This window comes from Squalius cephalus, assembly GCF_949319135.1.
Source record: "Squalius cephalus genome assembly, chromosome: 1".
In the NCBI taxonomy this organism is placed as follows: Eukaryota; Metazoa; Chordata; class Actinopteri; order Cypriniformes; family Leuciscidae; genus Squalius; species Squalius cephalus.
In genome coordinates, this window is record NC_137122.1 from 18,205,946 (window position 1) to 18,278,034 (window position 72,089).

At 37.8% G+C, this 72,089-nt stretch overlaps 2 protein-coding genes across 2 annotated transcripts; one reads left to right on the plus strand and one right to left on the minus strand.

The window, feature by feature from the left end:
- Positions 1–22,515: 22,515 nt before the first annotated feature.
- LOC307167635 (uncharacterized protein) lies at positions 22,516–38,871 on the minus strand. The gene is made up of 4 exons (XM_079886894.1): positions 38,803–38,871; positions 33,622–33,845; positions 24,936–26,415; positions 22,516–22,895 (listed from the first exon to the last, which is right to left on the minus strand). The coding sequence occupies exons 2-4, from the start codon at positions 33,779–33,781 to the stop codon at positions 22,832–22,834; spliced, it is 1,704 nt and encodes a 567-aa protein (XP_079743020.1). The 5' UTR covers positions 33,782–33,845; positions 38,803–38,871; the 3' UTR covers positions 22,516–22,831.
- A 237-nt stretch (positions 38,872–39,108) lies between these two features.
- Positions 39,109–56,458, plus strand: LOC307166060 (uncharacterized protein; the record flags this gene model as incomplete). The annotated part of the gene is made up of 4 exons (XM_079884174.1): positions 39,109–39,124; positions 40,382–40,668; positions 55,182–56,334; positions 56,413–56,458. The coding sequence occupies exons 2-4, from the start codon at positions 40,551–40,553 to the stop codon at positions 56,456–56,458; spliced, it is 1,317 nt and encodes a 438-aa protein (XP_079740300.1). The 5' UTR covers positions 39,109–39,124; positions 40,382–40,550.
- Positions 56,459–72,089: the final 15,631 nt, after the last annotated feature.

The following is a 72,089-nucleotide window of genomic DNA, read 5'->3' on the forward strand; positions in this document are numbered from 1 at the left end:
TGTATTAAGAACACAAACTACAACTGTATTCAGACAGCCTTAGATACACTGAAGATAAAAGACATTGGGTCTCATTCATGAAACACGAGCAGAACGAATTTTTGTGTAAATCGTGTGTAAAGTGGTTCTGGAGTAAATTTTCGGATTCATTAAAATGTTCGTATTTCCCAAATGTTAGTTGGTACGAAAGAAATCTACACCTGGTCCCAGCCACGCGTAAATAGTGCGTTTAACATCCCAACGTTTTGCTCATTAATAAGGCTGCCTTTTAATTCACCGTAATCGGGTAGGCTACATAGGCCTATTTACACAGTATTTTGAAAAAAGATTATATATAGTAATTACATACGGTTTTTCTTTTTACTTTTATTACGAGAGCCAGTAATAGCATCTGGAAACGGAACACAAGTCCGCAAGTCTTTTTTTTTTTTTTTTTTTTTATATATAGGCTATTCAAGCCTGCATCTGTAATATGCTGCCAAGCATTTTTACCTAAGCATTTAGGTATTACCTAAAAAATCTTTTTTTTTTTTTAGGACCTGATACGCCACTGTGTACGCTTGAAAATAAAATGTGGCGTTTTGAATGAACTTCTGATAATAAAACTTCAATTTCTGCATCTGAGAAATTTCTCTTCTTCATTCGCTTTTGAGAAGACATGTTGAAATCCTTCGTTTGGTGTCATAATATGATGCCCATATATAGTTGTCAGTCGGATTTAATGGGCGGGATTTATGGTAATTAAGAATGAGCGTGCACGCGCGTCCCATTTACGACTGATTGGAATTCATTAACCCACACACACATTTCACTATCAAATCTGACGTTTACGAAGTATTTGTGAATTAGGAGAAGAATTTTCGGGAATGTCTCTTTACGCGCAAATCACTCACATATTTACTCGTATATTTACGAATGTTTCATGAATGAGACCCACTGACTTTAGTAAGATCTGATAAAACAACTCCACTAACAGCATTATCAGCTTCACTTATTACTAACCAGACTGACTTTATTTCTGTCACACGTCTACAAAAGATCGTATTGAGAATCAACAGAGGTTTAGATGTTGATGTCTTATTGAACATGTTTTGCTTGAGGTCACCATCATGGAGATCAGTGTTTGCTTTAGTGTTTGGGAACAACAGTTATGAAACAATAATGTTGATACAAATGATATGTTACACATTTGTTGAGTTTTATATTTATCACTAGTGTTTTAATTCCTTAAGTCATCAATTACAGAAAAAAAAACAGTTGTTTGTCTGTTATTAAAACAGCCATGTTGATCTGCTTTTTTGAATCCACACAAGGGAAATCATTGCTGTGTCCATGAAGATAAAATATCCATAAAATAGCTTACACATTTACCCAAATTATTATACGCCTGTTTAACCGAATCTAATTTGGGTGTGTTTATCCCATCCCCATACAATGTCACTTCTCTGTGTTTTACGGCCCTGACGAGAACGTCGGTCTCCTCGGCTGTGAACTAGAGATGCGCGGTTGGCGGTTACAGCCGCGGACTCCGCGGAAAAACCGCGGATTGGGCGGATGACGTGACGAAAAATAATATTTTAATTAAATTCGGGCGGGTGGCGGGCGGTTGAACCAATCAATTGAAAAATATATGTATACACCAATCAGCGCATGGTGGTCAGTGCGGTTTTGAAAATTGATCAAAAACGTTGGTGCGGATGGATGGCGGACGGATGATGAGTTTTGTGATGCGGTTGCGGATGAAATAATAGCCCATCCGCGCATCTCTACTGTGAACCGCTCCTGGCGTGCGCCTGGCAAACCTGCCGTTATAATAGCAATCCGCCATGGAACAAGCGCGCCTGCTCTTAAAGGGAATGTGAGATGTCGCTCTGATTGGTTTATTTCACGTTACGTCCAAACCACACCTATGATTAATGAAGCTACTTCAGACCAACCCATTTTAGATTTGCATCGGGCGCAAGAGTCATTTATCCCGCCGGTATAATAGCAACATCATCCGAGATCCGCCCACAAAGTTACTTGCGTTTCGCGTTTGATACTTGCATTTCAGATCATTAAAATAGGATCTATACCTTTTAAAACAATTTTCTCTTACGTCAAGAAAACTGGACATTTTTTACGTTCCCAGAACCATCACTGAATATTTGGAACGTTTTCTGAAGTATTTCTGAACGTTCTTATAACAAAATTCTGTTAGCTGGGGATAAACTTCTCATCTGGCAAATCACCGGTGTATCATATTTTTCATAACTCCCAGTTTTACTTAGTCAGGCCATCACCAGACCAAGCTCAATCTTTTAACATTGGTCTGGGGAGTCTGCTCTGTATTTCTACTGCACAAGAGGCGTGATCAATGGGCATAGTTCAAATGACTCTGTACGAAATTGGATAGTCCTTCAACCAATCAACAACGTGACAACTCCAGGCAGGAAACTTGTCAACAAACGTGTTGGTTTGTAGCATTGATCAGCGGTTTACAACAGCGATTTTTGTAGGTTGTGCAAAAAAAAAAACATGAAAGTGAGTGGTATTTACATCCACTCGAGCGATTTGTTTGCTAAACTAAATAAGCCATTGAGCATCGTTCGAGAGGTTAAACCGAATTGGACTGACGGTCGTGCAAGAGACGAGTAAATCAGATAGAGTGTGCGCTTCTCTATCGTCATTGGGTTAAACCTGCCAATAGCGCACCATGTGGATAAGCCAGTTTGTGATTGGTTCCCGCAAATTTGTAACCGAAGCAGGAGAAATAAATGTACAGCTTTCCAGCCTGATCTGCAGGGTGAAATAAAATCGCCGGCAGATCAGGCTGGGTTTACCCAGTATAAGTTTTACTCTGAGATTTTCCTGATTACACTGTGTCTGTGGTGTTCTTTCGGCGCCTAAGAAATCTATTGGACGTCTCTGATGGACCCAATTTTCCCCTAAAATCGGACAGCAGGAGCTCATGGACTGACTTACGGGGTAACTCTGGTTCACTGCCCCATCAGTCCGCACCCCAAAAAAACCCATTTGTTGAGAAGCTCTAGGAATAGAGTTGATCCGGTCCGCACCCCACAGAACCTCGAGTTAAATTGACACATCAAACTCACTACTCCACCACAGACCCAGGTCATCACCATGGTTTCATCTCTCAAATTCCCCAATGAAGTATAAAAAGTTCTGTCATGTATGAACATGTATCTATATGTATACGGTGATAGGCGTCGTATTCCTATAGGTAGATGTGGATCAGCTGAGAGTCAACTGATGCGAGCTTGACTAACGTGACCTGCCAATGCTACGCTTGATAATTAAAAGGGTAATAAGATTATATATACATAAACTTCTCATCTGCTAAAACACTGGTGTATCATATTTTGCTCAACTGCTTGTTTTACTGTGAGATTTTCCCATATGGATTGAACATATGTAAGAGAATATGAGAATATGGTCATTCAATAGTATCTTATCAACAGCTTCTTAAATAATTATTTTAACAAAATTTAAAGAATAGCCTATAGACTTCTTTTAAGTAACATCAATTTTGTATTTTAAATGCAAAATATAATATATTAAACATGTATGAACATTTATGGGGGGGGGGGGGGGGGGGGGGGGGGGGGGCATTCATTAAATTATCTGCAATTTATGGGAGTTAATTTACTCTTGCAATATTAATAAGTTTATTAATGCGATAATGTACAAATACATGTTTGTATTATGGGACTGAATAATAAGTACATTTTAAAATGTTTGTCTTATTCAGCATCCAATAAAAGGTACCAGACAAATACTTGTATTTATAAATAATAATAATAATTAATTATTATAATTAATAATATCTATTACATAAGTTATTTTTGTTTGACCAGGTTCAGTTCAAACTGGGTTCAGCGATGATCAGTTCTGTGTGGGTTAAGATGTCAGTTCCTCTTCTTTATTCCTTCTTTAACCCCACGTGTTTCTCTAATAACATGTGTGGTTAAAATAACTGAGTTCTCACACTCAGCAGAAACATGTTTCCAAACCTCAACAGTGAGTGTCAGCGAAATGACAGTGTAATTGAGAAGGAAGCTCTAGCTCTGTCACTAGCCCTTCAAAATGTTGAAGTTTATCTGGGTGGAAGTGATAGCCCCATTTTGGTTTATACAGACCATAATCCATTGGTGTTATTAACTCGCATATCTAACACTAATCAACGTTTAATGCGGTGGTCTTTAATTGTGCAGGAATATCATCTTGACATCTGGCACAAGAAAGGAATTGACAACTATGCCTATTTTTTCACAACTTCATGGACACAACAATGATTTCCCTATTGACAACATTATTGCCGATGCCCTGTCCAGAACTCATTCCTTAGACTGTTTTGATGATTAGTAACTTAGGGCCCTATTTTAACGATATGAAACGCAAGTATCAAATGCGAAACGCGCAATTAACCAATCAGAGCGTCATCTCACATTCCCTTTAAGAGCAGGCACGCTTGTTCCAATGGCGGATTGCTATTATAACGGTGGATTTGCCAGGTGCACGCAACTTACATGATGGTAAAGGTGATTTCGCAGTCTTCAGAATTTTGTTACCTGGTTCTTGATGGACAACCCACTTTGTCAGATGTCCTTATACTGATGTGTCTTGCCACTATGCCTATTTTTTCCCAACTGCATGTACACCACAATGATTTCCCTCGTGTGGTAATATTTTTCCTTGTAATTATGTATGATTTTGCAAAAATATGAACTGCTGCGTCTGTGTAGATGAGAGAAGCAAAGTGTATGCGCGTTGTTCACACGCTACATTATGGCCAAGCATGCGCCCCTAAAATAGCATCTGAATAACGCACCACTGACTTCAGACTAGGTTTATCCTGGTCTGTGGTGGAATTGTTTTCTGAAACTGCAAAATAGCACCAGGGAACGTTTGCGCCGGAACACGCCTCCTCTTTTCACTGAACCTCCCCCCTGAGCGCAAGTTCATTCCCTAATTTACCGATGTGCGTCTGTGGAGGAAAAAGTCCTCTGTGTGTCGGGTGAAAAATAGGAATGATACATGTGTCGGTGTACAAAGTTGTTTGAGCTGGGTGCAAGATAGGGCCCTAAGTATGTTGACTTATAACCAGTGGGTGGTTATAGTCTTTGGTGGCGGGGGTGTTACTTCCAGAGCATAAGGTTTTTTTTTTTTTTTTTTCCTCCCTCTCTCTCTCTCTCTCTCTCTCTCTCTCTCTCTCTCTCTCTCTCTCTCGATCAGCTTCTATACCACTGCACAATAAAAAGCATCATAACTTATTGTTGTGTGGTATTCCGGCTTGACAAAACTATCCCAATCTGCTGAGATCTTTAGAGATGCAATGTCTTGTTTTATCTTCAGTGGATTTCATCTAAAACTGTCTAGTCAGTTGTAGTTCTTGTGTTTCTGTTCGTCTCTTTTTCTGTTCTCTTCTTTCTTTCAGTGATTCTGCTTGTTAACAGACTTATTAAGGCTGAGATGACTCCATATTTTATATATACAGACTCTGTGCCTCAGATAAGGTCCAGTTCTAGGTTACTTCCAAGCTGCATGTGGGCCAGATCAGTATTCCACAAGTGCCAGATGTGGGCCGAAACAATGTTGCTATGTGGGTTGTGTTCTGGCTTTGAGCTCTAGTGCTTCCACAACTATTTTAATAACCTTTGGTCTAGTTTTAATTTAGCAATTTGTAACTAGTCGGACAAAATATTTTCAGCAGTATTTCCAGATTGGTGTTACGATTTCCTGATTGGTCTAGGGGAAGAAAGCAACAGCAAAAATGGATGGTGGTGAAATGAATGTGCAACAGTATGAAGTCACCCCGTCTCCACACACAGAATTGTTTCACAATAACCACATAATTATTTTATTAAAGAAAGTAGTTTTTATTTACATGTGACCTCAAAGCTTTTGCACACAGTCAAGCCACCACCAACACAGCTCTGATGATGGTTGCAGTTTAATACTCTCCTTCCCCTCCCAGCATCCAATCACAGCAGGGCATTGATTATTGGCATCAGGTGGAAACTATTTCTCAGAGAGAGAGAGAGAGAGAGAGAGAGAGAGAGAGAGAGAGAGAGAGAGAGAGAGAGAGAGAGAGAGAGAGAGAGAGAGAGAGAGAGAGAGAGAGAGAGAGAGATGCAATATTATCTAAAAGCCAAACAAACAATGTAATGCACTGATAAGGTTTTGTTTGAGATTAATACATTTTTACCCCCAAATTAAAAGGAAGTCCAGTGTTGCATATATACCAACACAACACTTTTCCTAATAAACGTAATTTCAACACAATGCTCCATTTGTACTTTAGTTATGCCAAGTATTTTTTATATGCTGAATTGTATTATTGTCTTATAGTATTTGTTTGACGGTATAAGAACAAATCTAAAAGATAGTAGCTAGTTCAAACTGGATGGGCGTAATTTATTATTGTCATAATAATGTTAATGCTCATTTAAAATAAACAACAAAACACTTCTGGCATGGGTTGTTATTCCAATAAATACTGTAATTACGACAAGGCGTGAATTTTGAACTTTGAGTCAAGTTTGAGTTCTCGCGGTGTTGCGCAAACCAATCGACTTATGACATCAAAGTATCACGAGAGTCAGTCTGCAATCGCGGTACTTTGAACAAAGACGTTCCACGAACAACACAGTATCGCTGGAGAAGGTATGTAATGTTCAATTTGATCAATACCCAATGTGGCTAGCAGAGGGACTTGATGGGTCTGTGGCAAATGGCTAACTAAAATTACATGCTCAGTATAAGAATTATTTAAATAATTAGAACAGTGGTTAAGCTACTTTTTTTCAGTATGAGTACGAAAATCACACCTTAATAATTTAGGTGACGCTAGCAGTAGCACTCGGCAACCAACTCTGCAGCAAACCTTTGCAAGACAAGAAAAAATGCCAAGAGATATCCCAAGAGCAATAAAAATAACAGAGGTGCTTACCCAATTCATTATTCTTGATGATCAATCACTCTCAGTTGTTGATAATGTGGGTTCTTGTCGCCTTGTTAATGACTTGGAGCCGAAGTACGAAATTCCCAGTCGCCGCTATGTCACAGAGGTCATATTACCACAGATACACAACGCCGTGAAAAAGCACATCACCAGTTTGTTGCATGACATAAAAGCGATTAGCTTTACCACTGACATTTGGAGTTGTTTTGTAAATCCATTGTCTCTCATCAGCTTAACGGCACAATGGATAGTTGGCGATTTCAATCTACATAATCATGCTCCATGCAAAGCAATTCCGAGGCTCGCACACGGGTCAAGCGTTCGCGGGCATATCTGAGGAAATGCTTGCAACTTGGGAAATTTCCAAAAGTTCTGTACATGTTGTGGTCCGTGACAATGCCAGAAACATGATAAAGGGCATGGAGGAGGCTGAAGTTTATAGTCTTCCGTGTGGGGCACATATACTCTCACGGAGGGTCTGCTATCACAGCGCAGCATTGCTGATGCCGTGGGAGTCGGGTGCAAAATAGTCGGCCACTTTAAACATTCCAACCGCATACTCTCGTTTACAGGATATCCAGATACAGCTCGGTCAGCCCATTAAAAGACTACAAGACGTGCAGACTCGTTGGAATAGCACATTCTACATTATTTTCTGATGAGGAAGAGTTGCTGATTCCTCCATATGGGTCCTCATCTGTATGTTTCAATAACAGTCTCTGTAGCACAGTAACATCTGAGGCTAAAGCATCTGAACAACTCCCTTGACGAGTCATTTCTGGAAAAAGGAGCCATTTAGCATCTTCTCCATAAAATTCCACTGGTTTGCTGTTAGAGTAGCAGGGAGCTCGTTTTCAGACACATACACACCAATGGCCTGTTTGTGCTCAATCAGAGACTGCACCATGTAGACTGTGCTAGTCCAACGAGTCTGCACGTCCAAACAAAATCTAAAGTTAATGATTTAAGACTCTAGAGCACAACTTAAACAAACACTGATCACCATGAGGTTAAAATCCGGTTTTCTCCTTCAGTGATTCTGCTTGACATCAGGTGTCTTCAATAATGCTCAATCATCCCTCAATTATTCACTTAATTATCTCATTAACTTTAACACTGTTTCACATGTTAACAAATAAGTAGATTTGAATGTTCTATTTGTGAAGTGGCATACTTGCAAAAGAAGCTTGAATCTCTAGAAGCATGATGTTAGCTTGCTTTGCAACTGAGGTGTTTGTGGTTTCCTTTAATCTCTCTGAATAGACTCAGCTCGCAGGTGTTAAAACGACATGCTTGCTTATTTGACCTTTACTATTGTTTAACAAGACGTGTGACCCCTAACCGCCAGAGAGAGCGGCTAGGAGGAGTCAGGATGTGGTTTTAAGAACTGCAGGTCAAGGAACGGTTAAATGTACATTAAGCTTTCTAGTGTACGTGACAAAAGATGAGATGTATATGTGTTTATTGCATAATAGCTTTAACTGTGGAAAGTTTCAGGCCAGTTGTTTTACCTTGTAAGGGACTGCTGCATTATAAGGACAGCCCCAAACTCTTAAGACGGCCCCAATCAAACCATATAAAAGGTTTTGTTTCCCGTTGCTCAGGGGCGCATTTCGAGGTGAAGACACGCATTTCTGCTATTATTGTCTTTGTATTTTTCTGAAACTTTTTAAGTAAAACAAAACCATTCTTTGGTGAGTATTTTAAATACAGTTTTTTTTTCTGTTTTCTTAAATTACATAAAAATGTATGTAAAATTAAACAGTAACAAAACAGTTAAATTATAAAACGGTCAAATGACTAGCAGCCCGAAAAAAAAAAAGAAAAAAAAACCTGTAACATTAAAGTGAAACATCCTAAATTAAATAAACTGAAAAACACTGTTGTTTTCAGGTATTTCCTGAAATACTACGGTCATATATCTTCAATTAAACAAAAAAATTGTAAAAAAAAATGGTCAAATGACTGGCAGCTACAGCTTCCAAACATAAAATTAAAGTCAAATATGCTAATTCAAATAAAGTGCAAAAAACTTTAACAGAAATGTATGTCACCGTGATGGAGATCAGTGTCTGCTTTAGTTGGGCTCATGATCCTTGAGTTTTTAACATGAGTTGTTCTCTGGTTGCTTTAACTGTGTTTTTGCTACACATGTGTTATGGCAATAAATGCAGGAGAATAATCTCATTAAATGATGTGTGTCACTTTTTGGTGATGTTATAATCATCATATCAGTCAAATCTCTGAATATACTAGCAGTTTTTGGATGGCAGCCGTTGTTGACAGTCTTTTGACTGTTTTTAAGTTTTTTTTTTGTTTTTTTTTTACAGTGAAGGTGTTTGATCATAATAATTCAGGAAATAGCTGTAAAATAACTGTTTTTCTGTAAAACAGGAAAATTTCTGTAAAAGTTTTATGCACTTTATTTAAATTAGTATATTTTACTTTATTTTTACGGTTTTAGTTTGGCAGCCGTAGCTGACAGTCAATGACCGTTTTTTATTTTATAAATGTTTTACACTGTATAGATAGTAATGAAACGGAAAGATGAATACCTGTGTACACTGTAAAAATCCACCTATTTCAACTTAAAAACTTAAGTTCAGTTTGTGCCTAATTTTTATCAACTTGGCAGTGCAAGGCATTTCAACTTAAATTATATTAAGATGACTTAAAATTCGAGTTGATTCTTGCATAACTTATAAAAAAGTTTAAATTTCTTTAAAAAAAATTATGAGTTAAAGTAATGTATTGTAAATACATAAGTTTTTCAACCTTACCTAAGAATATTGTTGTCTCTTTTTGCGTTTTCTTTTTGTTATTTCTCAGGAGCTCAAGAGCAATTCAGCCATACAACTCTTCTAACTATAGGTTGGCTTTTTATATATCAGTGATATATAAAAAGCCAACCTATAGTTAGAAGAGTTGTATATATAATATCACTGAACATCACATGGATTTTGTATGTGTGAAACCCGGTTGTGTTTCTTGTTGTCTGCGCTTCACAATAGTTCTACTGGATCATCTGAGGGATTCGACTGAATCAAGATGCTGTTGATCATTGAAGCTCTTCTTCTCATTTCAGCTGTTCTAGGACAGGTGAGCTTGTGTTTGAGTATGAATATTACAGACATGAATACTGATGATTGATCATTAAGATTCCTCTTACTACAGGATAACAGACATGCTGTTGAAGGACAGATAAATCCATTGAATATGGCAGAGGATTCAGTTGATGACAAATTTTACAGTTGGTTTAACTGGTGTTCAAAGAAGATGGAGCATCGAGTGCAGACAGAATTTCTGGAGAAGGAAATGTCATCTAACTCTGTATTTGCAAGAGTTTGGACAGATGCTGAAAAGAATGTTGAAAAGAATCTGAATCTCAAACCACCAGGAGATAATTTGTCAAAGAATCATTCAGTTGCCATTTATGCGTACACAAACACAGGTTTTAATCTATATCAGAAATTCAATGATGCTGTTCGTAATGGTAAAAAAATATATAAAGCCGGGACATATTCATGGTATTCACTTCACTTTTGGTTAACAGAAGCGATACAGATTCTGAAGAAAACACAAAGTAAATGCTACAATACTTACCGTGGCACTAAAGTTGAATTTGATAAGAATGTTAAGGGCAAAGAAGTTCGTTTTGGCCAGTTTGCTTCATCCTCTACTGATCGTAGTATAGCAGCATCAGACAAGTTTGGAAAGATATCTTGTTTTGAAATCTACACTTGTTCAGGTGCTGATCTGACAAAATATTCAGTGTTTCCTGATCAGAAAGAGGTGCTGATTCCTCCATATGAGACATTTACAGTCAGTGATGTGAAGCAAAGAGCAGATCATGCAGATCTCTGGTGTGACACTGTGTACATTTTGAAAAGCTATACAACAAGAAGCTTCCTGAACTGTGCAGCAAGCGGTGGAAACCAAGTTGCTTTTTTAAATGTTTTATTAATTTTAATAGTTTTTTGCTCTGTGGTTAGCTACTAATCAGATAAACACTGCATGTTTCTTGTTGTTATTAAACATCAAATTGAGTGTCATGCTTTATTGAATCAAATATTATTGTACTGGTCAGCAGTGGGAGAAGTCAAAGCAGCTGATTTAATATAGAAGAATCAATCAAAATCCTAATCAAAGTGTGGTGCGTCGCGATACCAGCCTTCTATGAGAAAGTGGCATAATTGTCTATTTTAAATGTTTTGTATTGTATGTAATTCTATGAAGGTTGTTGTATGTTTTCTCTCTAATGGACCTTGAGTCTGGAAATAAAGTTGAATATGAATATGAAATATATTGGAAAACTGAGATTTGAATCTCTGCAAAATATGCAGATAATAAAAATCATTTTAAAATAATTTTAATTATATTGTCTCAACCAAATTTAAAACTTCTTTATAATATGTTATGTGCAATAAGCTTGTGATTTGTACAGTGATAACCTGAACACATTCAGAATAAAACTCAAGATCAAGAAAGTATGTGAAGTTCAATGATCAATGACACAGCAATCAGGTTTACAAGATTGACATCAGGGGTCCGTTCTTCGTACGTCGCTAACTCACTTAGCTGGATTTGATTGTTGGCGATTTGGCATGATCTTTTATTGTTTGGTTCTTCGACGCTCATCCTGGACTTGCTGTCATAGCAACAGATGCGCAATCTTAAACCTGCTCGGGAGCAGGCTTATTTCATGTTAACAGGATTAGATCCCGGCTTCATAAGCGGAGCTGATACGGGAAGTCCAACGCAGTGCGATAGTGCACTTTCTGAGATGTTTTTTTTTTCTCGTGACTCGTGAGATTGTCGTTTTTGTCGCTTTTAGGTTTAAAAAAACAGTTTTAGTTTTATTTTTTTGTGGCATTTCCAAGCCACTTAAGAGCCAATGTTGTAAAGCAGTTTTTTTTTATTTTTTTTTAGGCTATCAAAATTTTTTATGAAGATCATACAATCATGACCATGCCGATTACAGATATGTCACTCAGGCTTCACTAACGTCATTGGTACCATATAGACTATAGGCTACCATAGACTGCCATCAAGGCCTCAATGAAGGGGATTATGTGAACAGAAAGGGGGTTCACAATGTAAATGTGCAGCCCAGTTACTATTGTGATTCTTAATATTCCAGATTAGTAATATTATATCAAATAAAAAAAAAGGCAGTTGACTAAAATCTTCCATATCACAAATGTGAAAGCAAAAAGGTCAGGATCTGTGCATGACTTAAGAATTTTCAGAGATTCACATTTATGCACATTATTTGAAAGTGGTAAGGAAAGCTCCACAATTAAATATCAAGCTCACTGTATTACATACACTTATGCTGATCCTAACAGAACTGCATTTTTCATAGTGATTATGACATATTCCTGCAGTCAGGTGTTTTATGACCCCATTCCCTGACCCAAACCAGTTACAATGCAGCTCTAGCCAGGACAAGGGCACACAATTAAATGAACTTTGGCTAACTAAAGGGAAGATGTCAGTGTCTGAAAAGTCTGAGGGCTGCACACCTGACAGGGCCTGTGAAGTTGTTGCATGCCTCATATTACACAACATTGCCAAAAAAAAAAAAAAAAAAAAAAAAAAACACTTTTCATTAAATGTTTAATAAAAGACAAATATGCTTAGTTCCTTGAGTTTTACACTGTAAAAATGAATACGCTATATCTAATCAATAAAATTGAGGCAACAGATTACAAGCAATATTATTAATTAAATTTAACAAATTAGAATTGAGTAATAATTAATCAAATTAATTCCTTAAAAGTTAACCATTTAAAATGAGTAAAATTTACAACAATTTTTTTAAACAATTTTTTTTTATTGCCAACATTGAAGACACCTGATGTTAACAAGCAGAATCACTGAAGGAGAAAACCGTCATTTTGTCAGTGTGTGTTTTAGTTGGGCTCTTGACCTTAAATCATTAACTTTAGATTTTGTTTGGTTGCTGTGCCTGAGTTATAACAGCCAAATGAACAAATAGAAAAGGTGAGCTGATGGTGCTGGTTATGTTTGAACATAATCATTATTTCACAATCATTTGACCTGAATCTCTGAACTCATATAGAGCCCAATTTATGTGGGAACCTAATTTACCAATTTAGGTTTACTTTATTGATTATAGCAGCACTGTTCTTGCACAGCATAATATTTTGAATTTATAAAATTATAATACATATATTTCTTAAACGTGTCTCATATACAAAAAATACTATTATTTTTTTGTTTTGAATTCGTTTTTAGACACACAGACATCAATAATCAGCCTGTGAATCTCAACAATGGTGACAATTATAAAGCATGTTGCAGTGCATTCTGGGTGCCACCAATCAAAACTCATTCATGGCTCCCATCATGCATTGCTGCATGAATAAATAATGAGCTTCTGTTCAGAGTTGATCTGTTTGTCACCATTGCTGAGATTCATACGCAAATTCTTGATGTCTGTGTGTGCCAACATAAAAACTTGTTTTTTAGAAGTTTTTTATTGATTTGATCTTATGGATTTCATTGAAAAGGCTAAAAATAGTATGCTGTACAAGGACAGAGCTGCTATAATTAATAAAGTAAACCTAACTCAGAATTTGGGCTCTATATGAGTTCAGTGATTCAGGTCAAATGGTTGCGAAATAATGATTATGTTAAAACACAACCAACAGCATCAGATTGTCTTTTCTCTTTGTTCATCTGGCTGTTATAACTCATGTACAGCAGCCAAACAAAATCTAAAGTCAATGATTTAAGGTCAAGAGCCCAACTAAAACTAACACTGATCATCATGGTGACTCAAAATGACGGTTTTCTCCTTCAGTGATTCTGCTTGTTAACATCAGGTGTCTTCAATGTTGGCAATAAAAAAAAATTGTTTAAAAAAAATTGTTGTAAATTTTACTCATTTTAAATGGATAACTTTTAAGGAATTAATTTGATTAATTATTACTCAATTCTAATTTGTTACATTTATTTAATAATATTGCTTGTAATCTGTTGCCTCAATTTTATTCATTAGATATAGCGTATTCATTTCAATTGTTCTTTGTAAAGAAAAGCCAGTGGTCAAGTGCCTGCAACAAGAGATATTAGACACATGCCTCATGCAACAAATAAAAAGGAAAAGTTGCCTATACACTGCCCACCTGTAGGCCTGTGTCTCCTCTGTCTGTGCAGACTCTTCTGTAGGCCTTTCTGTAGATGTGGAATCCTGCACTGTAAAAAATGAATCATGAGTCTTGTAATTTTCATTAAAAAAATTTAGGTGATCATTAAAAATATTGCGTATATTTTATTAATAAAATTGTGGCTCAGTTTTTGTTGAAAATATTGAGAACATTTCACTAATAACACCAAGAGATGCATTTTCCTAATTTTTTTAAGGAAACATACACAATTTTAAGGCTTGAATTGAGGAACTGATAAACCTCATAAAATTAAGGAAAAGGGGCTACCTAGTTATTTTAAGAGAATTAGCTCATTTATGCGGTTTTATTTAGAGACACCATTGTTTGTTCCCAGCATGCTTTGCACATGGCTGGAAATGGAGTGTAAATCTTGAAATAAAGTGTTATTTCATGTGTTTTCGAGTAAAGGGAAACATCTGTTAATGTTTAATGTTCAGGTATGTTTGACATTTGAAAGAGTTTCTATTATGTTAAAGTTTTGATCGTTACCATTGTGCAGAAGAGTAGGGCTTATGGTTAGGTTGTGAATAACTGCATTTTTAAATATTTAGAAGCATGTTGTTATATACATGTAGCAATAACTCTGCTAATGCTGGTGCAGTAACATGTTTGATTCTGTGGTGTCCTAGCAGTATACAGTCTTATTATAAAACAATATATCTCATAGGTAAATATAAACAGGTCATATCCATTTACTTGACTTCACACAATTTTGAGAATAAAAAATACTTAAAATAAAAAAGCACGTTACACTAAAAAAAATTAATTCATTATGTCTAAATAAATTAGGGCATTTTACATGATTTATTCAGGTAGATTTCCATGAATGAAATCAAGCTTAAATACTCAAAAATAGTATGTGTAATATTGTTACCATAATTTTTTTAAGTAAATAGCAGTAACATTTTTTACAGTGTGCAACTTATATTGCAGCCATAAAGCATACAAGTATAAATGAAGTAAAGTTATTTATGCACTTGCAGGTAGGCTAGTTCCGCCCGGGGGGGGGGGGGGCAGTGCCCCCGTGTCAACAAGCTTGGCCCCCCCTCTGGCCCCCCTAAATTTGGAATCGTAAAATCACACCAAACAACTGCGCATTTATTCAGTTGCGGCGCCTTCATCTATAGGCTACACTGCATCACGACGTATATTCACATTAAATGTTAACGCAGAGGAACGGGACACTGCAGTTCACAAAAGTTCATTATTTTCATGTGCTTTAAAGCCTTGCCCTTGCCGGTTAAACACGTCATTCGCTGTTGATGCGCTGTTCAAACATGCGCTTGCCGCTTTACTGAGCGCGTACACTCGACGCGACGCGCACATGCACTAAAAGCCTGTTACTGGACTAAGTTATCTTTTGAGTCTTATATTGCGCTAATACTGTCAAATACAGACATTGTTTACATAAAAAAGTTGGTTATGTCTAAAGTGAAAGCAAACAGAGAAAATTAATTAAAATCTGCTTGTCATATGCGTGTATATTAGACGCGTCGCGTGCAGTTCTTAAAGAGACAGTAGCCCTAATAATAAACATGCTGCCGCTTGTCCTTAAAGAGATAGTTCACCCAAAACCAAATAGTTGCTGCTGGTCCCCATCGACTTCCATACATAGTAGGAAAAAATATATACTATGGAAGTCACAGGGGTACATCAACTGTTGTGGTTACTCACATTCTTTCAAATAACGTTTATTTTCAACAGAAGAAAGAAACTTATTCGGGTTTAAAACAACTTAAGAGAGTAAATTATGACTTTTTGGGGGGAGAACTATCCCTTTAATGTTAATAAAACAACAAAACACAGAGGAAATCATTCACTGCTCTTGACTGAGAACTTTAAGTCTGTTGTGTTTTATTTTCATATTTGTTCATTTAATTACTTTCTCATACTGTTAAATACACCTATAGCTGAAAAAGTAAAGCAGTTTATTTCATTTGTATATTAAGTTGTGTATGTGTAATATGTATCTCTGTTCTTAATTTTTAATAACAAAGAAAATAATGACAAAGATTTTTATCTTCGACACTTTGGCCTAAATGTCTGCCATTCTTTTTTATTTTATATTTTGTTACCTACAAGGCTTTGTTTTTAAAATAGGGAAATTAGTTTGGCTGTAATGCTCAGTCACTTACAAAATAGCAAAACCAACATGAAAAAAGAATCGTGATAAAATCGTGATTTTCCTGAAAAAAAAAAAAATCGTGATATGATATTATTGCCATATCGCCCACCCCAGGTGTAAAAAAGTGCCTAGATGTGCTTAGATGCTAAAAATGTGTTATTATTGATCATTATATCACACTACAATAAACATAATGAAACATTCATTTGAATTGAAATTGTTTTATTAGCTTAGCTAATATAATTTATTAGCTTTTTCTAGAGATTGCAGTCATACATGACATGGGGAAAAATCACTTGAAATAATACTGAAAATAGGTTAAGATGAATGTTAAAGGTGTGCCCCCTAAAAGCACAAGTGGCCCCTGCCTGGCCCCCCCCAGTTACTGTGGTCTAGAACCGCCACTGAAACAAATGGACATTACAAAGTCTTATACTCTCTTTCCTTTGGAAAGTTAGAAAATGTCCACTTACTGCACATATTTCAGCCACCACTTTCTTGGGAACAGATACAAGTGTTGGTGTATTATGTAAAAGTGCACAAAAGAGGAAAACACAATGTCATTACAATGAACTACACTCGGGAAAAATGTGATCAATAACTCATGGCAAAATATTTTTACATTAACATAAGTTTATCAGTTTTTACTTTCACAAGTCAAAGCAATTCATCATTACTCAAGATTTAACAGTTGAAATGACTATACCGCCTTAATTTAATGCAGCAAAAATGATTTTTCAGTGTAGGCTACTAAGATCTTTTCTATTTTTTTCTCAGCCTTTTTCTTAGTTGCTTTATAAACAGAACATTACTTATTTAACAGTGCCTTTTATAAAAGAGACTATAATATAACTAAAAATTACCATTATGTAGAATATTTTTGTACTTCACTTTGATTTGTTCCCATGTTCTAGTGTGGTGACTCTGACATTACAATGAACAAAGTAATTATGCAATTATTAAAACACAAAAATATAGGCTAATAAGTGATAAAAACATCTAACATGGCCACTTCTAATGGATTTAAATTGTCTGCTACTTTTTGCCAGCCCTCTCTCCTGGCTTTTGCAGACTTTGAGGTGTTCCCTGGCGTTTTGATTAAACATTAAAATTCCGAATAAACTTTGACTATTAGTTCTTGCTCTGCTCAGGAGAAAAACTGAGCGCGCTCTTGGGCCACGCTGAACAGCCAATAGCAGCGTTGCTGATCTGTGTTTCTACTATCGATACATATCCCCTTTTAACCAGCGCATGAACGCGCAATTATCTCAGATAACTCAATCCAGCGATACTAATCATATCCGGCAAGCGTGTTCGAAGAACCGAGTTAGCCGGATCATGATTCGCACGATGATATCATCTTGGATGTGTCATTTGATCTCGGATGTAATAAGCAACGTACGAAGAACGGGCCCCTGGTGTAAATACGATGATGATGATGATGGACATATATTTCCACTGGATATGGCACTGGATTCTGTTGATGACCTTTATGTCGGTTGCAAAAAGACCATGACATGTCTGGTTGAGAGAGAATTGCTACAGCATGAACTCGATAACTCGCCTGAATTCAGTGTGTCCTGGCAAATTGCTGTAAATAATTTTAAGCCTCCAGCAGATAACTTGATAGGGAATCATTCAAATTCCATGTATGTCTACACTAACTCGGATTGTAAAATATATAGGGATTTTAATAATGCTGTTGGTAGTGATAAACAAAAATACAAAGGCAGAACATACACATGGTATTCACTTCAGTTTTTGCTGACAGAAGCAATACAGATTCTGAAGGAAACACAACATGAATGCAAGTCAACTTTTCGAGGAACACATGTTGAATTTGATGAGAATGTTCTGAACACAGAGGTTCGTTTCGGCTTATTTTGCTTCATCCTCTCTTAATCGTAGAGAAGCAGAAGCATATGGAAATAAATTTGTTTTGAAATCAAAACTTGTGAAGGTGCTGGTGTGATAAAATATCCAAAGTTTCCTGAGGAAGAGGTGCTGATTCCTCCATATGAGATGTTTAAAGTTACTGATGTCAAGACAATAAGAGATCATGCAGGTCTCTGGTGTGTGTTTGTGTTGGAAAGCATTGGAGTAAGAAGTGATCTGAACTGTGCTCGATTCAAGAAACCAACAAAGTCTATAACAAGATCGAGATTTAGGAAGTATCGGTTTGGTAGACGCTTTGGAAGAAAGCGATTAACATCGCATTCAAGGTATAGAGGCCATGCGTTATCCAGTTTACGAGGAATTTATGAGAACCCAATGACCGTGGTACTGCAATTCTGCTCTTCATTTTGAGCTGTATAATACTTATATATTAATAAACATATATCGAGTGCTGATTTACATGATTGCATCACATTAGTTCCACACAAATCAATTAATTATACCTACACATCATTTTTGCCTTCTTTGTCAGTAAACATGATTTGTTCATGTTTTTTTATTTTTAAAGATTTATTTATTTAAAGATCTAATTTTATTTTTTGATAGCAGCTTGTGTGCATGCATCTATGTTGTCCTTCACATTTATCTGTCTATCTACTCATTTAACATATATTCATTTAATAACTTAAAATGTTCAGATATTTGTTCTATTGCTGTTTAATCTTAACTTGTTATGTGTCTTCACAAATAAGTTAGAGACCAGTCAATGTCTCCATATTAATGTTTTCAGTGTCATAAGATGATATTGTGAAACAATAATTAAAACATTTATTCATTAAACTCTGCTATTTTTTTGTTGTCATGAATTTTTCTCCTGCTTCCTGTTCTTCCCCTTTGTTGGTTTCTGATGCTGATGGAAGGTTTGAACACTGTTATTTATTTATTTATTTTACAGAGAAAATGCAGTATAATTATATAATTGAGTATTATATAATTATAATAAAAATGCACGGAATGTGTGTTAAAGGAAAAAATCCTTCAAAATAAAGGCTATTTTTCATTTGCAAAAATATAATGTTAACCTGATATGTCCATTATATATATATAAAAAAACTATACTTGTCTTAGCATTGGGAAATATATATACTGTATATTTTTTTTACAAAGAACATGAGTTTCATTTCAACTTAAAAAGAAAAAAAAACACACCTAAATTCTTCTAGAAATGCAGATATTTAGACCACTGAAAAAAAAAACAGGCCTTCTTCCATACAAGTAAACATCATGCAGTTTAACCTGAGATGTACATAAATAAAATTTAGTGATAATGCTGTTAACAAGCAGAAAGAAGAAGAACAGAAAAAAAGAGACAAGCAGAAACACAAGTTACAGGATGCCCTCTTGTGGTGAATGTTATTACACAGAGAGAGTATTTGTCATCACCATGAAGCTCACCTACACAACAGGAGAGAGGAGAAAACAGCAATAGTAAGACATGATTGTAAGTCAACGTCCTGCATAGATGGTGTTTGTTCATTGTCATTCATTGTGCCTATTAGTGAATTAACATTTAACCAAATTAAGCAGTTTATGAAGTTGACGTGTAGCATACCCATCCAAGTGCACACACACAGTAGAGAACACACACACATCCTGTGAACACACACCCCAGAGCATTGCACAACTTCTAAGCAATCCTTTGGATTACATTGAAAAGGCTAAAAATATATATTATGCTGCACAAGAACAGTGCTGATATAATCAATAAAACCTAACTCAGAGATCAGGCTCTATATGAGTTCAGGTCAAATAATGATTATGTCAAAGTCTGTATGGAATTGGACTCGATCAACATGACTGCGTGCCTCACCGAGGCCCGTGTCCAGTCAGTGTTGAACTGTGTGAGCACGCTCAGATGCAGAAAAGCGGCACCACTGAAACTTTTTCAGAGGCTCCTGGGGCATATGGCATCTGCAGCCACGGTAACGCCGCTCGGATTGCTTCATATGAGGCCGCTCCAACACTGGCTCCAGGATCGAGTCCCGAGATGGGCGTGGCAGAGCGACTCGTGCCGGGTCCAAGTTACCCCGCACTGTCGCCAAACTCTCAGCTTGTGGTCAGACCCTTAGAACAAGGGTGTTCCCTTAGAACAAGGGTTCAGGTATTCTGTGGTCTCCACGGATGTCTCTGCCACCGGCTGGGGGGGGGGGGGGGGGGGGGGACAACAGGCATACAGCTTCAGGTCTGTGGACGGGGCCTCAACTGCATTGGCACATCAACTGCCTCGTGTTGTTAGCAGTATGTCTTGCACTGGGCCGCTTCAAGACACCGCTACTAGGCAAGCACGTACTGGTCCGTACGGACAGCACTGCGACTGTTGCCTACATCAACCATCAGGGTGGTCTACGCTCCCACTGCATGTCACAACTCGCCCGCCATCTCCGACTTTGGAGTCAGAAGCATCTGAGGTCGCTTTGTGCCATTTATATTCCGGGCCTGCTCAACCGTGCAGCCGACCTAGACCAAAGTCTTTGACCCGTGCAGCAGAGAGAGGACCTGCTCTCTCAGAGACGGGGCACCCTATGGCACCCGTGTCCGGACCTCTGGAAACTCCATGTCTGGTCACTGGACGGGACGCGAAGGTTCCAGGTGACCTATCCCAGGTAATAGTTGAGACCATCACTTGCGCTAGAGCCCCCTCTACGAGGCGCCTCTATGGATTGAAGTGGAACCTGTTCGTTGAGTAGTGTTCTTCTCACGAGGAGAACCCCCAAACTTGCTCGATCAGAACTGTGATTTCCTTCCTGCAAGCTGGGTTGGAGCGAAGGCTGTCTCCCTCCACCCTTAACACCCTGTCTTATCAGTGCAAAAGATAATCAAAATACTAAAAATATTTTGATCTTACATATAAGTGTTATACATCATTCGATCCTGTTGAGTGTCTATTTTTTTGTGTATACTCACAATAAAAACAAAGTGTTGTGCTTTTTGCCAAATAAAGAAAAATAAACATGATGCGAGTTCTGCCTTCTCTCTGTCAGTGAAGTCCATTCTGAAACACGTCCTAAAATGAACTCAGCGAATACTCAGTCATGCAGACATAGAGTCACACGGGCATGAAGCTGGAATTCTCTTCTTTTAACTGAAGTAATTTATATAAAAAACAAATATTCTCAGTTTATGTCATCTGTATGAAAAGAGAGAGAGATGTCAGTCGTTCTCATTATAGCTCATTAAGTTTAATGCGAACACGCCCACGGAGAGCGCGCACTATTCAAACGCAAATGATCTGAGGCAATACATGCAACGCCCACATCAGCTGGATAAAACACACCAAGTTTAATAAGAATCATGTACTTTACGTGGTCTTGCTACACTGTGAGGAATAATAGACACTCAAAGATGACAGGGCTTTCCTGAAGTAATCCCAATTACGTTGTCACATTCCTTCAGGGAACGAGGGTTACATAAGTAACCGAGACGTTTTTAACCCGGTTTTGTTTTTAGGCAGTCAAAAATATATAAATTATATAAAGATGTATAAAGTCCAGTACATATGGTATTGCCGCTCGTCACAACGGCTGTCTTCAGTTGCTAGGCGACAAAACCAAACCGTCCCATTGAACAGCTCCCGGGATTTGTTAATGTGACAATACATTTTGTTACTTTCATTTTCCAAATAACCAGTGGTGGAATGTAACCACATACATTTACTCTGGATTAAAGTATAATTTTGAAGTAGGCTACTTTAGATTGTTATTCAACTCATCTCAGACACAGCAAATGTTGTACTTTTTATGAAGAACTGACTTTTACACATGGATATTAGATTATGATTTTAGATATTGTTTAAAAAAATATGAACAGTATATAATAGAAACACAAAAAATATGTCTTATAGATCAGGGATGGGTCCTGGAGGGCTGCTGTCCTGCAGAGTTTAGCTCATAGGACAGTTTTGCTATATGTTCAAATATTTTATGGTTTGATTTTTGAGTATGCAAGTTAATTTCTTTTATTCCTCCTCTTTCTGAGAACATCTCAGTGACTGGCAGCCGTCGACTGAGTCAGCCCTGCAAACCTGTTGGTGGACAGTGTAAATAAGCACTGATCCCAGATGATGTCCCACCGGCTGAGGCTTTACCAGTGTCTCTATTGTGCAACTCATCCCGGATCTCCTGCTCAGCTCAATAACAGTCTACAGAAAAATGTTTTATTTCAATCTGTTTTATGTATACTGTTAATTATTTATTTAATTGTATACTCTTATTTGGTTTTTCGTATTTTAAACATAACTTATCTTGTAAATAGTTGTAAAAAGTACAGTAAGTAAAAATGTTTAGAACAATTTATTTTGTATCAGATGTACAAATTCATTGACATGAAAATGACAGAATCATTTATTAAATTTAAGTCATAACTTGCAATACAAAAATAAACAATTCACAGAAATTATTTTGTTTCATTTATAAACTATAACTCGCATAAAAATAGTGTATACGATTGTTAAATTTACTTAATTTTAATTCACATAAGCAAAAGTTTATTTAATCTGAAAAGAAGAGAGAACAATCCGTTCATTCTCTCCCTGTTCTCCTGTGATCTCCTCTGTCTCTCTCTGAAACTTCAAGTCCTCCCGATCTAGCTCCATCAGCTCCTCCTCTCGGTCTCGTTCCTTTCGCCCGCTGCTGTTCCTCGTTCTGTCCTTCGTGGCCTGGGGAAAGAAGGACGGTAGAAGGGTTGCCAGGTCTGTACAACAAAAGTCACTCAAAAAACCCATCGGCTCTTTTACATCGGGCGGCTGAATTCTCCACTGGATTTGTGCGTCTGAGGGATGTTTTAGGGGTGTTGGAGTGCCGAAATCATACTTACAGGGGTGGAAATCAACCCGCAATTTTTTTTTTTTACTGTGGCAACAACAACTTAAAAGTAGCCCAATTCCTTCGTCGCACCGCTGTGAAGCAATCGGCCTTCAAATGCAGCCTTTGGAGGATGCAGCCTCTGAATTGGGACACAGCTAGGGGTGGGAGATATTGACAAAAATGAATATCTCGATATTTTTTTCCAATATCTCGATATCGATATTCAGACAATATTTTTGCCATCCTTCAAAGAAATGTGTGCAAACTGGCAAAGAAGGTCCAGCTGGTCTTTTGACTTGCTGCATTTGACCTTATTTTTGTAGACTATAGAAAAAACAACAACAAAGGAGCTAACTAAACAGAATCTGAGGTAGCCCCTATCTTTTTCCACTTACAAAAAAAAAAAAAAAAAAAACGGAACTAGGCACCTCTTGCAACTGAATTTATCATCAACAATATTGTTGTTTGATTTAATAATCACTAAGTAAAAAAATATATATTTTCAAAACACTATAAATCCATTTTTTCCCTAAAACGCTATAAATCCATATTTTTTTTCCAAATATTTATGGTTGGTCTTTTTAAAAAAGTCGTTTGTCTTTTATTTTTCGTGTTTGCATTTATGAGGAAAAAACAATATTACGTGACAGTTCCCCATTATGGACACGAGTGCTCTGAAAGCGGCACTAAAAGACTTTCAAACATTCACAGAGACCTCAAAACAGAAAGCACAAATCCTTTCTTTAAAACGAATTTCGTTTTGTATTAATTGTATCTTAATTTTAATTCATTTTTCATTAACCAATTTCCTGGTTATAATACATGACCCGTGCAACGGGTCTAATACATAGGTAAAAAGTAAATATAGGCTAGCAATCACAACATAAGGTGCTTGAACTGGAGATATCATCATGAACCGAACCGTAGCCTACTCGCCTCACACAGGCCTAAAAAAAATTGAAATATATTTACAGAAAGCTGGTTCTAAACAAAACCATCCAAAATAAAACTATGTAGCCTAATAAATGTGCATTTCTCCGGTGCGTTCACTAGCCTACTGCGAAGATCGCGATAGCCTATCGTCAACTTCATCTTTGCAGCCGACACAGAAATTAATAAACAATTAAAATGTCTTTTTGCAATATTTTACATATTCATAATCATTACTTTTGCTGAGGCAGCTTTTTAGGTTTATGGCGTTTTGGAAAAGAGCTCTTCACGTACAAACACTGTTTCACCAAGGCACAGCGGCCCTTCAGCACATAAGAACAAAAGAGAAAAAGCACGGACTTACTAATTACAAAACTTTGATGTGGTTGAACAGGTGAAACAGTCACAAATTCCTCTGCAACTCAAACCTTCTCAGTACGAGTTATGAAGGAAGAGAACAGCATTACAGTTTTCAGCGCGTCCTCCTCTGATTGCTGTGTTATGACTGAAAAAGTGCGTGCAGGAGCATATGCGCAAAATGTAGGTTTGTAAAATGTCCTTTTGTAAAATGACATACGATAAAATAAAAATAATTCATATATCATTTTAAAAACTGTTTTGAGCATGTGCTTCTGTGCGCACCATTTCGAATTTACGTATGAATGTGCGTTTTTGACGACACGGGACCATGGGCTCGGAGGTTTCTTCCGGGAATAGTACCTGCCCTACTACAGTATTAAAGATCGCTACATATAATTGTTTAGAAGGTTATCAGTGTGCGTTAGTTGTTTTCTCTTTAACTTCTTTCAGCTCTTTTCATGTTTGGGGGGGTCGGATTGTACAAACTATGAAATATTCGATATCCCAATTTTGCATATCGTCCAGACAACAATTTGGATATTATCGTCTAAACGATATATCTCCCACCTCTAGACACAGCACATAATGATGTGATTTCTTACTGTGATTTCAGACTGTGGTGATGTGGTTTCTCCACTGTATGGATCTTCATGTGTATCTTCAGCTGACTTTTAATAGAGAAACTCTTTTCACACCGATCACACGTGTGCGGCTTATCTCCAGTGTGTATCCTCTCATGTGTTTTCAGATTTGATGACTGACTGAATCTCTTGTCACAGTGTGAACACTTATAAGGTTTTTCTCCAGTGTGAATTCTCTGGTGCAGTTTTAAACAGTTCGCTGTAATAAAAGTCTTCTCACACTCAAAGCACATGTACTCTCTCACACCAGTATGAGTTTTCTCATGTCTATGTAAATGTTGCCACAGTGAAAAACTCTTTCCACACTCAGAACATGAATGTGGCTTCTCCTTCGTATGGACTGTCAGGTGTCTCTTCAGGCTTGATGACCCAATAAATGTTTTTCCACACTGATCACATGTGAACGGCTTCTCTCCGGTGTGGATCCTCATGTGGTCCTTAAGATTTGATTTTAGTTTGAAGCTTTTCCCGCACTGATCACACGAGAACAGCTTCTCTCCAGTGTGAACTCTCATGTGAATCTCAAGACTTTGTTTGGTTGAAGAACTCTTTCCACACTGTTGGCACGCATAGGGCTTCTCTCCAGTGTGAACTCTCATGTGAATCTCAAGACTTTGTTTGGTTGAAGAACTCTTTCCACACTGTTGGCACGCATAGGGCTTCTCTCCAGTGTGAACTCTCATGTGAATCTCAAGACTTTGTTTGGTTGAGAAACTCTTTCCACACTGTTGGCACGCATAGGGCTTCTCTCCAGTGTGAACTCTCATGTGAATCTCAAGACTTTGTTTGGTTGAAGAACTCTTTCCACACTGTTGGCACGCATAGGGCTTCTCTCCAGTGTGAACTCTCATGTGAATCTCAAGACTTTGTTTGGTTGAAGAACTCTTTCCACACTGTTGGCACGCATACGGCTTCTCTCCAGTGTGGATCTTCATGTGTTCCTTAAGATGTGATTTTTGTGTGAAGCTTTTCCCACACTGATCACATGTGAACGGCTTCTCTCCAGTGTGCATCCTCATGTGAAGCTCAAGACCATCTTTGCGTGTGAAACTCTTTCCACACTGAGTGCAGGTGAAAGATTTCTTGGCTCTTCTTTTCTTTAAAAATGTATTTTTAGTCTTTGAGCGACTCAAAGGTTTTTCTCCAAGTTTGACATGATGTTCTTCGTTCACTTCACTCAGTTCTTCACTCTCCTCCTTCAATTTACTCAGTTCTTCACTCTCCTCCTTCACTTCAATCAGTTCTTCACTCTCCTCCTTCACTTCACTCAGTTCTTCACTCTCCTCCTTCACTTCACTCAGTTCTTCACTCTCCTCCTTCACTTCACTCAGTTCTTCACTCAGTTCTTCACTCTCCTCCTTCACTTCACTCAGTTCTTCACTCAGTTCTTCACTCAGTTCTTCACTCAGTTCTTCACTCTCCTCCTTCACTTCCATCAGGTCTGAAATGAAATGTGAAGAAAGGAAAATATTTTTATTTTAAAATGTATTTTTAGTACATAATAATTCAAAGAGAGAAATATAAAGTGAAAGGACATAAAGGTGAGATCTGGTGTAATAGCAGAAAGCAACTGCTATAAAATATTTCAACTTCAACTTCACTTTTATGCATTTTTATAAATCAATTATACGTCCCTGAAACTTTTCATGATAAATGAGGTACATTGATATTCCAATTAAATATATATATATATAATAATAATTTTAAAAAAATTATTAAGGGCCGGTCACACTAGACTCATCTTTCTGATTTGATTCCGATGATTTATCATTTGGATAAATATTGGGTACAGAATGTTAATTTTCCTCAAGAAACTCACCTAATACTGTACACAGAGAGCCCTGTCAGCTGGTATTATTATTAAATGTTAAAAATAACACCTTAAATTAAATATAATGTATATAATATAATAACGGGCGACACACTCAATTTGGATGTTATACTCCTAACAAAGGACCTCTAGGTAGAGATTTCCTTACGAGGTAGAAACACGTTGACTATGTTTAGAATAGACGTACATTCCCATGTCTCATCCCATGCCTCTCCTAGCACACATACAGACACACCCTGACTTCACAAAATACATTACACAAATAAAAATACTGAAAATAACACAAAAAAAACACAATTTTAATCTTCAACAAAGTTTTGCCTAGAGCGGCAGTCGAACTTGTGTCGGCCCTGGCTATACCTTGAATTTATGAAAACATAATATAACAACCATTGCAGTGTCAATACTGGCGTGCACAGACTTCTCCACACAGGTTCACAACGTTTTTTAAACAGAAACGGTGATGCGTTGAACACACTGTTCTGATGACGCAAGAGTTGCAACTATGGCAGCTGAGAAGGCCATTCTTTGTGTTCTTTGTGAAGAATTTTCAGAGCCTGATGAAGTCGGTATAAATATGTGTTTAATACTACAAAATATGCCCGATGTTACAGTTACTGCACTTGCCGCCCAGAACAAAAGAGAACATCCCAATCGAGTGAAGGGATTGCTGAAACTGAAATGGAAGCACACATCTTACCTAATTCAGACTAAAACACATCTATTTAGCCTCACATACTGACTTTATTTGTAGTTCATACTGTTTTAATACCCTGTATTTTCTTTCTCATTTTTAGGAAAAGCACGTAATTACCATTGTTTATTTCTATACCAAATGTCATACACTTGCAATGAAGCTAAAAATATAAACAACTACATCATTATGCTGATATCCTATATTTTTACAATAAAACTTACGACAAACATGTCTTCTAATATCCTCAGTTGTTGCGTATACCGAGCTGCAACGAACATTATTTTCCTTGAAGCCATTGTGCGAGTTCACTTTAATACTGCGTGCTTTATATACATGTTGCTGCTGATTGGACTGCAGTTCTGATACACCCACCAAACAAGAGAAAACGCATCTCAAACCCTTTTGCACACCGGTGCACGCCGTTTCCAGGAAACATGACGTTCAACCCGGAAACCGTAGCAAAACGTTGCGCACCGTTTTGAACTTGAACATGCCCCAGAACTCCAAACTGAATGTCAGAATGGGAAAGAAAGGTGATTTTGAGCGTGGCATGGTTGTTGGTGTTAGACGGGCCGGTCTGAGTATTTCACAATCTGCTCAGTTACTGGGATTTTCATGCACAACCATTTCTAGGGTTTACAAAGAATGGTGTGAAAAGGTAAAAACATCCAGTATGCAGCAGTCCTGTGGGCGAAAATGCCTTGTTGATGCTAGTGGTCAGAGGAGAATGGGCCGACTGATTCAAGCTGATAGAAGAGCAACTTTGACTGAAATAACCACTCGTTACAACCGAGGTATGCAGCAAAGCATTTGTGAAGCCACAACACGCACAACCTTGAGGCGGATGGGCTACAACAGCAGAAGACCCCACCGGGTACCACTCATCTCCACTACAAATAGGAAAAAGAGGCTACAATTTGCACGAGCTCACCAAAATTGGACAGTTGAAGACTGGAAAAATGTTGCCTGGTCTGATGAGTCACGATTCCTGTTGAGACATTCAGATGGTAGAGTCAGAATTTGGCGTAAACAGAATGAGAACATGGATCCATCATGCCTTGTTACCACTGTGCAGGCTGGTGGTGGTGGTGTAATGGTGTGGGGGATGTTTTCTTGGCACACTTTAGGCCCCTTAGTGCCAATTGGGCATCATTTAAATGCCACGGCCTACCTGAGCATTGTTTCTGACCATGTCCATCCCTTTATGACCACCATGTACCCATCCTCTGATGGCTACTTCCAGCAGGATAATGCACCATGTCACAAAGCTTGAATCATTTCAAATTGGTTTCTTGAACATGACAATGAGTTCACTAGGGCTGTCAACGAATATTCTAAATTCGAATATATTCGAATAGTTTTAAAAAACAGGAATTCGAACGTGAGAATTAAAATTCAAATGTGAATTTCGAATATGGAAAAACACGCCCGCGGAAGCAGAGGCTCGGCTGTCTGCTTTGCGAGTGGGCGTGCGCGCTGCCTGAGGGACAGGTCACACGAGTCGCACTGTCTAGCACAGCGTCACTGCTGAAAGTTGACAGTGCACTAAAAAGACAATGGAATAAATTGCAGTCAGTTTTTCTTTTCTTTTTTAATACAAGCACCAAGAATGTAACTGTAAAAGCACTTTATTTTTTATGAACCTCAGGGTAAAATTTACTTGTTGTCACATTTCTTGGAATTGTGTGCCTCATTTTATTTAACGTTAAAGGTACAATATGTAAGAATTTTGCATTAAAATATCCCATAATCTCAAGGCCAGTGTTATATATTTTGTTAAGTTGATTACTTACAATATCCCAAATGTTTCCAACTATTTTTAAATCGTGAAAAAATTGCGATTTTAACCAAGGAAACGGGGCGTTAGAGCAGGGGGGAGCTGGGAGTCGCCAGTCAATTGCGTCATATCCGCTTTACCCTCGGTTTCCGCTCGTACTGCGTGAAGTCCTGGACAAATGCGGAAGTTGTAGTTGTAGCGTCTATCAAGCAACAAACGTTAGCTTGTTTCTTGCAGTCGTTATGGAACACAATTATTCTTTACCGATTGCAGCTGGATCTGTCGACAAAGCATGCTTAATTTTATATTTTCCAAATGTAGCATTCGGTAATAGTTATGTTTATGTAAGGGAAATATTATTGCTTTAGGTTTGTGTTTAGTTTATTGACATTGTTTATCATGTCTGGTGTTTATGGCCATGTAAATAAATATAGCATGTGTTATACATAAAGATTAATCAGTATTTTGGCAAATGATGTGGGTATGTTCGAATGTACTTTTACAACAATTGTTTAGAACACGTAAAACTGCGCCGCATTATCACAACAATGAATTCGACATACAGTAACATCTATGATAACCAATTTAGTATTAAACCTTACTTTTCTTGCGGTTAATTCATTTTAATGAAATAAAAGTATGATGAGGTTCAAGAGTCAGGAAGGAAGAAGACAGGGTCGGCGTGACTGGGACTCGTACTTTATTAAAATAAAGCAAAACAAACAAAAGTCGTGCACAACGCGCATTCACCGTGGCAACAGCGACGGCACAAAACAGTTAAAAAACGAGAGCTCGGATCCACCGGTTTTCTTTCTCTGCGTCCAATTTTCTCTTCAGTCTCTCTCTCGTTCCAGCGCCCGGCTTATAAGCGGTCTCTCCACGCGGATCACAGCAATAAGACACAGGTGTTCGTCATTTGCACTTGACCTACTTGCGTCCCGCTCGTCTCTTCTCTCTCTCATTACAGACCGCGCTGAACCACGCCCTCCTCGCCACAAAAAGCATGTCATTATAAAAATAGAACTTAGCCTCATCCATGAGCATGATTTTTCGATTCCCGTCTGACTGATTTACATCCACGGTGGAGTTGAAAACGACAGTTCCCATCATTCCAAGCTCCTTCACATCGTCATCAAGCTACGCCGTTGTTGTTGTTTGGAATGTAGCGCCCTCTAGCGGCCAAAAATTATTGCATATTGTACCTTTAAACAGAAAAGTTCCATGTTTACCACAGCACAGCTCGCTCGGAGCGTTCAATGTCGGTTCTATACTGTAAAACTTCAATTAATGTTAATAAATTTGTTTCAATCACTGAATAAAGCTATATTTGGGACAAGAGTCGCGACCTTAAATTGCTTGCACAAAACTCTTGATCAGCACTCAACATGTGCTTGTTGTTGTTAAACCGTTATGCCAGAGAGAGCGTGAGCGCAAGGGCGAGAGAGAGAGAAAGAGAGAGAGAGAGAGAGAGAGAGAGAGAGAGAGAGAGAGAGCGAGCCTACGAGTGAACGAGAGTGAGGTCTGCGGTCTTGGCCATTAGTTTATTTACTTGGTTTTGTGTTGGTAATACATATGTCAAATATGTTTAAACTTAAATTTACTACAAGTAGTTATGTCTCTTTGTATTAATTTGTCCTGTTATTGACGTAATGCGCGTCATTGACAAAATGCGCAACCAGATGTTCAAATAGTTCGAATATTCGTGTGTTTTTTAGAGGGAATATTCGAACGTCATTTTTGAGCAATTTTGACAGCCCTAGAGTTCACTGTACTAAAATGTCCCCCACAGTCACCAGATCTCAACCCAATAGAGCATCTTTGGGATGTGGTGGAACGGGAGCTTCGTGCCCTGGATGTGCATCCTACAAATCTCCATCAACTGCAAGATGCTATCCTATCAATATGGGCCAACATTTCTAAAGAATGCTTTCAGCACCTTGTTGAATCAATGCCACGCAGAATTAAGGCAGTTCTGAAGGCGAAAGGGGGTCAAACACAGTATTAGTATGGTGTTCCTAATAATCCTTTAGGTGAGTGTATACAGTACATCTAAAACAATCCATATCGAATCGCAAGCCTGAGAATAGAAATCTAATCGGAAATTGAGAACTGTTTGTTCAAAATGTTTGGTAACATGGTTGCAAAAAAATGTGAGCCAGTTAACCCTCTGGGGTCTGAGCTGTTTTCTGGGCCCTGGAGGTGTTCTGACATGCTCTGACATTATTTCTGTTACTTGTAACATTTTCATGGCTAAAGTCTAATTACACTGTATTCAGCACAAACTTTGCTACAATAATATATCAGCAGCATGTATGTAAAAGTTTGTAGTTTTGAGATAATGACATTTATGCGTGGTTTGTGAAAATACAAAAATAAATTCTCACTGAAATAACTTTTGAAAATTGTATGACGTAGCCTAGAATATTTGCTCTAAAACTATGTGAGAATCACCCTGACTGCTCATTCAGAGAAGACAATATATTGATTTAAAAATTTTACGACGTGTTTTGTGTGATAAAGCAATATGCGAAGGGGCGGATCATCTCATTAATATGAAAGCTTTCCACACCTGAGAAAGACAAAGAACCTCCCTAATGCCCCTATTAGGAGCTTATCAGGGCCCATCATTCTGACCACCCTTGCACAAAGAATGAGGAGATTTAAAAAAGAATGGCTTTTAAAATTGTTTGGATTTATTTACAACACAACATAATCCAAAGATACACAACAAAAAAGTACCATGTTCATGTACAGAGACATGTACTGTGAATGTTGAAGTCAGCAGAACTCAGTGGCATCTGGGCCCACAAAAAAAGTGAACATACTGATATCAAGAGAAAGGCCTGCACGATTTTGGGAATACATTTTAGATTTTTCTTGTTAAAATTGCTTTTTAAAATTCACAGAATACACACACACACTCACACAAATGTTTCCAACAATATATTATATAATGAACACCAGGTTTGTTGTGCCTTGTAGGTATAGGCTATGCGCAGTGCTGCATAAAATAATAACAATATAGCAGCCTATATATATTTTCAAAAGGATTTCAGTAATAACTAAGCTAGAGAAAAATATATTGATTATCATGTTACTTCAAATGTTTCCATTCGTTATGATGATATGAAATGAGATAATAGTAAAAACATGAAGCCGTTTGGAGCGTTTTGCTTTTTCCAAAATATGATACATTCAAACGCGATCGCGATCAAAAATATGATACATTAAAACGCGATAAAAAATATGATACATTCAAACGCGATCGCACTCAAACATAAAACATTATGGTTAGGCCTACCATATACATATCTACGTTTGAGCAGATATCCACAAACACAGTAACAGTAAACACAGGTCTAAATATTATAATATTCACCATATATCAACAGTTCAGCTGCAATGTGAAATTTATGCAACAATAGCAAACTAATATGTAAGAATTTCTTACCTTATCTTTCTTGTCTTCAAATATCGTTCTTCTTCTTCTGATGTAAATCCAATCTAAGCTCAGGCACGTCTTTCAAACTCGACGAAAAGTGAAGTGAAGTGTTTTGTTGTTGAGGTAATGAGGGCGATCGCGTTCCATGTGGAGATTTGCATGTCTTTTGCGCGAGTGGGCGTGGTAAATTAAAAAATAATTAGGAAGCGTTTGAGAAGCTGGACATCTTGTTGGTTTTATACAAATTACTTAAACAGAGAATATTTGTTTTCGTTTTGAATCCGATCATTTAAAAGTACACACTTAAATGTTTATAAAGGTGTATGGCTCATAAATGTGTGACAAGTATTCGCTGAGTTTTGTTTCAGTTTATAGACGTGCTCAAGAAAAAAAAGTTCACCGCGACGGAGAGGCAGCCTGTTTATTTTCTTTATTTTACAAAAGCACAATGTTTTGATTTGATTGGAAGTGGACACATATAAAAGTAGAAATACCACAGATTCTTTTTTTATATTTCTTTTTTCTGTATGACCATAAATGACGGAGAAATTTAAGTTTATAGTGCTACAATGTGGAGAAAATGCAGCAAAACGCGCCGACGCGTTTGTCGACCTCAGAGGGTTATAATTGTAAAATAAAACAGCTAAAATATTACAAACAAAATAAACAAACAAGTTTGTACCATTTCCCATAGTGATAATAATATTTAGTTTGACCTGATGTTGACAATCAATATGAATAGCTTTCAAACTTCGCTTTACTGACCATTTTTTAAAAAAAACAAAAATGAAACCATTTCATTTCATAGTTGAACTGTTTATCTAAAAGTGATGAAGTGCTTGAATGTTTCTAACATGAATGTTCTTCAGCATCATGAATGAATGAAGAATAAACACCAACCTCTTTGTTCTTCAGGATCTTCAGTGTGTTTCATTCTGCAGGGTTCTGGATCACTCATGTTCTCACTGTCCTCTTTAATAATCTCAGTCTTACAGATTTCAGATCTTCCTGATGCAATGCTGCTCATCTTCACTTGTAGCTGATGGGAATATTCTAGCATTTATTGGAGAATTACAGTGGGAGGAGCTTCACTGATGATGAATTCCACTGTGGGAGGGGCTTATCTGACAAAATCAAAAATATATTAGTTACTGAGTTTGTTTTTGTACTAAATATCACATCTAAGCATTTATGTCTGTTTGTCTGTCTATTGTAAAGTAACTGATGCTAATTCACAACTTATTTTTTTACTAACCTGAACATTATTCTGCTTCTTTGTTAAAAAAAAAAAAAACTCCGATGCATCGCGATTTGCTTGCAGTGCACAGTCTCGCCCGCCGGTGTTTTCCTTACAAATGCTCTACGAAGACATCATTTATGTCTTTTGGAATAAAGTGGGATTATATATTAAAAATCGCTGACAGAAGGATGCTTTCAGTTTTAAATGCTGACGTGGGCTTGGTGAAGAGCGCTCGCGGCTGAGGCTGTGAGAGACTCTGTAGTGGTGAAATGTTTTTGCATCTCAAAATTATTTCTGACGCGAAATTAGTGTAAAGACAGTCAGTTATGTCTTAATGGATTAAACCGACAAACCACATCTTATACTTCATTAGTGCATTAGTGAATATCTCCTGCTGTCCATGATGTCATAGTAATAATCAAACAACAGTAAAGCTGAGAAAAAGAAAAAACACTCACAGATCTTGACTGGAAAACGTTCAGATAATCTTAAATACTAAAAGCATGTAATATTTGTTCCTCTTTATTATTTACTACTTGCTTTAATGCTTTCAAGCTAAATGTATTAATTTCAATTAAATGTTTCAATTGTAATTATTTTAAAAAGTACTACAAATTATTACAAATGTGATTATATAAAAAAAAAAAAAAAGATTTAAGTTGGTAAACTAATTAATTAAGAAGAAAAAAGTAATCGGATCGTGACTCTCAGAATCGGATCGGATTCGTGAGGTGTCTAAAGATTCCCACCGCTAAGTAAAATATAGGCAGATATCTAGAAACAGAAAAGAACACAAATGATGTATTGTACATTCAAAAATAAATATTATTAATGGTCAGAAAAATGTACATATTTGTAACCAACAGATACCCTTAGTCTTAGACCAGTGAAATGATCTTAAAGGATTAGTTCACCCAAAAATGAAAATTATGTCATTAATGACTCACCCTCATGTCGTTCCAAGCCCGTAAGACCTCCGTTCATCTTCGGAACACAGTTTAAGATATTTTATATTTTGTTCGAGAGCTTTCTGTTCCTCCATTGAAAGTCAATGGACGGCATACTGTTCACGTCCAGAAAGGCAATACAGACATCATCAAAGTAGTCCATGTGACATCAGTGGCTCAAACTTAAATTTATCAAGCGACAAGAATACTTTTTGTGCGCAAAAAGTAAACAAAAATTACGACTTTATGCCACTATTCATTTCCTTCTCTCTGTGCCTCAAGTGAGTTTGCGTAGTGTTTCAGCGTAGCGCGTCTGTGTTGTACGTCACACGTAGGCTCACTATTGGCCGACGCTGGTCATGTGTGATGCGTGTGACGTACAACACAGACATAAGTTTACACTAAACCATGTAAAATTATCCATGTTATCCCCATGAATGAAAGATAGAATTTTTTTTTTTTTTTATAAGGTGAATTTTACATGAAATGCTCTGCAATAATTAATCAATGAAAATTAAAAACAGCTTTATTTCAAAAACATTGTTTAACAAATTAATAAAAGAATTAATAAAAGAGGCAAAGTGTGTATCGCAGGTGGCTTGGAAGATGTGAGTAATCGTTAATCCATTTTTCAACACGAACTGGAGGTAAGCAACAGTAATTTGTAGTTAGATTGAACTACAGAACTAAGATCTTCCATTTTTTTCTGCAGATGAAACTTCTGTTTTCGCGCAGGCGCAGTGAGCGAAAAACACTGAGTTTAGGGCAGCGGTTCTCAAACTGGGGGCCGCGGCCCCCTGGGGGGCCACTAGATGGCGCTAGGGGGGCCGCAAAGAAATTCTAGAATATGAAATTTTTTAAAAAAATTATTTTACCTGTACGCAAGTTAGGATTGTCCTATGTGAACTATGATGTATTTAAAAAAATATATATATTTTAAAAATATATCAATTATACACAGCACATTACGCTGAAACGTCACCAAACCGTTGAGGTACTAGTGAACACAACGACATGAACACGCCGATAAATGCCAAGACTATTTAAAATGGACAAGTTTTTAGATAGAGGATGCAGTGTCTCAGCTGAAAAGGTCACAACAGAAGAGCCCAGCGTGAAAAAAACGAAACTGCGTAAATTTGACGACTCGTACATAAAATATGGCTTTATGGAACATAGTGACGGCAGACCACAGTGCACACTGTGCTTGAAGATTTTATCCGTTGAAGCACTGAAACCATATAAACTCAACCGACATCTCACAACAATTCATCCGGAGCATGCAAATAAAAGTAAGGATTTTTTTCAGAGAAAGAAAGAAGAATACGTCAAGCAAAAGGTACGACTGACTAACATCACGACAATACCTGAGAAAGCACAGCAAGCATCGTATCTTGCAGCCCTGCGAATAGCCAAATGTAAAAAGCCTCACACAATCGGAGAGGAATTAATACTTCCAGCAGCAGTGGATATGTGCCGAGTGATATTCGGGGAGGAGGCCGCGAATAAGATTAAATCCATACCGCTGTCCAACGATACAGTAAGTAGGCGGATCAAAGACATCTCTTCTGATGTAAAATCTCAACTGACCGAAAGATTACGATCGTGTGAGCAGTTCGCGCTTCAGCTTGATGAAAGCACTGACGTTAGTAGTGCTGCGCAGGTATTAGTGTACGTTCGATATGTATGGGACAGTAAAATTATGGAAGATTTTTTATTTTCAAAAGAACTCGAGGGGAGAGCCACAGGTGAGGAAATTTTCAAAATGTTGGACACTTTTATGGTAGAAGAAAATCTGAGCTGGGAAAAATGCGTGTCTGTTTGCACTGATGGTGCGGCAGCAATGACTGGGCACAAGAGTGGAGTTGTCACCCGAATTCAAGCCATAAATCCAAAGATCGCAGCCACTCACTGTATGCTTCATCGTCAAGCACTTGCATCGAAGTTAATGGCACCCGAGCTGCATGATGTGTTGGAAGTAGTAGTAGCGGCTGTCAACTTCGTGAAGTCAAGACCGCTGAAGTCACGTCTCTTCGCAAAACTATGTACAGAGATGGGAGCAGCTCATGATCGGCTACTGTTCCATTCAGAGGTGCGGTGGCTCTCACGTGGAAGGGTTTTAGAGCGAGTGTTTGAACTCAGACGTGAGCTTCAGGATTTTTTGAAAGAACATAAACCCGATCTAGAACTGTTTTTTTCTGACCAACAGTGGATGGCAAAACTAGCATACCTTGCAGACATTTTCAGTAGTCTCAATGGACTGAATCTGTCCATTCAGGGATGTTATTCCACAATACTGGAGGCAAGTGACAAAATAAATGCATTCAGGAGAAAAATTGACCTGTGGGTGCGGAAACTACAAAGAGGCATCACCGACATGTTTCCAAATCTATCTGAATTTTTGGATACAAACTGCATGGCAGTGGACTTCATGCTCAACACCATTACCAGTCACCTCACCTCACTGAATGAACATTTCAGTCGCTACTTCACAGACATTGACATGGAGAAATATGACTGGGTTCGAGATCCCTTTTCTTGTGATGTGATGGCCAGTGGCCTCAGTGGAAAGGCTGAAGATGAACTTTTGGAACTGTCCAGTGATCGTACTCTCAGAATGAGATTTAATCAGCAGGGCCCAGCAGAATTTTGGCCCACAGTTGAAAAGGAGTACAAGGAGGTTGCTCTTCAGGCCATGAGAATATTGCTGCCTTTCCCAACAACATACCTTTGTGAGACATCTTTCTCAGCCATGATGGCAATAAAGACAAAATACAGGGCACGGCTTACTGTGGAAGATGACTTGAGAGTTTGCCTGTCCCCAATAACACCCAGAATTGATAAGCTCTGCAAAGAAAGACAGTCTCACCCTTCCCACTGAGTTACTAGCTGTTACTAAATTGATGAGTCTGCATTGCATGATTTCTTTTATATTGTAAAACTTGTATAATTTAGTATGTCTTCTATATTGAAAAACTATTTCTTTAAGTAGAGCAGAATTTTTTTATGTTTCTGAAATATTAGAAATATTAATATTATCTGAAAATATTGCTGAAAAAACAGATTGCTGTTCAAATTGCAAACCAAACTTGAGCCACTGTCATTTACTAAAATGTAAGAAGTTTAATGCACTTTTTTACAATCATATGTCAATTAATTTTTCAGTATCTTCTACTATGGACATCATAAATTACTGTTCAGTATTCAAAACTTTTGTTGCACTTTTCAGACAACATTATTGTTAACTGTCAAAACTATTTTTTATAACAATTTGTTATATTTTATGAAATGTAGAATTTAACAATTTTTGTATATTCAACATCAGAGACATAAGGCTACAAACAGAATTGTTGTTCCAGCATTGTACAAATTCATTTGTTTTTGGTACAATCTAAAATTTGTAAGTAAAATTGTCAGTTTGAGGATGTTTTCGTCATGAGTTTTCTTTTGGGGGGCCACAAAAGGTTTCACCCTACTCAAGGGGGCCTTCTCCTGAAAAAGTTTGAGAACCACTGGTTTAGGGGGATCAGTTCGTAGCTCTGCTTCAACTGTGCGATATAAGTTAGTCACGAGGAGCGACCAAAATTTCTGACATAAGAAATTCATCCGACCATCCGATTGCCGGTCGGGAGAGGTTAATCGCCTCTCGTTCCCCCTGTACACTGCACGACAAACGACGCACGACAAAGCTGAAAATCGGCCCGACCCGAAAAACAGTCGCACGAGTCAGAATTCAAAATCGGACGAGAATTCTCGCCTTTACACACATCTGTGCCATTTGCTTCACAGGACAGACACACTTAATGGAGTCAGCTTATATTGGAGTCAGAGATAATTAAATACTTAATCATTAAAAAAAAAAAAAGCACACACATTATTTTTCACATAATTTACCTTTATTCTGCACCGCTGTGTCCCTCGTAAACCAATCTGACGATTTCCTGGTTATAAGAAGCCTTTCCCTCAGAAATACACGACGGGCTCTGATTGGTCAGCTTGGCCCAGTCTGTGTTGTGATTCGCTAACCGCCTAGTTCACGCTGCCCGGAAACGTCACGTCCGTTACCATAACAACAGTTGCATGTGCTCCGGTGTTTTAAACACAGGCGTCAATATTGCCTTATCCATTTCAGTCTGAATCAGATTTAGAGAATATTAGTGGAGAGGAATCGAGCAGAACTTGTGCACGAACGGCTGTTACAGGACGTTTCAGAGAGGTATGTTTTTTTGTGTAGTTGTCTCAAACTTTTTATATACGCGGTTATTTGTAAATGCTACTGCTTATGCTAATGCTACTGTTTATGTTACAACACGCAAATACAATTGATTAACGTTACATACAATCGTTTAAACTCAACATTACAATCCTCGATGGGGTTATTTGATCACTTCTGTCTCTCTCTCTCTCTCTCTCTCACACACACTCACACACTCACACACACACACACACACACACACACACACACTATGAACAAATACATAGAGTGAATTAGAGTATTTGTACATACATTTGACAGTAATACATTATTTAGCCGAAAAGTTAGTAACTTATACTCAATCTAAGTCGTCCTTTAAAAGCACTAAGTGCAGCCATAGTGTAGTGAAATAAGAGACTTGATAATAGAGAACACAAATAAACCTCAACTGAACAATTAAAGGTTAGTTCACCCAATAATTAAAATTCTGTTAGTAATATTACTCACCCTTGTGTTGTTTTTGATGAAATCTGAGACTCCTCCATAGGCTTCTCTGTAATTTAAACTTGCCGGTGAGAAAGTTAGTAAAGAAGATGTTTAAAGTAGTACAAGTGTCTACAGTGGCTCAACCATACGTTTATCAAGCGACGAGAATACAAAACCTTTATTAATTTAAGTAATCTCTATTTGGTTCTTTTTTTTTTTTTTTTTTTTGCTATTAAAAAGTATTCTCGTCGCTTGATAAATCATGATGTTTGTCAGTTTCTGCACATAAAAACTGTTACGTGTTAGAGATCTTTTCTTTGTATTATTGGTTGTTTTATCCATGTCATATTGAGATAAATAACAGTATTATCTTTTAATAGAGCAGTTTTACAGGCTTTTATCATCTATCCTGAGTCAAATAATGTGTTTCTAACAGCAAACACTCAGAATAAAGTGAGATGATCTGCTGATGATCCTGAATGGCTTGTTGAATGAGTGTTGATAGTCTGAGGCTCATCAATATTAACAGATCTGCTGAAAACACTCTTTATTTCATGACAATAGTTCCTGTTTTCACCTCATTTATTATGCTGATGTCTTCAGATCTCCTGTACATTGACACTTAAAGCTCATTTCATTGGTGTCAATAGACTGAGAGTAATTGTTGGTTTCTATATAGAGATACAGACATAAATGCTTAAATGTCATTTAGCATTAAAACAAATAATATATTAAAACAAACTCAGTAACTGATATATTTTTTATTTGTGCAGATCGGTAATTCATCATCAGTGAAGCTCCTCCCACAGCAATCACATCATCAGTGAAGCTCCTCCCACATCAATCACATCATCAGTGAAGCTCCTCCCACATCATCACATCATCAGTGAAGCTCCTCCCACTGCAATTCTCCAATAAATGCTGGAATATTCCCATCCGTCTACAAGTGAAGACGAGCACAATGCATCAGGAAGAGCTGAAATCTGTAAAGACTGAGTTTATTAAAGAGGACAGTGAGAACATGAGTGATCCAGAACCCTGCAGAATGAAACACACTGAAGATCCTGAAGAACAAAGAGGTTGGTGTTTATTCTTCATTCATTCATGATGCTGAAGAACATTCCTGTTAGAAACATTCAAGCACTTCTTCACATTTAGATGCAGTTACACTATGGGAAATGGTACAAAGTGTTCTTGTTTGTTTACAACAAATGGTCAGTAAAGGGAGGTTTGAGAATCTGTTATATTGATTGTCAACATCAGGTCCTACAAAATCTTTGAGCTGTTTTATTTTACAATTATAACTGGCTCACATTTTTTTGCAACCATGTTACCAAACATTTTGACAGTTCTCAATTTTCGATTAGATTTCTATTCACAAGCTTGCGATTCGATATCGATTGTTTTGGATATACTGAGATAAAGTACATGGCAAATGTTCTCAGGGAAAGAAAATCTCTCAAATAATGCTGTAAACTACACATGGGAGTCAGTTGGTACTACACTACTATAATATTGAAGGTTAACATTTACTGATTTGTACACAAGTTTTACGCTTAAATTACATTCAAGGATGTTTTTTATGATAATAAAGTTATACTAACTTTACAATTACATAATCATATTTCTACCTTTAAACGGCACCTATTATGACCCTTTTCACAAGATGTAAAATAAGTCTCTGTCATATTGTTAAATTCGCTGATAATCGGGTGACCAGATGGCAAACCAGAATTTAAAAACCCGACAAAGCTATGGGTTCACGCACAACTTTCTCATTCGTCATGACGTTATAACATTTCGTCTCGTCTCGTTTTGGTCAACGAAAATTAAGAGACATTTTAGCATACTTTTTATTTTGTAAACCACATTTAGTCTTGTTTTTATTCGTCAACAATATTGCATTATACATTTATTTTAGTCATCTTCACATGTCCAACATTCTCGTCTCGTTTTTGTCAGGTGATAAAGGTTCGTTGACGACAATATTTCGTCATAATTTTCGTTGACAAAAAGAAACACTACCTGGAGGTGGTGGACACACACAAACTCAGACACACACACACACAAACCTGGAGATTGAGGTGGACAAAAACCAACACACACCAACCTGAACCTGGAGGTAATAATAATGTCTAGTCTGGTGGCTCTGATATAAACCTACCAACGTCCTTTGCCATGATTTTTGGAATGACTGATTGCGAGAGGAAAAAATTACGTTTTAGTCGCAAACATCAGTTAATGGAAACTCCGTCATTTCGCAATAGTTGTTTATCGATATTTAGAAAAAAAAAAAAAACGCAAAAGTTTTGCGCTAATCTGTAATGGAAACGCGACAGCGCTTAACATAGACTAACTTCTCAGAGTTATGTTAAGCAACAGTGTTCATTACTAACCATTCAACTCCGGATTGATTCTGGAATCTTCGCTGGGGGAATAAGCATTAAGGCCCGTTCACATCAAGGACGATAACTATAAAGATAACGATAAAGATCTAATTCTAAAAATCGTTCTCCATATTAAAGAATAACAGAGTTCACACCACAACTATAACGATAAAGATATGAGGAACGATATCGTTGGGATCACTTTCAGAATGATTTTTTTCCAGCTGTCAAACGATAAAACACTGACAGCCAATGAGAATCCATTCTAGCAGGTCATCCATTTTTGCTACTTTGAAACTGCAGCGCGGGCGCGCGCGTGCTTAGAATAAAAAGACCGTTATCGGTCATTGGTGTGGACGCATATAGTTATCTTTATCGTTATCTTTATAGTTACCGTGCTTGGTGTGAACGGGCCTTTAAGCGGCAACAATCCGTCCTGTAACTAACGCATGCTCATATTTTGATTCAAATCGTGCGGTAAGAGACCGGAGGGGTTAGTCGTGCCTCCGTTGTCAGTTTGTGAGAGAGAGAGAGAGGGAGCAAGCAGCTCTACAATAAAATACAATTTTACCCATATTAAATAGTTAAAAAATCTGAATCAATCCGTGGCGGTCAGCGTTGATATTGAAATTAATGAATGTATGGGAAACCATATATATATATATATATATATATATATATATATATATATATATATATATATATATATATATAATATATATATATATATATATACGGTATATATAAAAAATATATAGGGCCGGGACTCGATTAAAAAAATTTATCTAATTAATTAGAGGCTTTGTAATTAATTAGCCTAATCGAAATTAATCGCATTTTAATTGCATATAAATATTTGAACTGAGAACAGTGAGAAGTAATTTTTTTTCACATGGATTTTTAGCATACCATTGAATAATGACTGAATACATAAGCTTAAGCAACAAAATATTGTTTATTTTTGTTCAACCAAGTCCAACAGACCAGTGCAATTTTTGCCATTAAGTGTAGCAATAGCATATTTAGAAACAATTTAGAAATAGTACATTTCAGAAATTCAGGTAGCTTATAGGTGCTGGAACCTTCTGTAAACTGTTTTTTTTTAAAGGGTACATAACATGCACAGTTTCACCTAATCTCATGTTAATCTTGAGTACCTATAGAGTAGTAGTGCATCCTTAATATATCCAAAAAGTGTTTAGTTTTATTATATTTATAATAGAAAAATACAGCTTTCCGATTCTCTCCGGAAAAAGCCGAAGTCCTGGAGGCGGAGCTATAGAGTCAAGCGGTAGTGCTTGATTTCCAGCAAAAGACAGAAATCTGATCCAGTTGTACTTACATGAATGGGGTCTTTTATCACTGGGACCACTCCACGTTTTAATAGCAAACGATTTGCAAATCCAGCGTCGACCTGGGCCTGGTTAATAAAACATTCGTCACTGAAATGACCAGAACACACAACCGCACTTCCTACACTCCGTTGCTGCCCCAGAAAAACAAACTGCATCCACTGTTCCTGTAACACTGGGTTCTTTAGAAAACTGAACACGGTAAGCTTTCCCTCACATCCAAAAACACACTTTTTTGGAGACATTCTTGAACAAATCCTATGCAGCACTGCCGATGATTTCCTGTTGAAGCGCGTTGATGTGCGCGGTCTCGCTCTCCTCTAGTCGACGTGTGCGTGGGCGAGCTTTTCCGGGAGAAATGCTCATATAAGGAGTTCCACTCTGGTCTACGTCATTAGATCCACGGTCGAAAAAAAACCAGCCGAAACTTGTACCAACCCGGAAGTAAGATTTTCGGCACAGAAATTCTCCGTTATTCGTCCAAAATATTTTTTTTCAACTTTGCCCATGTTTAGCATGAGAATCCATCTCTTTAACACTGTAAACAACTCTGAATACATGAAACACCATTGTACCCCCCCTTTAAGTAAAACACAATACTGTCAGGTACATTCAGAACATTGGAAACCCTGACTATTAGAAAACATCTCTCTGTTGCTTCAGAGGCCATAACAGATCCAACAGGTCCAACTCTCAATAACCTTGGCCAAAACAATAAAGAGTTCAACATAAAGTGCCAGTTGCACCAACAACATAATACATAGATCAACATAAAGTGTACCATTTAAAAAAAAAAAAAAGTGCCAGTGATTGACCTCAGTCCCCATTCTTCCAATATCCTGATGAAAAATAAATCTCTCTGTTGCTTAGACCACTGTTTGATCAACATGTCAGTAACAACAACCCCATTGGCCTCAGGATACCTCTATGACTATTTATACTTCTCTTTCAGCCAGTTGCTGAGACAAACTAGCTTGTTCACATTTTCAGAGCTCAAGGCTGCCCTTTTCTTTTGAACTACGTTACCTGCCAGTGAGAAAAGTCTCTCGCAAGGGACAGAAGTGGCAGGGCTGCCCAGATACTTGCGGGCCAGGGCAGAAAATTGTGGATGGGCTCCCTCATGAGTGGACCATCACTGACTGCAGTGGGCAGTCTGTCTCACTGATGGTGGGCTCTGCCCTGTAGCGGGCCAGAGCCCCGTTGGGACCCGCTTCATCCTCTGATTCAGAGTCGGAATTAAACAGCAGGATGCTCCTCTTCCTTGCTGGCTCCTCTGTGGGTTCTGGAGTGGCTCTGTTTGGTTCTATTTGCAGCAGTGCCTCAATGCTGGTCCACACCCCTCCTCGCTCTCCTCTTCGTAGACACTTTAGGTCCTTAGAATCAGAATCAGGTTTATTGTCACATCACAAATTTACAGAGTAAAAAGATGGGTGAAAATAATTTTCATACATGGTTCCCATAGAAAGAAAAGGGGGGAGGGGGGGAGAAGGGGGGGGGGGGGTGCAGGGGAAAGGGGGTCAAAAAGAAATAGAAAAGAAAAACAAAGAAGACCATTACACATGTTACCTTAAAGCGTGGGTCGAGTGCTGTAGTCACCCTGAGCCATCCATGGTTGAGTGTATCTTGGCGTTGAGACAGGTCCTTTTTAAAGTCACCCTTGAACCTCAACACATAGGCTGGGTCATCATCTGAGACCTCCATGGTGTGGGTCAGGTGGCGGAGAGCAGGTAACACAACAGAGCACGAGACATAAGTCTCACCCCCAAGGAGCTCAGTCACATATCTGCAGAGGATAGTTTAGGAAAGTGATTAATTATTGTGCCAATTAATAGTAGATTAAAAACAGTAACAACTTTATACTATAGTCATAGTGATATTGATATTCAGTACAATACATTTAAAAACAGTTGATGGGTGTTTACCTGCATGGTTTAAGGAGGGTCTCAAGCCTCTGCAGTCTGTCCCACTCTGCTGTAGTAAACATGGTGAGATTGTGCTTCTGTTTGGCTAGAGTATTCTTCACAGCCTCTTGGTTCTGCACCAGACGAGAGATCATAAACAGTGTCGAATTCCACCTTGTGGAAACATCCTGTATCAGTGGCTCTTTGTCTTGTTCTAGTTGTGTTTGCTCCTTGTGCAGTTCCTCTGTGTTTGAGGGGCTATGTTTAAAATGCCCCACTATTTTACGGCATCTTGCCAATGTGGCTGTGAACCCGCTGTCAGCAAGGCAAACTGTGATGGTCCTCTGCAACACGTGAGCAATACATGGCATGTGCTGGAATGTGAGCTGTCTCATCGCAGCGATCATGGTTCGGGCACTGTCTGTTCCAATTGTGGTGACTTTTTGTGTGATTTCCCAGGCCTCTGCCACAGACTCAAAATCTCCAGCCACGTTTTCAGCAAAGTGCCTAGTGGTGGTCTTCTGGATAGTTAAGGCAAATGAGTGAAGACGCCACTTGACGTCAATAAAGTGTGCCGTCACACCAAAGTAATTTGAATTGCTTACAGAGGTCCAATGATCCCCAGTCAGGGCAACAAACTCGGCTTTCTCCAATAAATTCTCTTTATCTTCCTTTTCATTGTCATAAAGCTGCTGGACTCTTTTTGTCACTGTCTTTCTGGATGGCAACTCATATGTTGTGTCAGACGACGCAATCTGTAGTACATTTTGCAGGCCCTTATCTTCTACCACTCCAAGTGGTCTACAGTCGAGTGCAATCCAGTGAGCCAGGCCGTTGGTTATTTTTTCAGAAGTGGACTTGGTTACCCTGGTCCTTAAACCAGTCATCTGGTGGAGTGTGGGTTGGGTGTGGGCACTCGGAGTCGGGCTAACGTCCACGCTAGCTGCTATATGTTTTGCGTTGAGGTGATACTTGAGGCTCGATGTGCTGCGGTGATATGCGAATTCCTTGTTGCATAGCTTGCACACAACCATGCTCTTATCGACGCTTCCATCCGTTCGTTTTTTATAACAAAATTTCCCCTCCAAGGGGCCAACCAAAGCGGTCTCGTCTGCTTCTTCGTTCATGTTCACTGTGGTTTGTTGTTGTCTGAAGTCATGAACGCTAGTTGGTGCTTCAGTATAATCGGTCCGCCGAAACTCATCCAGTGAGAAACGTTCCGTGGTGCAAAAATAAGTTATTAAAAATGAGGAAAAATTTTTTACGCGTTATTTTTTGTGTAATTAAATAATCGTAATTAACACGTTATTTTTTTGTGTAATTAATCTTAATTAACGCGTTAAAGTCCCGGCCCTAATAATATAATATTTTTTATATATATATATATATATATACATACTAGACTACTTTTACCATGCTGTGTTTTATTATAGAATATAAAAACATCATGTCGAACATGTATACAAGCACTGAAAGGTTGCCTACCATTCTAGTTCACATTTCAAAATGTTTCTGTCTATATATGACATTAGGCTTAGTTCATGTTTTTACTCCAAACTCATTTCATAACATACATTTTAATCTGGCACCACCAGTTTTTATCTTACTTTAAAAATAGTCTCATCTTCAAATCACGTTCTTCTAATTCTTCTGAGGTAAATCCAAGGTAAACAGCACAGCACAGCACAGCACAGCACAAGAGTCTTCCAAATTCGATGAAAAACAGAGGAGTAAGTTCCCGAAGTCTCTGATTCTTTGTTTTGAGGTAATGAGGGCGTTTACAGAACTGCGTTACTCCGCATGGATCATTTGCATGTCAATCGCTCATGCGTGCGTGGTCAAATTAAAGTTAATGAGGACGCGCTTAAGGAAACTGTACATGCCGCTGCTTTCGTATGGATTACTTAAAAATAGATTTTTTTTTAATATAATTTGCATACTTTAAAAATAGAGATTCCAAGCGTTGTATGTGTTTGAAGTCTGTGTGACAAACATTCCCTGAGTTACAGGTAATTTTCTGTTGCGTTTCAGAATGAGTTTCACACAGACAGAACGCGCATCATGTTTATTTTCTTTTTTTTACGAAAAACACAATATTTTGTTTTTATTATGAGTGTACACAAACACATTTAACAGTTTTGAATGATGTACAACACCAGTATGTAAAATCAACAGAGTATTTTGCACTGATATGAAAAAAAAAAACGAGCAGATCACACCGGCGTGATTGCCGACCCCAGGGGGTTAAGGCCTCTCTGTATGCAATCAAGCTCTCTTTCCATGAAATGCGAAATACCTCTAGTTTTGTTTTCTTCCAGTTGTGCTCCATTTTTCTGGCTGCTCTGTTAAGGGCTTGAGTGTGCTCGTTGTATCATGGCGTTGGATTATTTTCTTTAATCTTCTTTAAGCGCAAAGGAGCAACTGTGTCTAAAGTGCTGGAAAAGAGAGAGTTAAAAGTTTCTGTTGCAATATCTAGTTCTTCTAAGCTATTTGGGATGGCGTCCCGAGATAACAACAGAAAAGCAGATGGGAAATAATTAGCATAGCTGCTGTTCATAATATTAATGCATTTGATCCGATTCAACTGTAACCTAAAAGGTAATTATTATGTGAATGCTTGGCTTTTTTTTTTTTAATTAGTACTTTATCTGCAACCAATACTTACTCTGATAGAAAATCAGCAAATTCTTTGATAAAGTCTATATGGTGCCCTGGTGGCCTGTATACAGTAGCCAGCACAAATGTTAAACGTGATTTATCATTTACACTGTAGTGGTAAATTTAGCAACAACACTTCAAACAAATTATATTGTAAGGGTAGAATTCCTGCAGTGGTTCAAGCTGCAAGAACTGCCGAATGACTAAAGAAACGTTATTGGCAAGATGGTAGAAAACTGCACATTTCTTGTCTTTAACCACCCACTGCCACTTATACCAACGACGGAAATAAGACGGAGAGCGTTGCTATATAGAGAGTGACGATATTGTATTGCAATATGTAGCACTTCAAAGTCAATGCCAAATCAAAACTAGTACATTAGTTGCAATTGAAAATGTTTAATGAAAAAATATGGTTATGGTTACACTTAAAATAGTTACAAAATATATGTATGAGATGATGATAACTTACATTATTAATTGTAAGGTAAGGTAGTTTATTTATAAAGCACAATTAAAAACAACGGGTAGTTGACCAATGTGCTGTACAATTTATAAAAACATGCAAAAAGCAAATGTACAAAAACATTTATACAATATAATACAAATATCTAACTACTCTCATAAAACAAACAATCAACTAACTCAGCTATTTGGTTTAGACAGGAATGCCAGTGAAAAAAGATGAGTTTTTAAAAAAGATTTAAAAGATACCACTGTGGAGGCAGTTCTAATATGCAAAGGTAGCCTATTCCAGAGTTTCGGTGCCAACACTGAAAAGGAACGATCACCCCAAAGTTTGCGTCTTGACCTTGGGACAATTAGCATTTTCTGGTCAGAAGACCTAAGAGATCTTGAAGGAGAGTATATCTGCAATAGATCTGAGAGGTAAGGTGGTGCCAGACCATTTAGAGATTTAAAAACAAACAACAAAATCTTAAAATCAATCCTATAACGGATAGGCAACCAATGTAAAGAAAACAAAATCGGAGTGATATGGCTCCGCTTCCGAGATCCTGTCAGCAATCTAGCTGCGGCATTTTGAACAATTTGCAAACGTCTCAAAGTTGACTGATTAATTCCTGCATACAAGGCATTACAGTAATCTAAACGTGAGGTCACAAAAGCGTGCATTACTCTCTCTAAGTCTTCAAATGACAAAAATGACTTGACTTTTGTCAAGGTTCTTAACTGAAAGAAACCTGATCGCACAACAGCGTTTACTTGTTTGTCAAATTTTAGTGTGTTATCAAAAATTACCCCCAAGTTTTTCACCATGGATTTACAATAAATGGATAAAGAACCTACATCAACCCAGGGTGACTCAGAAACATTAGAAGGTGCAAACACAACAATCTCAGTTTTACATTCATTTAGATGAAGAAAATTTGCAGCCAGACAAGTTTTCAAATCATTCAGACATGCTAAAAGGGGCCCTAATGAATGATTGTCTTCCTTTTTTACAGGCATATCTGTGTATCATCTGCATAGCAGTGAAATGATACTCTGTGTTTTTGAAAGATAGCACCAATAAGAAGCATGTATAATGAAAACAAAATGGGTCCCAAGATGGACCCTTGGGGTATCCCACATTTAAGAGGGGCAGACGAAGATGTAAATTCCCCCATGGTAACTGAAAAACTTATGTTTGTTAAAAAAGACTTAAACCAATTTAAAGCAATGCCTCGTATCCCTACTAACCTCTCAAGTCGTGCAATAAGAATTTCGTGGTCTATAGTATCAAATGCCGCGCTCAAATCGAGTAACACCAAAACTGCCGCGTTTCCAGAATCTACAGTCAATAAAACATCATTAAGAACTTTTAAAAGTGCAGATTCTGTACTGTGATGTTTCCTAAAACCAGACTGAAATTTTTCATAAAGCAAATTTTCATTTACAAAAGACTCCAGCTGAATGAGAACTGCTTTCTCTCGTATCTTTGAGAGAAATGACAATTTTGAAATAGGTCTAAAATTATTTAACTCATTTGAGTTCAAATTGGTATTTTTAATTAAAGGCTGCACCATAGCATGTTTAAAAATGGCTGGCACAGACCCTGATACAAGGCAACTATTTATTATATTTAAAACACTAGGACCGACTGTATCAAAAGCCTGTTTGATTAGCTTTGATGAGACTATATCTAGTGGGGAGTCTGATGGCCTTAACTGCTCTACTATTTTTACCAAACTAGGATAATCAAGAACATCAAAGTGATCAAACACCACAGAGACAGATGGTGCAGCTATAATATCACAAACAGCCAGAGGAATTTGAGACCTAATTTTATCAATTTTTGCAACAAAAAATGTTTTAATTTTCACACATATCCATCGACATATCAGGCACAATTACATTGGGTGGATTTATAATAGAGTTTATAGTACTAAATAGTACTCTAGGTCTATGACAGTTTCTCTCAATAATATCAGAGAAATACTGTGCTTTTGCTGCTTTAACAGCACCTTGATATGTCTGCAGGGAGTCTCTTAATATATCATAAGACACTTGGAGTTTGTCTTTCTGCCATTTACGCTCTGCCCTCCTGCAGATTTGTCTGAGTGTGCGTGTATTATCATTTATCCAAGGTTCTACCTTAGTTTTTACACGCCTTGCCTTCAAAGGTGCAATATCATCTAAAATGGTTTTGCATACAGAATTAAAGGAAAACCGCAAAGACTCAGGGTCTGAATAGGATAAAGGTGGATCAACCACATTAAAGTTATTTTCAAACATCGTAGCGAACTCATTGATGAAACCCCAAAAGTAACTGGTTTGTGGTCAGAAAAAACAGCATCACAAACATCCACATAACATACAGACATGCCATAAGACAAAACTAAATCCAGTGTGTGTCCATGCTCATGTGTAGGAGCATTCACAGATTGCACAAGATTAAAAGAGTCAATGAGATTCAAAAAGTCCTTCACCAGGGGGTCTGCTGGACAGCACACATGAATGTTAAAATCGCCCATAATTAGAAACTTATCAAATTTCAATAAAATTTCCCCTAAAAATTCAGAGAAATCCTGAATAAAATCTTTATTAAATTTCTGTGGCCGATAAATCAGCCCGCAAAACACTGGCTCATCCAATTCAAGCTGAAAAGTCTGCAGTTCAAAACTTGGAAAAAGTTCAGTTTCCACAAGACGACAATGATAGCTGTTTTTAAAAACAGTTTCTAGACCTCCACCCCTGCCTGTAGCCCGAGGAGAGTTTATAAAATTACAATCTGAGGGAACAAGGTTGGCAAAAGGACTTAAATCACCAGTAGATAGCCACGTCTCAGTCACAAATAGTACATCCAGTAATTTCGATGTAAGGAAATCTCTCAAGATAAACGTCATTGCAGAGTGATCTCACATTAACCAATGCCATTTTGATCAATAAAGAGTCACCTGCTACTGACTGTGATGCATAACACAGTGATCGAAAGTTTCGGAGATTTACACCCCTACCTTTACGAAGATATGGCATCGTATGTATAAGTTGTTGTTTGGTGATGATTGTCGGAACAATTTGCCTAAGCGATACATATGCTGGCTCCAGTGAGCGCCAATGAATGAATCGACGATCGTCCCACGCGCCATAGCCATGATGGTCGAAATTGGACCTAGATTCCATCAACAGTTTTGCCTTGAGTTTAACAGAAAGCCCGCCGCGTTTTCCACGTCTTCTTCTACGCTTCTTCAGCGGAAAAGCGCAGGGGGCTGAGAGCCGATACAGCGCCAGTGGCACAGCAGACAGATCTGGATGAAAGTATGAACATGATCCTCCTCGTTCTTTACCCGCCAGTATATCCACAGTAATTTTAATGTTAATAAGCATTTGCCGATCATAAACCAAAATAGCAGTAACATCCTGGACCAGGAGCGAGACGAACAAAACAAACACAAACAGAACAGGTACAGGTAGCAGACGGCCAGCCACACACAACGGCGCCATCTTGGATTAGAAGGTTGTACCCAGCATATATGAAAAATGTTACTAGAGAGAGAGAGAGAGAGAGAGAGAGAGAGAGAGAGAGAGAGCCAGCCCCCAAGAAAGGGACCCAGAGAAGAAGATGGCCAAAGCATCAAAAAGCCAGAGCAACAGTTACAATCTTCTTTTATCCTTTCCTTGACCATGTGACTAAAACCCAAATGTGAGACATTCAAACTGACCAATCAGATAATTACACTCCCACCACTGTACTAAAGGTGTGACAATTCATCGACCCCCAAAGTACAAACATTTGGCCTGCAAGCCTAGATCACTATCAGCCCCATCTGTGCCTTAGGAACTCCAAATGGTCATTGTGGCAGAAAGAGGGGGTAGAAAAACAGTCAAGCAAATATCTTTGTTCATTTAAAATATCTTGGATTATTTTCAATCCTACATATTTAAATCAAGACTTCTCAGTAATTCTGAAGATATTACTATAAATCACAGCAACTCCTCCCCCTTTGCCTTTGAGACGAGGTTCATGTTTATAACAATAATCTTGCGGGGTGGACTCATTTAAAGTAATATAATTATCTGGTTTTAGCCAGGTTTCTGTCAACACAGCACATCTGGATTATTATCTGTAATCATATCATTAACAATGAGTGCTTTTGAAGTAAGGGTCGAATATTCAGCAACCTGAGCTTTATCATTTGTTCATCCGTATTATATCTTGTTTTTTATTTGTTGAACATCAATTAAATTTTTACCTTTGAATGTGTTTTAGGAGTTTTTTGTATGTCCTAATTCAGGGAACAGACACAGTCTCTATATGATGATATCTAGGTGAAAGAGGCTCTATGTGATGGGATTTATCTGACCTTGGTGACGTGAAACAGCTAGCAGACGGTCGGTTTAGCCAGTCTGTCTGCTTCCTGACCTGAGCCTCAGATTGTCATGTTTGAGCTCTAAGACTATGTGCCATATTACTAGAGAGAATAGCAGCACCATCCCAGGTCAGGTCTGCCCCAAAAACTTTTCCAATTGTTGAATTCGATAACATTTTGCGTACACAACCTCGACTGCCAGCCATTGAGTGAGGACAATCTACTAACTATCTCATCACTCCTGGAAACAGGACGGGGGCCAGAGCAAATTACAGTGCCTGACATCGTACTTGCAAGTTCACACACCCTCTTTAATTTTAATTTTTGTGATCTCCGACTGGCGGAGTTTAACATCATTAGTGATGACGTGAATAATAATCTTAGAGAATTTACGATTAGCATTAGCCAGCACTTTTAAATTTGCTTTGATGTCAGGCGCTCTGGCTCCCGGCAAACATGTGACTGTGACACGTTCCGTGTAATAGAATCCCCAATAACTAGGGCACAATCAACAGGGTTCTCAGTGGGTGTTTCACTGAATGGGGAGAATCTGTTTGATGAGGTAATCGGAACGGAAGAGCGGTGTTTTTTCACCCAATTGCCCTGCTGCACGGGCTCTGCAGCCGGAACCGAACAATGTACAGAGTTCACTAAGCTAGTCGCATCCAATATATTGTCTAAAGCCCTTGCACTCTTACAATTAACCTTGATTAAAGTTGGGATGTGTGTCTCTAGTTCTGAAATCTTCTCCGCCAGCCTGACTATCTCCCTGCATTTATCACATGTAAAACCTGTGCTATCAGAGAAGGCTATGCTATACATGTTACATGAGGTGCAGGTGACAATAAGAGGAGAAGATGACATGACTCACCGTGTTTGTTGATTGATACTCACCACAGTTTTTTGATGAACTCGTAAAAGGCGCAAAAGAAAAAGCTAAAATTAAAAATAAATAAAGAGCGCATGGAAGGCGCAAGCGCGCTAGAGAATAAAAATAAAATAAAGAGCGCACGGATGGCATGCTAACAGGCTAGCAAATTACTAGCGTGTTGTGCTAGCAATAATGATTTAGATTGAAGCTAGCGATGTCAGGTTAATGTGTGATGTTGATTAAAGGGGTGGTTCGGGATTTTTGACATCGGACCTCAATGTTAAGTCAGCCTGGTTGTTATTCATCAGTGGAGACATTTTAAAAAAAAAATTATCCAGTCCTTATATTTGGATAGTTAGCCGATGCTAGGCTAGCGCGAGTCAATGGTAGATGCGTTAGCCAGCCATTAAAAACAGTTTTACCCACTCCACAGTGCACCAAACGCAAATCAATTATAACACCAAACTATCGATGCAAATGTTCGTTGAGAGAATAATGTTAGAAATCAAACTTACCTTTCATCTCAATGATCCCAAAGGAACTAGTTTCTCAGCAGCTGCGGAATTTTACTTTGCTCCGGTTAGTAATGCGGCGAAAAGTAAACACAGAACAGACGCGCACTACAGTGTGTGTAGTACATGTGTGTACCGGCTCACTCGGTTGCCTAGGTAATCAATATCACTCCGCTGCTGCTGTAGACAAGGCTTATGATTACAGGGAACAAATTATAACTAATGCAATGTGATGAAAGGTAAATTTGATTTCTAACATTATTCTCTCAACGGACATTTGCATCGATAGTCTAGTGTTATAATTGATTTGCGTTTGGTGCACTGTGAAGTGGGTAAAACGGTTTTTAATGGCTGGCTAACATCTACCATTAACTCGCGCTAGCCTAGCATCGGCTAACTATCCAAATATAAGGACTGGATAATTAAAAAAAAAAAAAGTCTCCACTGATGAATAACAACCAGGCTGACTTAAAAATGAGGTCCGATGTCAAAAATCCCGAACCACCCCTTTAAGTTATATTTAGTATAACTAACAAGGAATGATAGTAAATAATGATTAAAAACAGAAAGATACAAAGCTTACAGACACAAACCAATGCAACGCAGCAGCAGCACAAGGTTACAAATACATCTGACTAAAGTAAATTAGAAACAAACAATCCTTCAATTGGTAAAGGTTTGGCCATTTTTTTGTACATAAAGTACAAAACATTGTTCATTTCAAAATAGATTTTTTATGTAGCCTATTAAATCTCCTGTTGTTTATGATGTCATCTGTTATAATAAACAACAGTCAAGATGAAAAAGAAAAACAGTTCTTGAATTGAAAACGTTATGGCACAGTTGTATGTTTAATGTGTTTATTACATTAGATAAGTGTGTCATTGATCAAATATTTTAATAGTTCTCTTGACAGAAACATGGGATTTGTGCCTATAATGTTTTAAAAGTAATAATTGGAAGATCTATGTTCCTCATTCATGAAGATTTTCAGGGACATGCATAATTTATAAAAACTCATCAAAATGATGATCCTATTTCTCTCTTTGAATTTTTATGTACTGAAAATGCAATTAAACGTTTTTTTTCTTTCATTTCAGACCTGATGAAAGTGAAGGAGGAGAGTGAAGAATTGAGTGAAGTGAAGGAGGAGCGTGAAGAACTGAGTGGAGTGACGGAGGAACATCATGTCAAACCTGGAGAAAAACCTTTGAGTCGCTCAAAGACTAAAAATACATTTTTAAGTTTCACAGCCAAACATAGTCTTGAGATTCACATGAAGATCCACACCGGAGAGAAGCCGTTCTCATGTAATCAGTGTGGAAAGAGTTTCTCAAAAAAAAAACATAATCTTGAGCGTCACATGAGAGTTCACACCGGAGAGAAGCCATTCACATGTGATCAGTGTGGAAAGAGTTTCACAACCAAACAAAATCGGGAGATTCACATGAGAGTTCACACGGGAGAGAAGCCGTTCTCATGTAATCAATGTGGAAAGAGTTTCAAAACCAAACAACAATGGGAGATTCACATGAGAGTTCACACTGGAGAAAAGCCGTTCACATGTGATCAGTGTGGAAAGAGTTTCACAACCAAACATAAGCTTGAGATTCACATGAGTGTTCACACCGGAGAGAAGCCGTTTTCATGTGATCAGTGTGAGAAGAGTTTCACAAGCAAACAAAATCGGGAGATTCACATGAGAGTTCACACTGGAGAGAAGTCGTTCTCATGTGATCAGTGTGGAAAAAGTTTATCAAACAAAAAAAATCATGAGCGTCACACGAAGATCCACAACAGAGAGAAGCTGTTCATATGTGATCAATGTGGCAAGACGTTTCTTTTGCCATCAAACCTGAAGGCACACCTGACAGTTCATACAAAGGAGAAGCCACATTCATGTTCTGTGTGTGGAAAGAGTTTTTCAGTGCTGAAATATTTACAAACACATCAGAAAACTCATACTGGTGTGAGAAAGTACATGTGCTTTGAGTGTGGGAAGACTTTTACTAGAGCTGAACATTTAAGACGGCACCAGAGAATTCACACTGGAGAAAAACCTTACAAGTGTTCACACTGTGACAAGAGATTCAGTCGGTCACAACATCTGAAAACACATGAGCGGATCCACACTGGTGAGAAGCCGCACACATGTGATCAGTGTGGAAAGTGTTTCACTACTAAAAGTCACCTGAAGAGACACATGAAGATCCATGCAGTGGAGAAACCACATCACCACAGTCTGAGATCATGGTAAGTAGTTCATCTTTATGTGCTGAGCAACAAAATATCTTCTGTGTAAGTTAGTCACAGTCTCTTCTCCACCTATAGTTGGCGCTGTTTCACTGTGGCTGCTGTTGAATCATCCAGGTCGTGAATGAGGTGAATGAATGAATCCGACACCTGATGTGATTGTAAAGCGCTTGGTGTAGGGATGTTGACCGATGGTTGACCGTATCAATGTTAACCGATCAAAGTTGTCGGTAGTCAGTTAAAAAAAAGAAAGTGATCTCTAAATTAGGCTATTATAGACAGTGGACTAAACGCTATAGCCTACAGTTAGCCATCTCTTTCCAATATCTTTTTGTGTAAAGTGAACAAATCCCTCACTCAATTTTTCATAACTCGCCTGTTTGTAGGCTACTTAATAAAACAATAAAAACATTTGGCGCAAGGTCACAGCACTTGGGTTCGCGGCTCGTGCGCTCACAAGGTTTGCGAAAAGTAAAGGCTACAGGCTAAAACACTCGAGGTTAGAGCCAGGGCAGACGACAGGATGAAGCCTGCAAAGAAAAGTAGTGTGTGGGATCATTTCACCAAAAAGAATGACACGGATGTAAGTTGCAACTTGTGTGATACAGTGCTTAAAGGGACACTGTGGAGAAATTGTGTTTTTGTCAAACAGCGACCCCTAGAGTCGCTGTGGAATACTTGCACTGTCGTAAACGAGTGTTTGTTGTCTGTTAACAGCTCTGATAATCGAAAGCTAGCTAGACATATGTGGAAATTATTGGACTGGTCTAATTATCAGCAATGGATGAATGAACAGCATGTAAAAAAATGACATACCACAAGCAAGCGCAACAACATACAACATAGAATGCAAACAAGTTTACAAATAAGAGATTTATTTACTGGCCACTTTGTGCGTTTTCTCAGATCGGATAGCTATCAGATTTATCAAAACCATTCTATTTACACCTGGTCACATAAATGTGTTTTTGCGAAACGGATTTAAATCCGATCTTCAATTCTCGCGCTATATGCAGATTTAATGGAGTGCACGTCACCGAAAGCAACAGATATGAGCTGCATTTTATTGATCATCAGCTAAAATTTCAAAATCAAAGACCGCAATAAGAGAGAGCAGCAGCAACAGCCCTGGTAAGATCATTTAGTTTCTTTACTTTTAATGATGATGATTGTGTGTTAAGCATCTGCGACTTACTTTCACTTTTATTTGCGATAGTTTGCACGTTGGCTTGATGAATTGATGCTCAGCTTCTCATCTGCGGTGATGCGTGTTCCAGCGCGTCGTCATATCTGGCAATAATATATAGCCTATAACACGCTCTCACATGTTTTTTAATTATTTATTTTTTAGCATTTTTGGGAGGAATACAATTTACATATGTGGTTTCAACAACCATATGCATTTACACTTGTTCAGTTTCGTCTGGAATGCGTCTCAGATCTCCTCCTGAAGTGGTTTGAGCGATCGGATTCAAATCCATCTTGAATGCTTTTCGGAGGGCATTTACACCTGTTTTTTTCATGATCGGATAGCTATCCGATCTGAGAAAACGCATGAAGTGGCCAGGTCTAAACACAACAGCCCCCATGACAAAAACATACGCACGAAAGCCGAAAACAAATGCTGGTTGGCATCTCACGTCCATAGACAGTATATAAACGCTCACGTCCGAATTTGAGGAAGTGGTGGGGGAAGTGACGTATGCCGTAAAGCAGTCGAATTTTGTAGTTCTTTTTGTGCTCTGGTTACTACCCGAACCCCGAAGTTACGTAGTGCCAGTAAAAGCGATACAGACCCTGTCAGGCTATGGCAGACGTGTCATTCAACCTATTGTAAGTCGATGTACTATGGAGCGAATTATGTGCCATAATTTAACAAACAAATCCAGCATTTTGCAAACAAACTCAATCTACTTCGCAAAGGAAAACTCGACTCGCAAACAAACTCGATCCGCTTTGCAAAGGAAATCTCGACTCGCAAACAAACAGAAAGCAATGTGCAAGCACAAAGGTCAGTTTGAGTGAAAATGCAGTGGAAATATGTATTGTGTTTTACAAATATAAATAAATGAGCCAAGATAATACTTCACAAATATATACAAACCATCCTTGAAATTGCATGTAACCTTTGAACAAATACCAAATCTAGTGCATACAAATGCATATCTGTCTGTTATGATTGTGTGACACTTCACTTTTTATGAGATCTCTCAGCTCGATTTTCTCACAAATGCGTCCAGGCAGATTTTCTCACAAATGCGTCCAGGCAGATTTTCTCACCAAATTTAATGGAAGTTTATCTCACTTAAATCTTGGTCTTTAGGTGATTTTGTCTTATATTAAAGGGTTAGTTCACCCAAAAATGAAAATTCTGTCAGTAATTACTCACCCTCATGTTGCTCCAACCGTATAAGACCTTCGTTCATCTTCGGAACACAAATTAAGATATTGTGATATTATATATAGTGCTGGATCACTTCTCCATAGGCTGCTAGGTGGCCGAAACTTGCTGGCCCAGAAAAGTTATTAAAGAGATCGCTAATATAGTCCAAGTGACTACAGTGGCTCAATCTTAAGTTTATCAAGCGACGAGAATACTTTTTGTGTGCAAAAACAAACAAAAATAACGACTTTATTCCACTATTCATTTCCTTCTCTCTGGACCTCTAGTTGGTTCACGTAGTGTTTTTGCGCATCACGTCTGTGTTACACGTCACCACGTAGGCTCACTATTGGGCGACGCTGGTCATGTGTGTGATGACGTATAACACAGACGCGCAGCACAAAAACACTACGTGAACCAACTAGAGGCCCTGAGAGAAGGAAATGAATAGTGGAATAAAGTCGTTATTTTTGTTTGTTTTTGCGCACAAAAAGTATTCTCGTCGCTTGATATACTTAAGATTGAGCCACTGTAGTCACTTGGACTATATTAACGATCTCTTTAATAACTTTTCTGGGCCAGCAAGTTTCGGCCACCTAGCAGCCTATGGAGAAGTGATCCAGCTCTATGATTTAATCAAAAATATCTTAATTTGTGTTCCGAAGATGAACGAAGGTCTTACGCGGTTGGAACAACATGAGGGTGAGTAATTACTGACAGAATTTTCATTTTTGGGTGAACTAACCCTTTAAGTGTGATGAGATATTTTGACTAGAAATTAGAAAAATATACTTGGCAAGATTTTGAGTTTTTGCAGTGTGCAACTTTCTCTTTCTGACATTACTTATTATGGTGAAGATAAAACGTCAAACAGTATTTTCATGTTTTCTAACAGCAGTTCATATTTTTGTATTTGCTCTGGTGCTCATCAAGAATACAGAGACGAGAAGCTTCCAGATTCTTCCTCTGTTAATGTTAGAAATGTGTTGGAAATGATGTGATTGCTTAAAGATTACATGTCAAGCATGCGCCATCTGGAGTTTCATGACCAAACTAGTGATTTATAACACAAATCATCTTCATAATATTATAATAGTACATAATTGTGCACAGCAGTTGTTGACCAGATATGATGGGGTTGAAATGACTATTGAACTCATCAGTGATCTTGACTTCGAGCTTTACTTTTCATTTCAAGTTTGTCTCTCATTTGAAATCTCACTTGATTTATTGTTTTTTTTAGACCTGATGGACGTGAACAAGAAAGGAAAAACAGAAGCCAAAAGTCTCCTGCCCTCAGTGTTAAAGGCATCAGTGGCAACAACATAAAACTTCTGTGTGGAAGGAGATAACCGTGAAGCAAAACGATCTTGCAGGAACTCAAGTATTGAACTAACTAAAGTGCAATTAACTGGATCCCATTGTCTTAGATTACACCAAGCATTGAATACAAACAAGCACTATGTACGGCTGTAGAGTGTGAATGTGTAAATGGTGTTTATTGTTTAAGGAAAATGTATATATTTGTGTGAAGTAAGTAAGTTCGTTTTCCTCATTACCACGAGGTGCTAGCTTGCTAACCACGTACATATATTTCTAATGTGTACGAAGAGAATAAAATCGATCAGACAGACATTTTTTATTTAAACAGTTTATTAGGAATTGAAATGAGATATGATGACTGTGAATATTTGGAAAATGTGATTTAATGATTGTTGTTTTCTTGGCTTTGTGTTTTCAAGGCCGTTTTTTTTTTTCTCTTCCTTCTTTCTCATTTTTATTTTTTGGGCATATGTGAGTAAATGTTTCATCTGCTGCCGATCCTGAGCTTCATCAGTTGAGATTGACATAGAGGAATTGTCCTTGCCTTTTGCAGTATGCGGCATTGCGAGGACTGGCGAGCCATTCCCATCTGAATCGTATCTGGTGACAGTTTCAAGAGTGAGGAATACATATTGGTTGGACGAACCATTCTTCTTTAATCACCTTTATTCTACTGGATTGAGCGAAATATTTTTTAATGATTTTTTCCCCTCCTCTTTTGGACTCGCTGGATTGAGAAACTGATTTTTCATGGACTAAGGCCACTATTCAATTTTTTTTTTCTCTTCCCTGAATCTGAACTGTTACACTGTTTTTCTGAACTGAGACATTATTATTATTTTTTATTTTATTTTATTTTATTTTATTTTTCTCATTTGACATTTCAATTGAATGAGACACTGTTGTTTATATTGTGTTTTGTTTCTCTCTTCTGATATTCAATTTGAGTGAGACGCATAGTCGTTGTATTGTGTTTTTTTTCCTTTTCTAATATTTCACTTCAAGAGTTACTAAGAAAAGAAAATCTAAAAAGATACGAAAAATATAAATACTTTTCTTATGGTTAATACTTACCATTGATGTTTTGAGTGGTTATTCCCCTTTTGTTGTTGTGTTTTGTTATAATTTTTGTTATCATTTTTTCCTCCAGAGAGTCACACTTAATCTTCTGTGACTGGTCTATACTTTATTTAAACTTGTGACATAGAATTTGTGAATTTCCACATCAGTTTATTTGTGCCCACGCGCCACGCCCTCCCAGGATCTATAACGTTACCTAGGCTACTTTCACTTTTAAAAATGCATCATAACCGCGTGCGCGATCTGCTTGCAGTCGTCGAGATGGATGCTGAGGAGTTGAAGAAAAGAATAGCTAGTGGAGATTGTAAAGTTGTCGACAATACGTCATCAAAAATCAAGTCCAGTGTGTGGGAGAAATTTGGAGTTATCTGAAGAAAATATTGTGAAAGGCTTTGCTGCATGCATGCATTTTGTTGGATAGCCGCAATGTGGAACTTCATCGCTGAGGAAGCAAGCAGATAACTGTGGTAACAAAGCAGTTTTATCGAACAGTATTTTTCAGATTTAACACTGTTAAGTATGTGTGGTGTGCAGGGCGTGTTTGAACCCAAAATTGTCAAATGTAGGCTAGACGAAATTGCGTGGCAGATAATGTTGTAGCCGCGTCTGTTCGATTGATAAAATGTTATGTTACTCACTCTTGTGGTAACGTTAGCCATGTTCTTTGTGTTAATTGTCGTGTAATAACTTCTGTATGACCTGGTGATAAACATTTTTGTAAGTGTGTCAATAATGTGATTGGCTAAACTGATTTTATTTCGGGTCGGGTCGGGTGCGGATTTTAATAAGTGTTACTGTCGGATAACGGTCGGATGCGGTTTTAAGCACTGCGGGTACGGGCGGGTGCGGATTTACAAAATCGGACCCGTGCAGGACTCTGTCTTGCATCGCAAGAGTGCTATACAAACGGTGCTGTACAAAAACGTAAATTATAGTTCGCCTCAAAGTTTTTTATTTGTGTATTTATTTAATTTGTATTATTTCTTCCCCAAACTCATAAAATAAATTTGGGTCGCACATAAATTGACAGGGTCGGTCGGAAACCGGAACCAAACTAATTTTTTTTTTTTTTTTTTTTATCATTTAAGTGTGTACTTTTAAATTATCATATTCAAACTGAAAACAAATATTCTCTGCTTGAATAATTTGTATAAAACCAACAAGATGTCCAGTTTCTCACACACTTGCTCATTAGTTTTAATATGACCACGCCCACATGCGCAAAAGAGACTGACATGCAAATCTCCACGTTAAGGAACGCGAACTCACTCGTTACCTCAAACACAGCACCAAACTTCATCAGTCTCTGCTTTTCGTCGAGTTTGGAAGACGCTGTGAGCTTACATTGGACCTCAGAAGAAGAACGCGATTTGAAGACAAGAAAGATGTAAGGTAAGGAATTCTTAATTATTAGTTAATGTTATTGTTGCATAAACTTCACATTGCAGTTGAATCGTTATTGTGTTTGTGGATATCTGCTCAAACGTAGATATGTATAATATGGTAACCATATAATGTATCATATTTTGGAGCGCGTTCTGCGTTTGAATGTTTCATATTTTGGAGAGCGCTCTGCATTTGAATGTTTCATATTTTGGAGAGCGCTCTGCATTTGAATGTATTTTGGAGCGTGCTCTGCGTTTGAATGTATCATATTTTGGAGCACGCTGTGCATTTGAAAAGCAAAACGCACCACACAATAGGCTTCTTTTTTTAATATATTGTAATCAATATATTTTTCTCTAGCGTAAAGTTAGTTGTTGCTGAAATCTTTTGGAAGATTTAATTTATTAGGGCCCAAGCTCTGAAAGGGCGAAGGCCCTATTGTTTCCGTAAGGATTAATTTTTTTTTTTTTCATTATTTTTTTTTTTTTTTTTTGCCTTTTTGCCACTTTTGGGGCCCTTAACATGCTCAAAAACTCTTGAAATTTTGCACACACGTCAGAACCTGCGGCCATCAGGGCCGGACCGAAGCTGGAACCCGGGCGTGGCAGGGGGGCTCGACAGCGCCCCCTGGAATGGTGTCCGAAAACTTGGTCCATAAATCAAACACGCTTGCATGTAATAACATGAAACTCAGTACACATATACACTCACCTAAAGGATTATTAGGAACACCTGTTCAATTTCTCATTAATGCAATTATCTAATCAACCAATCACATGGCAGTTGCTTCAATGCATTTAGGTGTGTGGTCCTGGTCAAGACAATCTCCTGAACTCCACCTTTCTTTCCCATTCTGACATTCAGTTTGATTTAAGCCATTTTGAGCATGGCATGGTTGTTGGTGCTAGACGGACCGGTCTGAGTATTTCACAATCTGCTCAGTTACTGGGATTTTCACGCACAACCATTTCTAGGGTTTACAAAGAATGGTGTGAAAAGGGAAAAACATCCAGTATGCGGCAGTCCTGTGGGCGAAAATGTCTTGTTGATGCTAGAGGTCAGAGGAGAATGGGCCGACTGATTCAAGCTGATAGAAGAGCAACTTTGACTGACATAACCACTCGTTACAACCGAGGTATGCAGCAAAGCATTTGTGAAGCCACAACACACACAACCTTGAGGCGGATGGGCTACAACAGCAGAAGACCCCACCGGATACCACTCATCTCCACTACAAATAGGAAAAAGAGGCTACAATTTGCACAAGCTCTCCAAAATTGGACAGTTGAAGACTGGAAAAATGTTGCCTGGTCTGATGAGTCTCAATTTCTGCGGAGACATTCAGATGGTAGAGTCAGAATTTGGCATAAACAGAATGAGAACATGGATCCATCATGCCTTGTTACCACTGTGCAGGCTGGTGGTGGTGGTGTAATGGTGTGGGGGATGTTTTCTTGGCACACTTTAGGCCCCTTAGTGCCAATTGGGCATCGTTTAAATGCCACGGCCTACCTGAGCATTGTTTCTGACCATGTCCATCCCTTTATGACCACCATGTACCCATCCTCTGATGGCTACTTCCAGCAGGATAATGCACCATGTCACAAAGCTTGAATCATTTTTCAAATTGTTTTCTTGAACATGACAATGAGTTCACTGTACTAAAATGGCCCCCACAGTCACCAGATCTCAACCCAATAGAGCATCTTTGGGATGTGGTGGAACAGGAGCTTCGTGCCCTGGATGTGCATCCCACAAATCTCCATCAACTGCAAAATGCTATCCTATGGGCCAACATTTCTAAAGAATGCTTTCAGCACCTTGTTGAATCAATGCCACGTAGAATTAAGGCAGTTCTGAAGGCGAAAGGGGGTCAAACACAGTATTAGTATGGTGTTCCTAATAATCCTTTAGGTGAGTGTAGATCTCATCGGGCTGAACAACTTTCGTGCTCTAAGTTTTACGCCAGCCCAACATGAAGTCGGTTATTATATGTTGTTTGGAAAACGCATACATTGGAATGTGAAATACTCCTCCTTGGGAATTCATCCGATCGCCACAAAACTCGGTGTGAATGAAGTCAAGACATTGAGGATGAATTCTTGCGAACAGATTTTTGATATCTCGAACGGTTTGGCCATGGCGAGGAAACGAATTTATGGCGAATAATGGGACACAGGAAGTGTGTTATAACTTCTGCATACATTAACTGATCTTGATGAAACTTCAGCAGTGTGTTCGTTGTAAGAGGCCGATCACATGGATGTGACTATTGTGAGTCAAAGTTATAGCGCCACCAACTGGCAGCAGGAAGTGTGTCACTTTCAAAATGCTTTGAAATCACCCTCTTATTTTTATCCGATTTACTTCAAACTTTATGTGTATAATGTAAGTACACGGTAGATGTAGACCTGTGAAAGGATTCTTGATATCTTAGATACTGTTGCCGTGGCAATGCATCAAACTTTAATATTCTTTTCGGATGCTTTTGAGACTCTTAGCATGCTTGAAATTCGATGAAACTCGACAGACACATAACACTTATTAGCCAGTAGACATGTGAAAAGAGCGCTCAACAGCGCCCCCTTGAACGGGGTCTGAAAACTTGGTCCATATATCAAACACGCTTGCTTGCATGAATTAACCCCCTGAGGTCGACAATCACGCCGGCGTGATCTGCTCGTTTTTTTTTATATCAGTGTAAAATACTCTGTTGATTTTGATTTTACATACTTGTATTGTACAACATTCAAAACTGTTAAATGTCTTCTTTTATTTGTGTACACTCATAATAAAAATAAAATGTTGTGTTTTTCGCAAAACAAAGAAAATAAACATGATGCGCGTTCTGCCGTCTCTCTCAATGTGAAACTCATTCTGAAACGCGACAGAAAATGACCTGTAACTCAGCGAATGTTTGTCACACAGACTTGAAACGCATGTCTATACAACGCTTGGAATCTCTATTTTTAAAGTATGTAAATAATATAAAAAACAAATATTCTATTTTTAAGTAATCCATACGAAAGCAGCGGCATGTACAGTTTCTCAAAAGCGTCCTCATTAAATTTAATTTGAACACGCCTACGAGCGCACGAGCGATTGACATGCAAATGATCCATGCGGAGAAACGCAGACCTGTAAACGCCCTCATCACCTCAAAACAAAGAAGCAGAGACTTCGTAACTTACTCCTTACTGTGTTTTAAAGACGCGCCTGAGCTTACATTGGATTTAGGCTACCTCAGAAGAAGAAGAACGCGATTTAAAGACAAGAAAGATTTAAGGTAAGAAATTTTTACATATTAGTTTGTTATTGTTGCATAAATGTCACATTGCAGTTGAACTGTTGCTAGATATATGGGGAATATTATAATACTTAGACCCGTGTTTACTGTTAAGCCTACTGTGTTTGTGGATATCTGGTCAAACGTAGATATGTATGGTAACCATAATGTTTTATATTTGAGCGCGATCGCGTTTGAATGTATCAGATTTTGCAGCGCGATCGCGTTTGAATGTATCATTTGAAAATATGAAAAGCAAAACGCACCAAACGGCTTCATGTTTTTACTATTACAGTATCTCATTTCATATCATCATAACGAATGGAAACATTTGAAGTAACGTGATAATCAATATATTTTTCTCTAGCTTGGTTGTTACTGAAATATTTTGGAAGATTTATACTGCTATCTATTGTTATTATTATTTTACCCAGCACTGCGCATAGCTTATGCCTACAAGGCACAACAAACCTTGTGTTCATTATATTATATATTGTTGGAAACATTTGTGTGTGTGTGTGTGTGTGTGTGTGTGTGTGTGTGTATTTTGTGAACTTTAAAAAGCAATTTTAACCAGAAAAATCTAATATTTATTTCCAAAATCGTGCAGGCCTTTCTCTTGATATCAGTATGCTCACTTTTTTTTCAGGGCCCAGATGCCACTGAGTCCTGCCGACTTCAACATTCACATGAGTCTCTGGAACATGAACATGGTAAAGTGAAAATCAAACACCTTGGAAATTAAAGGTATGTACAATGTTTTTAGGAATGGCACAAAGGTCTGTCTTTGAAGTGTTTTTTTTTTTTGGCATTTGTTGTGTATCTTTGGGTTATGTTGTGTTGTAAATAAATCCAAACAATTTAAAAGCCATTCTTTTTTAAATCTCCTCATTTACAGTTTTGTGCAAGGTTGCTCAGAATGACAGGGCTATTAGGAGCTATATTAGGATAGCTCCTAATAGGGCCGTTGGGGAGGTTCTTTGTCTTTCTCAGGTGAGAAAAACTTGCATATTAATGAGGTGATCACACCTTCCGCATAAGGCTTTCTAACACAAAACACGTCGTAAAAATTTTAAATCAATATATTGTCTTCTCTGAATGAGCCGTCAGGGTGATTTTCACATAGTTTTGCAGCAAATATTCTAGGCTACGTCATACAATTTTCAAAAGTCTTGTGAAGAAATAATCAGTAGGGGTTTCATGGCCTTATTTCAGTGAGAATTTTTTTTTGTATTTTCACAAACCACGCATAAATGTCATTATCTCAAAACTACAAACTTTTACATACATGCTGTTGATATATTATTGTAGCAGAGTTTGTGCTGAATACAGTGTAATTAGACTTTAGCCATGAAAATGTCACAAGTAACAGAAATAACCAGAAATGTCAGAGCATGTCAGAACACCTCCAGGGCCCAGAAAACAGCTCAGACCTCAGAGGGTTAATATGAAACTCGGTACACATAGATCTCATCGGGCCGAACAACTTTCCCTTGGTCAAGTTTTACGCCAGCCCAACAGGAAGTCGGCTATTATGGGTTGTTTGAAAAACGCTTGGTGTGGAATTTGATGTCCTCCTCCTAGAGAATTCATCCCATCCCCATCAAACTCAGTGTACATGAAGTCAAGACATTGAGGATGGTAAATTGCAGATGGATTTTTGATCTCTCGAACGGTTTGGCGAATTTATGAAACGAATTTATGGCGAGAAAAGAGAAACACGAAGTGTTATAACTTCTGCATACATTAACTGATCTTGATGAAACTTCAGCAGTGTGTTCGTGGTAAGAGGCCGATCAGATGGATGTAGCTATTGTGAGTCAAATTTATAGCGCCACCAACAAAAGTGGGGGGGTTAGTTTTACCAAGTTACAAAAATCAGTACGTTTATTGGTCTCATCGAGCCCGACAACTTTCTAATTGTATGTTTCTAGTGTATGTATGTATCTATGTATATATATATACATACATATATATATATACACACATATATATATATATATATATATATATATATATATATATATATATATATATATATATATATATATATTAGAGATGCACCGATTACAATTTTCTAGGCCGATTCCGATTTCCGATTTTTCATCGAGTTTGACCTGCCGATACCGATTTTAGCCGATTCCGATTTCATTTTTTCTAACCACTTTACAGCACACACAAATATTTATTTTCTATATTTTCTTTAATAGAACATTTTACATAGAACATAGATCATTTTTTTAACAGATAATCGCTATAAAATAGAGCTATATAAATTACTCCTGGTGTGGGAAATTGACACACATCTAAAGTGCAGTGTTATGGAAGAACCATTTCCTTCTTTTCATATCCAATATCCAACTAAAAAAATTTGATACATTTAGCAAACTAAACTTCTGTATGAAAACAGGTAATGGCAATAATATATATATATATATATGTGTGTGTGTATATATATATATATATATATATATATATATATATATATATATATATATATATATATATATATATATATATATATAGCCTTGCAGTACAAAGATATTTCTATATTTCTATATTTTCTGGCTAGTTTACTTTATTTATTTTTTATAATCATAACCATACTTGCAACCAAAACTGAATAATGAAAACAAGTTTAAATGGGTAAATCTTCTACAAATATTTTTGAGTCTTCGTTTTCTTTTCTGACATACTGGAGTTCTTGTTAAAACACACTAGACATACTTATTCTGTGCATTTTGAGGACTTTTTGTGTGAATTCATTTTTAGTTTGTCCATCAAAAGTGTGCTTTCACTTTAATTGAGCTTGAGCAGAGCAGCAAAAATAGACCCCCGCCGAAAACCCCCGCTTCACTGCTGCTCACGCGACGCTCCTGTTTGACGCTCACGCGCTGCTCTTGCTGCCGGTGTGAATGCACTCAGTGATTAACATGCATGCCGAAAAAAAAAAAAAAAACGCACTGCTCACGCGCCGCTGACATTTGCGGTGTGAAACGGCCGTAATTCACGAGGTTCCTAAATGTGCGTTCCGTGTGCACGTGTGATGCTGATATTGCGCGATGTTAATCATGTGGCGCCCGAGTGCATTTGACCGGCATAAAATCGGCATATGTCAGACTGACCGGCCGGTCGCCGGTCATGGCCGATCACGTGAAAATCGGCCAATTCCGGTCACCAGCCGATCAATCGGTGCATCTCTAATATATATACATATATTATATTATATTATACATATATATATTATATTATACATATATATATATAGCTGCGATGAAGGGTCAAAGCCGGCGGCACCGCCACCCCGGTGCCATTAGGTAACTAAAGGCACCGGGGTTGCGGTGCCACTGGCTTGGGCCCGTAATCGCTGCTTGCAGCTATATTTATATATATATTTATTATAATTTTTTTAAACAGGGCCCAGATGCAACTGAGTCCTGCTGCTTCAACATTCACTTGAGTCTCTGTACATGAACATGGTAAATCAAGTGAAAATCAAACACCTTGGAAATGAAAGGTATGTACAATGTTTTTAGGAATGGTCTCTGTCTTAGGATCATTGTTTTCCATAATGTCAAGTCAAGTCAACTTTATTTATATAGCGCTTTTCACAATACAGATTGTATCAAAGCAGCTTCACAGTATTAAATAAAATAGTACATCAGTGTTTATTTCTGGTGTAAAACATCCACGTTTGGTAATGCTGATCAATAGTATTGTTGAATTGATTAATTAAATTAAGTATCCCCAACTGAGCAAGCCAAAGGCAACAGTGGCAAGGAACCGAAAAACTCCATCAGGTAACCTAATGGAGAAAAAAAAACCTTGGGAGAACCCAGGCTCAGTCGAGGGCCAGTTCTCCTCTGACGTTTATGAAGTAGAGACCGGATTTAACTGTAAGATTAAAAATATTATATAAATGCCTGGCTGAAGAGATGCGTCTTTAATCTAGTTTTAAACTGGGAGAGCGAGTCTGAGCAACGAACAGTATCAGGAAGGCTATTCCAGAGTTTTGGAGCTAAATGTGAAAATGATCTCCCTCCTTTGGTGGATCTGGATATCCTAGGTATGACCAAAAGCCTCGAATTTAGTGATCTTAAAGAGCGCGATGGATTATAGGGCGATAGAAGATCCGTTAAATAAACTGGAGCTAAGCCGTTTAGGGCTTTATAAGTCAGTAGCAATACCTTGTAATTAATACGGAACTTTATAGGTAACCAATGTAGTGGTGATAAAATTGGTGTTATATGGTCAAATTTTCTTGATCTAGTAAGAACTCTAGCGGTGGCATTTTGGACTAACTGTATCTTGTTTATTGAGGATGCAGGACAACCAGCTAATAAAGCATTACAGTAATCTAGTCTCGAGGTCATGAACGCATGAACTAACTTTTCTGCATCAGAAACTGATAGCATATTACGTAGCTTAGCAATATTTCTAAGGTGGAAAAAGGCTGTTTTCGTAACATATGAAATATGATTTTCAAAAGACAAGTTACAATCTAATATAACCTGGGGTCTTTTACTGTAAAGGATAAAGTAACAGGACACCCTACTATGTTAAAGTTGTATTGTAAGAGGTTTTGTGGGCGGTTTTTTGAACCGATAAGTATTACCTCTGTCTTGTCTGGATTTAATAAAAGAAAATTGCGCGTCATCCAATCTTTTATATCTTTAACACACAATTTGGATAATTTAGCGTTTTCATCCGGCCGTGATGAAATATATATTTGAGTGTCATCAGCATAACAATGGAAACTAATTCCATGTTTCCTTATAATATTTCCAAGTGGCAGCATATATATTGAGAATAATAGAGGGCCTAACACAGATCCTTGCGGCACTCCATAGTTTACTGGAGTTATGATCGATTTTTCTCCATTTAAATAGACAAAATGGTATCGGTCAGATAGGTATGATCTGAACCAGCTTAATGCTTGTCCTTGAACACCGGTATAGTTTTGTAGTCGATCTAAGAGTATTGTGTGATCTATAGTATCGAACGCAGCACTAAGATCAAGTAAAACTAGTATTGAGATACAGCCTTGGTCAGAAGCTAAGAGTAAATCATTTGTGATTTTAACGAGCGCAGTTTCAGTGCTATGGTGCGGCCTAAATCCAGACTGAAACTTTTCATAGATGTCATTTTCTTGTAAGAAAGAGCCTAGTTGGGCAGACAGAACTTTTTCTAGTATTTTAGACATAAATGGAAGATTTGAAATGGGTCTATAATTTGCTAGATTATTATGATCTAATTGTGGTTTCTTAATGAGAGGTTTTATAACTGCCAGTTTAAATGTTCTTGGAACATAACCTAAAGATAAAGACGAGTTAATAATATTGAGGAGAGGCTCTTCCACTACAGGTAACACTTCTTTCAGTAGTTTAGTTGGTATAGGATCTTGAACGTTTACAATTGTGGATCTGATGTTTTCTATTTTCTCAGTGAAAAAATTAATGAAATCATTACTACTAAACTGTAACGGAATATTATGTTCAGGTGACGCTTGTTTATTTGTTAGTCTAGCCACGGTGTTAAATAAAAATCTTGGATTGTTTTGGTTATTTTCTATTAGTTTGCGGAGGTGCTCAGCCCTGGCTACTTTTAGGGCCTTTTTATAACGTGACGTACTGTCTTTCCAAGCGATTCTAAAAACCTCTAAATTAGTTTGTTTCCATTTACGCTCTAAATTGCGGGTTTCTCTCTTTAGAACACGCGTAGTATTATTGTACCATGGTGCTTTAATTTTCTCTCTGACCTTTTTTAGTGTGATAATGTGCTTTTTTTTTCATTTGTTGTGTATCTTTGGATTATGTTGTGTTGTAAATAAATCCAAACAAATCTCCTCATTCTTTGTGCAAGTTTGCTTGGAATGACAGGGCCTGATAGCTCCTAATAGGGCCATTAGGGGAGGTCTTTGTTTTTCTCAGGTGTAAACACCCATACATATTAATGAGATGTTTACGCCTACCCGCATAAAGCTTTCTTACACAAAACACGTCTTAAAAATTTTAAATCAATATAAAACAAATATTCTCAGTTTATGTCATCTGTATGAAAAGAGAGAGATGTCAGTCGTTCTCATTATAGCTCAGCAAGTTTAACGTGAACACGCCCACGGAGAGTGCGCGTTATTCAAACGCAAATGATCTGAGACAATACATGCAACGCCCACATCAGCTGGATAAAACACACCAAGTTTAATAAGAATCACGTACTTTACGTGGTCTTGCTACACTGTGAGGAATAATAGACACTCGAAGATGATAGGGCTTCCTGAAGTGATCCCAATTACGT

Coding starts and splice junctions, on each gene's coding strand:
- LOC307167635 (XM_079886894.1), bottom strand. CDS start 33,781: ATGCTAGAATATTCCCATCAGCTACAAGTGAAGATGAGCAGCATTGCA. Junction 26,416..33,621: donor AGATCCTGAAGAACAAAGAG/GTTGGTGTTTAT, acceptor ATTTCATTTCAG/ACCTGATGGAAGTGAAGGAG. Junction 22,896..24,935: donor CACCACAGTCTGAAATCACA/GTAAGAAATCAC, acceptor TTCTTTCCCCAG/GCCACGAAGGACAGAACGAG.